The sequence below is a fragment of the Echiichthys vipera genome (assembly GCF_963691815.1).
Source record: "Echiichthys vipera genome assembly, chromosome: 12".
In the NCBI taxonomy this organism is placed as follows: Eukaryota; Metazoa; Chordata; class Actinopteri; order Perciformes; family Trachinidae; genus Echiichthys; species Echiichthys vipera.
Genome location: NC_139837.1, coordinates 3,327,395 through 3,398,934, shown reverse-complemented (window position 1 = coordinate 3,398,934; position 71,540 = coordinate 3,327,395). Strand labels below are relative to the sequence as shown.

General features: G+C 44.4%; 5 protein-coding genes across 13 annotated transcripts in view; 1 reads left to right on the top strand and 4 right to left on the bottom strand.

Annotated features, from left to right (window-relative positions):
- Positions 1-11,020: 11,020 nt before the first annotated feature.
- LOC310954844 (delayed-rectifier potassium channel regulatory subunit KCNS3-like) lies at positions 11,021-12,322 on the bottom strand (the record flags this gene model as incomplete). The annotated part of the gene is made up of 1 exon (XM_083924531.1): positions 11,021-12,322. The coding sequence occupies one exon, from the start codon at positions 12,320-12,322 to the stop codon at positions 11,021-11,023; it is 1,302 nt and encodes a 433-aa protein (XP_083780657.1).
- A 5,179-nt stretch (positions 12,323-17,501) lies between these two features.
- wdr35 (WD repeat domain 35) lies at positions 17,502-39,367 on the bottom strand. Its single transcript, XM_083923920.1, has 28 exons — positions 39,263-39,367; positions 39,056-39,173; positions 37,274-37,345; positions 37,062-37,154; positions 36,848-36,976; positions 36,532-36,665; positions 35,108-35,273; positions 34,867-35,012; positions 33,936-34,061; positions 33,153-33,338; positions 31,787-31,822; positions 31,622-31,682; positions 30,085-30,229; positions 29,638-29,707; positions 29,148-29,201; positions 28,946-29,055; positions 28,619-28,838; positions 27,216-27,296; positions 26,776-26,912; positions 23,988-24,191; positions 23,683-23,829; positions 22,595-22,727; positions 22,376-22,486; positions 20,835-20,999; positions 20,511-20,651; positions 19,563-19,719; positions 18,873-19,113; positions 17,502-17,773 (listed from the first exon to the last, which is right to left on the bottom strand). Exons 1-28 carry the CDS (start codon positions 39,284-39,286, stop codon positions 17,623-17,625), a joined length of 3,558 nt encoding a protein of 1,185 aa, XP_083780046.1. The 5' UTR covers positions 39,287-39,367; the 3' UTR covers positions 17,502-17,622.
- Positions 39,368-40,427: 1,060 nt separating this feature from the next.
- LOC310954505 (uncharacterized protein) lies at positions 40,428-60,502 on the bottom strand. Of its 9 annotated transcripts, none has more exons than XM_083923982.1 (20): positions 60,130-60,502; positions 56,785-57,489; positions 54,624-54,743; positions 52,096-52,215; positions 51,737-51,877; positions 51,408-51,527; positions 50,893-51,012; positions 50,669-50,788; positions 50,134-50,253; positions 49,889-50,029; positions 49,560-49,679; positions 49,319-49,438; positions 47,873-47,992; positions 47,587-47,703; positions 47,050-47,169; positions 45,793-45,921; positions 45,334-45,459; positions 44,995-45,114; positions 42,535-42,634; positions 40,428-41,596 (listed from the first exon to the last, which is right to left on the bottom strand). In XM_083923982.1, exons 1-20 carry the CDS (start codon positions 60,458-60,460, stop codon positions 41,542-41,544), a joined length of 3,165 nt encoding a protein of 1,054 aa, XP_083780108.1. In that variant the 5' UTR covers positions 60,461-60,502; the 3' UTR covers positions 40,428-41,541. The 9 variants fall into 9 exon arrangements, with proteins under 9 accessions (XP_083780108.1, XP_083780109.1, XP_083780110.1 ...); XM_083923983.1 differs by having other exon boundaries at positions 49,910-50,029; XM_083923984.1 differs by having other exon boundaries at positions 51,758-51,877.
- An 863-nt stretch (positions 60,503-61,365) lies between these two features.
- On the top strand, positions 61,366-67,648 carry LOC310954843 (G-protein coupled receptor family C group 6 member A-like; the record flags this gene model as incomplete). The annotated part of the gene is made up of 7 exons (XM_083924530.1): positions 61,366-61,369; positions 61,588-61,702; positions 61,797-62,109; positions 62,326-63,138; positions 64,903-65,118; positions 65,198-65,315; positions 66,723-67,648. 7 exons carry the CDS (start codon positions 61,366-61,368, stop codon positions 67,646-67,648), a joined length of 2,505 nt encoding a protein of 834 aa, XP_083780656.1.
- Positions 67,649-70,449: 2,801 nt separating this feature from the next.
- The window catches only part of odc1 (ornithine decarboxylase 1), a 5,129-nt gene continuing 4,038 nt past the window's right edge, over positions 70,450-71,540 (bottom strand). The window contains exon 11 of the mRNA XM_083924665.1: positions 70,450-71,540. This exon is cut by the window's right edge and continues 238 nt beyond it. The gene's annotated coding sequence lies outside the window, so the exon portion shown is untranslated.

The window sequence follows — 71,540 nt, the reverse complement described above, 5'->3', positions numbered from 1 at the left end:
GAAAAAGTCACAAAAACGTGGAAAAACTACTTAAAACAGATGAAAACACCACAAAAACGTAAAAAACAGATGAAAACATCACAAAAACGTGGAAAAACGATTAAAAACAGATGAAAACATCACAAAAACGTAAAAAAACGACTAAAACAGATGAAAACATCACAAAAACATGAAAAAACGACTTAAAATGGATGAAAACACCACAAAAACATGAAAGAACGACTTAAAACGGATGAAAACATCACAAAAACGTGAAAAAATGACTTAAAATGGATGAAAACATCACAAAAACATGAAAAAACGACTTAAAACGGATGAAAACACCACAAAAACATGAAAAAACGACTTAAAACGGATGAAAACATCACAAAAACGTGGAAAAACGATTAAAACGGATGAAAACACCACAAAAACATGAAAAAATTACTTAAAACGGATGAAAACACCACAAAAACATGAAAAAATGACTTAAAACGGATGAAAACACCACAAAAACATGAAAAAACGACTTAAAACAGATGAAAACACCACAAAAACGTAGAAAAACGACTTAAAACAGATGAAAACACCACAAAAACATGAAAAAACGACTTAAAACAGACGCAAAACACCACAAAAAGTTTAAAAAACGACTAAAAACAGATGAAAAACACAAAAACGTGGAAAAACGACTTAAAACGGATGAAAACACCACAAAAACGTAGAAAAACGACTTAAAACAGATGAAAACACCACAAAAACGTAGAAAAACGACTTAAAACGGATGAAAACACCACAAAAACTTGAAAAAATGACTTAAAACAGATGAAAACACCACAAAAACATGAAAAAACGACTTAAAATGGATGAAAACATCACAAAAACATGAAAAAACGACTAAAACAGATGAAAACATCACAAAAACATGAAAAAACGACTTAAAATGGATGAAAACATCACAAAAACATGAAAAAACGACTTAAAATGGATGAAAACATCACAAAAACATGAACCCTAACCCTAATCTCAACCATAACCCTAACCCTAATCTCAACCATAACCCTAACCCTAATCTCAACCATAACCCTAACCCTAATCTCAACCCTAACCCTAACCCTAACCCTAATCTCAACCCTAACCCTAACCCCAACCCTAACCCTAACCCTAACCCTAATCTCAACCCTAACCCTAACCCCAACCCTAACCCTAACCCTAACCCTAACCCTAATCTCAACCCTAACCCTAACCCTAATCTCAACCCTAACCCTAACCCTAATCTCAACTCTAACCCTAACCCTTACCCTAACCCCAACCCTAACCCTAATCTCAACCCTAACCCTAACCCTAATCTCAACCCTAACCCTAACCCCAACCTTAACCCTAACCCTACTCTCAACCCTAACCCTAACCCTAATCTCAACCCTAACCCTAACCCTAACCCCAACCCTAACCCTAACCCTAACCCCAACCGTAATCTCAACCCTAACCCTAACCTTAATCTCAACCCTAACCCCAACCCTAACCCTAACCCCAACCCTAACCCTAACCCTAATCTCAACCCTAACCCCAACCCTAACCCTAACCCCAACCCTAACCCTAACCCTAACCCTAATCTAGACCCTAACCCTAACCCCAACCCTAACCCTAACCCTAACCCTAATCTCAACCCCAACCCTAACCCTAACCCTAACCCTAACCCTAATCTCAACCCTAACCCTAACCCTAATCTCAACCCTAACCCTAACCCCAACCCTAACCCTAACCCTAACCCTAATCTCAACCCTAACCCCAACCCTAACCCTAACCCCAACCCTAACCCTAACCCTAACCCTAATCTAGACCCTAACCCTAACCCCAACCCTAACCCTAACCCTAATCTCAACCCCAACCCTAACCCTAACCCTAACCCTAACCCTAATCTCAACCCTAACCCTAACCCCAACCCTAACCCTAACCCTAACCCTAACCCCAACCCTAACCCTAACCCCAACCCTAACCCTAACCCTAATCTCAACCCCAACCCTAACCCTAATCTCAACCCTAACCCTAACCCTAACCCCAACCCTAACCCTAACCCTAATCTCAACCCTAACCCTAACCCTAATCTCAACCCTAACCCTAACCCTAACCCTAACCCTAACCACGACCCTAACCCTAACCCTAATCTCAACCCTAACCCTAACCCTAATCTCAACCCTAACCCTAACCCTAACCCTAATCTCAACCCTAACCCTAACCCTAACCCTAATCTCAACCCTAACCCTAACCCTAACCCCAACCCTAACCCTAACCCTAACCCCAACCCTAACCCTAACCCTAATCTCAACCCCTACCCTAACCCTAACCCTAACCCTAATCTCAACCCTAACCCTAACCCTAATCTCAACCCTAACCCTAACCCTAACCCTAACCCTAATCTCAACCCCAACCCTAACCCTAACCCTAATCTCAACCCTAACCCTAACCCTAACCCCAACCCTAACCCTAACCCTAACCCCAACCCTAACCCTAACCCTAATCTCAACCCCTACCCTAACCCTAACCCCAACCCAAACCCTAACCCTAACCCCAACCCCAACCCTAACCCTAACCCTAATCTCAACCCTAACCCTAACCCTAACCCTAATCTCAACCCTAACCCTAACCCTAACCCCAACACTAACCCTAACCCTAACCCCAACCCTAACCCTAACCCCAACCCAAACCCTAACCCTAACCCTAATCTCAACCCTAACCCTAACCCTAATCTCAACCCCAACACTAACCCTAATCTCAACCCCAACCCTAACCCTAACCCCAACCCTAACCCTAACCCTAAACCCCAACCCTAACCCTAACCCTAACCCCAACCCTAACCCTAACCCTAATCTCAACCCTAACCCTAACCCTAATCTCAACCCTAACCCTAACCCTAACCCTAACCCTAACCCCAACCCTAACCCTAATCTCAACCCTAACCCTAACCCCAACCCTAACCCTAATCTCAACCCTAACCCTAACCCTAACCCCAACCCTAACCCTAACCCCAAACCCTAACCCTAATCTCAACCCTAACCCTAACCCTAATCTCAACCATAACCCTAACCCTTACCCCAACCCTAACCCTAATCTCAACTCTAACCCTAACCCTAATCTCAACCCTAACCCTAACCCTAATCTCAACCCTAACCCTAACCCTAACCCCAACCCTAACCCCAACCCTAATCTCAACCCTAACCCTAACCCTAATCTCAACCCTAACCCTAACCCCAACCCTAACCCCAACCCTAACCCTAACCCCAACCCTAATCTCAACCATAACCCTAACCCTAACCCTAATCTCAACCCTAACCCTAACCCTAATCCTAAACCCTAACCCTAACCCTAACCCTAATCCTAAACCCTAACCCTAACCCTAATCTCAAACCTTAACCCTATTTTAAATAGGCCATAACTTTTGATAGGAACGTCGTAGAGACTCCATTTTCGTACCGATGGAAAGCGCGTGGCCATAATTAGGGGGGTAGGCGAAGTCTCAACAAATGAGCACCTAAGGAAAAAAAAATAGGCACACAATTGTTTTATATCAAAGGGTTCCCGATGTCCGATCGCAACGAAACCAGCACGAGTGCACTCGGCACCCACCAAATAGGGGGGGGTAGCCAAAGTTTCAAGTCTCTAAAATAACCCTAACCCCTAACCCCTAATCCTAAACCCTAACCCTAACCCTAATCCTAAACCCTAACCCTAATCCTAACCCCAACCTCAATAGTTACAATAGTTCCAGTTGCCAGTGTATTCAGTGTGTTGAATACACTGGCAACTGGGTCTTTGTTTAGTGTTTAAATTATTTTAATTCTTATTTTTTCCACCATTCATATTGCCACACACACACACACACACACACACACACACACACACACACACACACACACACACACACACACACACACACACACACACACACACACACACACACACACACACACACACACACACACACACACACACACACACACACACACACACACACACACACACACACACACACACACACACACACACACACACACACACACACACCAAGGGGGCTGCCAATGGCTCAGTGTGTTTAAAGTCATGAGCGTTTACTGCCCTCAAGTGGTCACACAAGCAAACTACAACCCTGGGTCAGGTGGGCATGGTATTGGTGGTGGTTCTTAATGTCAGCTGCAGTACCAGGAGTCACTGTGGGTTGAATGAGTCTGCTGCTGAGGTGCTCAGTTAGAATCTCAGGTGGTGGGAGGAGTTGTCCGGGATCACCGGTTGTTTTGCCAGCATCCTGTCCTCTGCCACTTCCTCCAGTGGAGCAGCTTAGTCCTGATGACCGGCCTCTGTAATGAGCTTTATCAGTCTGTTGGCGTCCTTTACTTTGATGCTTGCGTCCCAGCACGCCACGGCGTAGAAGACTGTGCTTGCCGCAGCAGGCTGGTAGTACCTGTGGAGCGTCTCGTTGCACACATTGAAGGACCTGAGCCTCCCCAGGAAGTAAAGCCGACCCAGGCCCTTCTCGTAGACGTCCGGTTGAATGCCCGTGTACATTTAAGACTTCACAATCTGCACATCAGTTCGTTGGGGCCTTCTGCTTCCTGAGATCGACCACAGTCTCGTTTGTCTTTGCCACGTTCAGCTGCAGGTGGTGTTCCCCACAGCAGCTGATGAAGCGCTCCACCTGGCCCCAGACCTTTGTGGCACCTTTACATGTACGGTATTAATACATTAAGTAGTATGGCATAATGAGAAATAACACAGCATTGAAAATGGGCTATGAAACATTGACTGCATGACTTTGGCTCTTCACATTTTATATTATACTGTTTTGCATGGATAAGACAACACCATTTTATTCTACTATAAATCCAACTCACGCGCGTCATGCACCATTATAAATGTGGAATAACAAGCTGCCTCTTGTATCGAGCATAACCAGTCTCACTCCTTATTCCCAAACCTGACCAACTGATCAATGATTCTTCTAGACACAACCCTCCTAACAATCTATTTTAGCATTACAATATGCAGATGCAGCAAAAGGCTCCCGTAGTCTTCTTCTACCGGCCGTATACTACTACTTATTGTAAAGCTTGTGATATTAAAAGGTGGCAATGTGCACAACATAACTGCCCTTAAACGACTAAAATTAGAATAACTCTCTATAGCAGAATGGGATTTTCTGCCATCTATTGGTCTATATAATCACATTAAATTAGTAGTTGTAAAATTTCCACTTAAAACATTCAAAATAAGTCTTTTTAAGGTAGAAAGAAGTGCAGTTACACATTACGGCCACTAGAGGACAGCATAAAGCCGTCAAACTCTATCAAGTGCTTATGGCTCTCACCATTACCATTCATTGTGATACGACATATCATTATATTACTGTTATTGTTACTGTCATATTACTGTTCGACACACTGTACAGTTTAGTAATGTGAGATCGACCACAGTCTCGTGTGCTTTGCCACGTTCAGCTGCAGGTGGTGTTCCCCACAGCAGCTCATTAAGCGCTCCACCTGGCCCTAGTCCTTTGGGTGTGTTTTTATGCTATTATAGGTTTCTCATCTGGTAAGGATGAACCCTGGGCGCCTCCCTAGGGAGATGTTCCAGCTGGAAGGAGGCCTCGGGGAAGACCCAGGACCAGGTGGAGAGATTAGATCTCCACACTGGCCTGGGAACGCCTCAGGATCCCCCAGTTAGAGCTGGTTAATGTGGCCCGGGAAAGGGAAGTTTGGGGTCCCCTGCTGGAGCTGCTGCCCCCGAGACCCGACCCCGGATAAGAGGCTGAAGATGTATAGAATAAATACCATCGCATAACGTTTCCTCAGGGTGAAACAAAGACACAAATAAACAAATGTGTTGCTGTGTGAAAAATGAACTTCTCCTTCAGTTTTGCTCGTTTCAGCTCGTTTACTCTTGCTCCTCGTGCCGTAAATGTCTTTTTTTAGGTATCTGCACGGTGACTGTGTTGATTCAAGAGGGAATTTAACAGAGATCATGTAACACGGTCTGTGTTTCATCTTTAAAGAAAGTCTAACTTTTAGACTCTGTGTCATCTGTGTTTCAGCTTTACTGGGGTTTCTTTATCTTGTCATTCAGGCAGCACAAAAAAAGAAAAACAATCTACATGCCGTACAGAAAATCTGATCTCACACTGGGTGCAGCTGTACTCAGTCGCTTACCTCCTGCAGAAGTGTCAGAGTAATACAGCACGGTTGTATTTGAGGCCCGGCGTCCTTCAGACATCCAGAGATGAAATCCTAGTATGGGCACTTTCCTTGAAATGAAACACGGAGCGTGTGGGACCTGAGTCGGGTGGTTTGCACAGATACACTGAGTGATTTCATTACATGGATCTGCAGAGACAGATGTGATAACTGAGAACATCCATAGACTGAACTGGGCCCTTGTTCAGCGTGTCTTATCTATATAGTTTCCATTCGCTGCATAAAGGACATATTATATTATACACACACATCAGCTGTTGTGTCTCTGTCCTCTCCCTGTCCTGTCAGTGTGTGCTTGGACACATCGATGTATACCCCGGAGATCTGATTTCTGCCAGGAGTGAATGTAAGAAGAACATTTGTGATCTGTTCTTCTTCTTTGGTGCTTTTGTTTTTCAGGTGATGTGTCAGCAGGAGTGCAGGTTTCCCCCCCTACACTACAAAAGTGGCATTTCAAGACCACACGCTTCATTCAAACACACTGTGAGTGACTGTGTGTGTCCTGAGTAAGCAGAGTAGCGTGAACCCCGTGAGGGTAATTAAAAAGAAATTGATTTGCGTCTTGGGAAGCCACTGTGAAACTAAAGTGTAACAGCAAAGGCAAATAATCATTAGACATGGACAGACTGAGACATGCGGCTCAAATCCTACTGGAGAGCAGGGAAAGTGCTGTGCAGCTGTTTCTTGGGTCTGGACTGAGAAACTGCAGTGTTCAAGATGAGGCCGCAAAAACTGTTCTTACACTGAGGGAAACTCCTGTTAAACCCCTAACCCTCAAACCCTAATCTCAACCCTAACCCCAACCCTAACCCCAACCCTAACCCTAATCTCAACCCCAACCCCAACCCTAACCCTAACCCTAATCTCAACCCTAACCCTAACCCTAACCTCAACCCCAACCCCAATAGTTACAATAGTTCTAGCTCAGTGTGTTGAATACACTGGCAACTGGGTCTTTGTTAAGTGTTTAAATTATTTTAATTCTTATTTTTCCACCATTCATATTGCCACACACATACACACACACACACACACACACACACACACACACACACACACACACACACACACACACACACACACACACACACACACACACACACACACACACACACACACACACACACACACACACACACACACACACACACACACAGCAAGGGGACTGCCACTGTTCTTACAATGAGGGAAATTCCTGTTAAATGACATTAAACGACTGGCAGCGGCATTTGCATGTGGTTTAAACAGCCGTTAATTAGTGTAAAGCATGTATGCACGTAAGCTTACGTAACACCGAGGGCTGAGGGGAAGTGAAGAAGGGCACGCTGGACCACGGTTGAAACGCAGCACAGGCAATGTCACACGCTTGTGATGTCATCGTCGACATTGATCAACATTGTCAGTATAGAGTGTAATAGGCCCTGTTAAATTGAAAACACAAAATGAGCACAGACAAGTCATTTGAGGCATCGTGTCTCAAGTCGAGTCGAGTCACGAATCTTTAACCTCCAAGTCCAAGTATTTTATTTTCTGTCAAGTCATCAAAACAGTGACTGGAGCTGCGTCACGACTGAGTCACCAAGTCTCAGGTCAACATCTCTGGCATCAGGTTTAAGCTCTCAGAGCACCCGTACAGCCCAGGCGCTGTGTGTTCCTGTGCAGCTACCACCGCGCTGTCCTTCACTACTGAGATGACCACAGATATCGCTGATGCTGACGTTGACATATAAAGATCGAGGCAACGGACTAAATCAGCGTGCAGTAGCTTACTGTGTGACTTTGAGCATAAAGGACGGACACAGGAGGAAGGACCCCAGCGCATAAAGGGTGACCACATCCCCGAGTGCTGACTTAGATATTCAATGAAGGGCCGAAGACACGTGCTACTTAGCAGTTCTCTGACAGCTGACGCCTCAAAAAACCACTAATGTCACAGTCATCAGCCGCCGGCGAGAGCAAATCGGACTGGAGATCACCGCCTCACCACGGAAACGGTCGATTCTGTGATTTGCATTCAAATGAGCTGGACGGAGATGGAAGTTTCCGTCAGTATTGGCGCTCTTTTGGAGGGCGACCCGGACGTTTGGTCTGTTTTTATCGATCGCCACATTCTTGTAAAAGATAACAAACAAAACACACATAGGCTGCGTGAGCACTACTAATGAGGGTGAGTGGAAAGAAGCATTGCACAGCACCATTGGATGTTTGTTTGCATGTATATTTGACACAATGTGAAATATAAACTGTTAATGATGCATGGAAATAATCCTGCAGACACTTAAATGTGTTGTCTGGTCTGTGCTTCTCCATTTAAAGACTAATGGGCTTCGTGGGACGCTTCGTGAATTCAGCACCTTTTAAGGTCTTTTATTGACTGCTGTTAAACCGGGCACATCGATGAAGAGCTCATTACACTGATGACCGAGCGAGCGACGAGAAGCCTCACGCCTCCCGCCGGATCGTGCAATTAAAAGCCTTTTGACACACAATACAACAGAGACATGGGAACAAGGCGCACGGGTCAATAGCAGATGAGAACCGCAACAGCATCGCAGGAACGGACATGAACAGCTACAGAATGCTGCGTCATGTCTTTTCACTCTACGCAAGATTTGCTCCAAATGCGAGAATAAGCGTGCATCTTACTGTCAATTGTTTATATTGCACTTGGCTTTAAAACATGGTATTGCACTTGGGTTAACTGTGAATGAAGTCAGGGTAAAAGGAGCAGTTTCACATTTTGGTAATAATTTGCCTTGTGCCTAAATGAGATGGGAAGATTGATGCCACTCCTGTATCCGTACGATGCGATGCAGCTGAAGCCAGACGCCTTTATTTCATTGTTTGATCCTGTGTGGGTCCGGTGTCCTCCTGAGTATGTAATGTATTGTGTGTTTTGTCTCTTCTATTTGTATTTTTTCTATTTTTTTTAGCAGGGACTACGGATGCTAATTAGCATCTTTGCTATAATCCGGCACTTTTACAGTGTTGTTGTTATCGTTGTTCATTAATGTCCCTAACAAATAAAGGATTGATTGATTGATTGATTGATTTTAGCAGGGATGGGAACTGACAACTGGTTGCTATCGATGTCGCTATGGATTCTGACTATGGGTCCAAATCTTTATCAATTCCCTTATTGATTCCTGATCAGTCAAGTCACAGAGTTTGAACACAGTGTAGAAGAAGTGAGAGAATGTTTTTACAGCATGTTCATTTAGGTTTTTTCAGTCAAGTTGACAAATTTTTTATTACAAGGTCCCACTGTGTCTTCTTCTAACGCATGGGTGTCAAACTGATCCAGTAAAGGGTCGCTGTGGCTGCAGGTTTTCATTCCAACCAATCAAAAACACACCTGGTCCAACAAATCAACTGTGTGAAGACAGTTCAGGTGATGGAGTAAGTCGAGTCAGGTGTGTTCTTGCTTGGTTGGAATGAAAACCTGCAGCCACAGCGACTCTTTACTGGATCACTTTGACACCCATGTTCTAAGGAGTGGACGTCATTGTTTTGCACGTGCTCCTGTCACCTACTGGAACCCGTTCTTGATTCTCATCCCTACCGGCTAGCTTAGCTTAGCATAGCCTAGCATGAAGACTGGAAACGAGGCAAAACAGCCTGCCAGGATCTGACATAACACATTAGTATAGTCTGGCTATACCGGCCTATCATCTTGGTATTGGGGGAAACCGTCACTCCAGTTTTTTTGTATTTCTTTAAACCAGAGGTGCCCAATCCCTGCTCCTGGAGGGCCACTGTCCTGCGTGTTTTAGGTTCCTCCCTGCTCAAACACACTTGAGCCTAAAGATTTCCAAACCTGTGACGAGCATCAGCTGCTTGATAACGAGCACATTGTTAGACTCAGGTGTGCTGGAGCAGAGGGAAATCTAAAACATGCAGGACATCGGCCCTCCAGGAGCAGGGTTGGGCAGCCCTCCTTTAAACCTATCCCGATCATCTTGGACGGCGAAAAACCCCGGATGATGCCCTTGCAAAATAGATAGTGGAGATTGTGGAAGGGGCCTGATGTGCCAGATGTCAGGCTCGATCCCAGCACTGTACTGTACATCCGGTAAACTAGATTAGTCCACAGGTAACTAAATCAACCTACCAGAACGTCTACTGCATGGGTGTCAAAGTGATCCAGTAAAGAGTCGCTGTGGCTGCAGGTTTTCATTCCAACCAATCAAAAACACACCTGGTCCAACAAATCAACTGTGTGAAGACAGTTCAGGTGGTTGAGTAAGTCGAGTCAGGTGTGTTTTTGCTTGGTTGGAATGAAAACCTGCAGCCACACGGCCCTTCACTGGATCACTTTGACACCCATGGTCTACTGTATATATTACTAAATACATGCTATATCTGTTTATCTGTTGCTTTGCTGTTTCTGTTTGCTGTGCATCATTTCTTGGCCAGGACCAGTCACTTCCTCAAGCTTAGCAGACTTTGCTAGTAGCTGCATTTTGTTAGATTTGGGCAGAGACAGGTGCCCATTTGTTGTCTTTATTAAGCTTAAACTAAGGCTGCTGGTGCATGCTACATTGAGTGGTATAGATCTTTACATGTAACTCTCGCAACCTTCCCAAAAAGTCGAATTACTCCCCTTAACTATGAACAAACTGTATTCTTTGCGGCACAAGACCAAGAAAGACTTGACCTTTGAATGCTAAGCCCCATTTTCTTTTAGCCAAGTTGATCACGACCCCCTTTCCCCTGCTCATGTGTCATCGTCACAGCTTCTTTAACAGTTTTGACATCATGGTACTCTTCAGAGCACTCCTCTTCTTGCTGGGGAGGGTTCATGTCTTGCCTCGTCTGAGGTCTATATGTCTTTGCTTCTGATAGAACTTGGCGAATTTATTGAAGATGTTGGTAATGGGCAGAGCCACGATCAGCAGCCCGCAGAGGATGCACAGAGTTCCTATGAGCTTTCCAGCAAACGTGATGGGAAAGGTGTCCCCGTAGCCCACTGTCGTCATGCTAATGGTGGCCCACCACCAGCTAATAGGGATCGTCTGCAGCTCTGACTCTTTAGATTCTTTCTCTACGAAGCAAATGAGAGCAGAGAACACGGAAATGCCCACGGACAAGAAAAGCACCAGCTGTCCTATTTCACTTGAGCTGTGTCGCAGTGTCGCGCCGAGAGAGCGAAGGCCAGCTGAGTGGCGAGCCAGCTTTAGGATGCGAAACACCCGCATCAACCTCAAGATCTGTACCACCTTGCCGAAGTTCCCCAGGTCTGTGTTCTCAACTTCGTTCATGAGATCACAGGCTAGAGTGACGTAGAAGGGCAAAACTGACAGGAAGTCGATGATATTGAGAGGGCTGCTCAGGAACTTCTTGGCTGACGGTGCGACAGCCAGACGGAGAATGAACTCCGCGGAGAAGAACAGAACGCAGAAGCTCTCAAAGAAGCTCAGCACTGGGTTCTCAATCTCCTTCTCATTGAGATCCACTTGATAGAAGTCCGGCATGCTGTGGACGCACATGGCAACGATAGAGACCAGGACCACACTCAGGGATGCTACAGCCATCACTTTGGCTGAAGTGGAGTAACCCGGATTCTCAAGTCGAATCCAGATGTTCTTGCGAGCGTTTGCACACCAGGAGCCTTCAAACGCGTCTACGTCGTCCTCCGAAGTTGACAGCTCCTCAGTAGACGAGTCCAAGCTGTGGAGCTGCAGTTCATCGCTCCTCTGATCCCAGCACTTATCTTCAGCAAGACCCTTCAGTTCATGGAATTTGTTGCTGCAGCAGAAGGCTAGGTGATGCCCCTTGATGCCCCAATACTCAATCTCTTGACAAAACGAGACGACACACAGCCCGTCCACCAGGTGGATTTTGCCCGTGAGGTAAAAGTTGAGAACGTAACAGAAAAAACGTGGATTGCGGTCAAAATAGTACTCCATTTCAGACGGGGTGAAGTCATCGCAGAGCTCCAGGACTGCTTCTTCGGAGCTGCAGCACAGAAGGCGACCCAGGCGCGTCTGTGGGAATTGTTTTAGAACGTTGTGCTCCAGTCGTTGTTTGAAACCACCGACGTTGACATTAATAAAGCAATCATCGGGGCTGTGAGGCGGGAGGGTGTGTCCATACATCATGATGACGGCGTAGGCCGATTAGCTGTCCTTGGTGAAAACCTCAGAGGCTTTGTTGCCTGCGCACAAAGAAACACAGAAATTAGAACACCTTACACTTTCTTCTATGTCATTTGACCACACTGAAGCGCGTTACATCAGAGCTGTCAGGCATCGGGTTGCATCTTGGTTTCTGGTAACCTGACGCCGCCAGATGGATTGATCCGCATGTGCTCAGCATATTCAATTCAATTCAATTTTATTTATAGTGCCAAATCATAACAGAAGTGATCTCAGGACACTTTACAGAGTAGGTAAAGACCACACTCTATGACTTATTTATGATTTACACAGACCCAACAATTCCCCCGTAGAGTACGGTGGCGTTGAAAACCTTCACTATAACAGACAGGAACGTCAGACAGACCCAGCTCTGTGGAGGACGGACATCTGTCTGCACCGGAGAGAGGAAGAGAAGGAGAGAGAGAGAGAGAAAAGACGGACGGATGGACAGAGAGAGACAAAGACAGAAACAAAGACAGAGAGGCAAACGCACTTCCAGAGATGCAAGCAACCAAAAAGTAACAGTTACTATAATCCACTCTCACGTTTGGAGATCTTTTGGGAAGGGGCGAAAATGCTGGTTGCTGATTGGATAAACCATCTGTCTATCACCAACATGACGGGCCAGCTTAAAGTTTAAAGCAGTTTAGGGAGCTGCAGATTTAGGTAGTTAATGTCGTTGACCTGGATCTGGACGTTTTGTGAGTACTTCTATGATATGGTGTTAGATTACTGGGGCAATAATGATTCATATTCATAAATGCACACTTAGACTAACCTTCTTTTACTCTCTGATCCAGCGTGCATGAAGGCTTTTGTAAATGCAAAATTCCAAATCTCTCATCATTTATGTGATAAAATGCAAACATGCAATGTAGAATTGCAGTCATATTATACTTAGGGCACACTCCCACTGTGCCTCCGTCCCGTGCCCCGGGCTTTAGGGTCCTTGTCACCCCCTCCAGGCCCGTTTGTACTCACACTACCTGGGCCTCGGCGAATGCTTCTTGCTGCCTATACGTCATCACGCCGTAACACGTCACACGCATTGATGACGTCATGGCGATGCGTGGCTTTGTTTCCAGATCTTTCCGTAGACCTCTGAGTTTTTGTGCGTCTTGTCGACTGTTTTTGAATCTTTTCATCGACCAAATCTGCAGTAAACACTCCACCTCCGCATCACACCAACGTGAACCTTTCAACGCCATTGTTTGAAATGTCCGCGCATGGTCCCTCCTTCTTTTTTCTATGTCCCAACATGCGCACAGGAAATGACCTCAGAACCGCCGTAGGCCTCGTGCTCGTACACGTGCAAACCTGCTTTAGAAAAGCCCACCTCTCCCAAACGGGCCATAGACGGCAAGCGTGCACTCACACTGGTCAAACGAACTAGACTTTAGCTGTGAAAGGTCCTGGGGCACAGTACTGAAGGACATTGTGAGTGCGTCCATAGTCATATAATCAATGGAGCCACTTGTTCAAACAATCTGGTATCCTCCAGCAGTTTAGAGTTAACCTCATGCTAACAGCATAGCCTTATGATGTAAGCACGAACATTTGTGTGAGATGTTTTCTAACTCAAGAGTCTTGACTGACACTTGACCAGTTTTGTCTAAAGGTTGCCTCAAACAGGGGCTGGCTCCACTTCCCCACAGGCGCAAACCACCCCACTCTCCCCTACTCACTGCATTTTCCACTTTTTGAAGTTGTAAAAATGCAAAAGAAATAAAAACTTTAGCCTTAACGCAAGAGAACTGACTCATCCAATTGAATATAATCGCTGCAAATGGCACAGAGCATACAGTAAACTGATGCTGATCATAATACATTTGCACCATTCATGTTTTCACAACAGACAAAACAAAGTATGGAAAAGCCTTTAAGAATATGAAACACTTGGACTTTGTCAGCAGTGCCTCCTGCCTTCAGCCTGGAGCTCCAGTCTGACTTGGATTGTGTTACGCACGAAATCCAGCGTTTCAAATTGCAGTGACACGACAAAACAAGGTCAGATCCGACACGTTTCTGCAGCAAAACGAGTTGTCGACGTTTCAGACTCCGAAAAAAGAATGGGTGATGAGAAAAGAGTAAAGAGTAAAAGACCAAAGTGGACATGGAGCAGACTTTGTGCGCCAAACACAAGGACGCAGGAAAGGATTCAACGAGTAAAACAGAAAACTGCGCACAGAATATTAGTAAGACAAGTGATGTCAGCATCTCTGCAAATGAATCATCATCATCTGTGGATCATTAGCACAGCAGCGCGCTCTTACCGTAATCACACCTGCCCGTGAGCCGCTCCGGAGGCGCAGATGTCCCGCGGCTGCAGCGGCTCAGTCCGGAGTGAACAGTGCGCATCGCAGCGGTGTGGGCTCCAGCGCAGCTCCCAGGACAGCTGATCACACGACTGGCACCTCATTCCTCACTAACAGACTGGGTTTTTTTGTTTTGTTTGTTTTTACAACTTTAAACTTTAATGTGAAATGTGTCACCAGTGTCCACGGTGCGCCGGCGCGTTTAAGGGGCCAAACGCGACACTCAATACTTTATGATCCTTTTGTTTAAGTGCTCACATTGTTTCTTAAAGGGCCGCGCGCTCTTTCTCATTGGCTGTGGCTGTTTTGGTGTTTGTTTTTGTTGTTTCCTGCTCCAATGTGGTTCACTGTGCGCACTTTGGGTCTCAAATCATAGGAAACTTTTTGGAAAATGAACACACATCACACCAATTATTATACTTTTGATCCTGTATACATCTAATTCATCTTGTAATACATTTAGAATAGAATAGAATAGAATAGAGTTACTTTGATGATCCCAGACTGGGAAACGATTATGTTACAGCAGCAGTGGGTCAGTAACATACATAAAATCCAATATGTACATAGTGTATATATAGGCTACAGTGCACAGTGTGCTATAAACAATAACAATAATAATCTATACAACAAAACAGTAGAGAGAGCAGAGTTCTCTGTCAGGCAGAGGTGGGGGAGTTATTATATATATATATATATTAATATTATTATTATTATATACAGTGATGGAGAGATTTCCTGTATCTGTTGCTACGACAGTGAAGCTGCAGCAGCCTCTGGGGAAGCTGCTCCGCTGTCTGACCAGTGTGAGGTGGAAAGGATGGAGAGGATGATCCATGATGGAGGACAGTGTTTTCAGTGTCCTCCTCTCCACCACGGCCTCCAGAGTGTCCTGTTTGCAGCCAATCACAGAGCCAGCCTTCCCGATCACTTTGGTATATATAGAACTAATAACTATAACTATATATATACAGTTCTATAGTTATTTATACTGTGTTTTTCTACTTTATGTTGTCTGTATAATATTCGTTGTCGGTTTAGCTGGAGTTTGTGATTTAACGCATTGAATCAGCATTCTGGTTGGACATGATTAAATAGTGGTGATGAGCCCATAACAGCCCGGCACAGTGCACCAGTGGATCATTCACACTCACTGTCATGCAGAGGAATAAATACAAGTGTGCAAAAGAGTTCAGGAAGATTTAGTGTCACACTATCTGGCACAGTGACGGTTATAACCATTCCAACCCGGTGTGATGCCATGATATTAGGAATCCTGCAGAGGGTAAACTCAACTCCATATGAATTATTAGTCAATGTAAGTAATAATAACTCACGAGCATACTGCGATGGGAGCTCACCGGCCTCTTCTCCCAGGACCCTTCCCTACTTCCAGCGCCCTTGCTCGGGACACACCCATCTTGACCTCAATGACACACCTGTACGGTTTCCTGACTGTATCTTGCACAGATGTGATTCTGTCCTGCAAAATACTGCCCCTGTGGAGGTTTCAGCTACAGTAGGTGTCTGTAGGACCACGATTCACCATGACGATGACACACACACACACGAAAACACTCACAAGGTGAAAACAGATTGGACCAAGGATGTTTTGAGGACAAATGGTGAAGTGACTCGTGCTCATAAAGTGAATTTCTAGTCTCCAGAAACAAGGCAGAGTGGATCCACGCTCTCAGGTTGTTTACTGACGTTACCGTCTGGATGTCGCAGCAGAAACTGAGACTCACAAGGCCAAGAAAATGACACACACACACACACACACACACGCTCACACACTCACACGGAGAAAACAATAGCAGCCTTGCTGACACGTCTGGTAAAGATGTTCAACAGAACACTGAGTCAGAGGAGACAAAAATAACCGATACAATGACTGCGTTCGATGCTGTAGCTCGCTCACTGATGCCATTTACTGACAGCAGATGGCAGGAGAAGGTTGTGTCAGAGGCAGCTCGACACACATCACTGACATGCAACAAAACAGCAACGGCACATGAGTACAGACTACAGAGGTGGAGCCACGAGGATATAGTTTTATGGTTTTACTCCAAATTCATGAATAGGATTCTCAGCCAATCAATTAATGTTAATGAGACGGTGAAAATCTCTCCTACCAACCATTAAAACCCTGATGAAAACAGTGTTTTCCTTTGCCATCATCTATTATTATTATTATTATTATTCTCCGGTTTCCTCCCACAGTCCAAAGACGTGCAGGTGTTGGGTTCATTGATGACTCTAAATCACCCGTAGGTGTGAATGGTTGTCTGTCTCTGTTCGTCTCTATGTGTCCTGTGATAGACTGGCGTCCTGTCCAGGGTGGACCCCGCCTCACGCCCGATGTCAGCTGGGATCGGCTCCAGCCCCCCCGCGACCCCGACAGGGACAAGAGGATGAAGATGAATGAAAGGTTACACACACACACAGGACCTATATACATGTAGTTAATGGAGAGATGTAAGAGCGAGGGTCACCAAGTCCATGCTCCAAACAAGGCGCACACAAGCGGTTGAAGATGAACGAATGAATATCCATTTGCTGGTGTGTGTGCGTGTGTGTGTGTGTGTGTGTGTGTGTGTGTGTGTGTGTGTGTGTGTGTGTGTGTGTGTGTGTTGTTCTCAGGTGTGGATAACTAATTGGTGATAATGGTTTGAGAGTCTTGTCTTTTTTGCGTAATAGTATTTTCCACATCACGAACATTGATCAAGAAATCAACATGACATTGTCAGTTTATTCACCGTTTACTTTCATATAAAAATAGTTAACAAAGCCGTGCTTTAAGTCTTTAAGCACTACATTGAAACCAAGTGCAGCTGTTTCCACAAGTGACTCCTTGGGTGCTTGTGCCCAAAAACACGTACAAATATATATGAAATGCAAAAGACTGAAGCACGTTACGATGCTTTGTGATGTGAAAATGTAGCTTCATGTTACCGGACTGTGGCACATCGGGCAGAAGCTATACTTGCTGATCTCCTGCGAGAGAGCGCAGTGTTTACACGCGCTGCACATCCAGAACTGGTACTCCTGGATCGGCAGACCCGTCACGATGCACGTGGGCAACTTCCCTTCTGCCCTGAAAGTGGAAAAACAGAAGTCAGGGAATCTTGTGATGTTTTAAGGCTGTAAAGAAACTGTTTTTTACAGAGCGGCCTGTTTTTTGTCTCAAATTTACATTTTAGTGATTAACGCATATGCCCCATGTCCCTGTCTCTGTAGCTCCATCTTAACTGTTTATTACCTCACACAGGCCAGGGACAGTATAACGCTCTCACTGACTCTACTGGGGAAAAACTCAAATAAAGGCTGCTGTCTACTGCAACCTACGGCCAATCCCTCAAATGTACCGTATTTTCCGCACTATAAGTTGCACCTAAAAACCGTCAAATGTCTCAAAAGCCGACAGTGCGCCTTATAATGCGGTGCTCCTTATATATGGACCAATATTGAGCCACAACAGGTCTCCAACTACGGTGGGCAGCCGCCGACTCTATTTTCCCCTGTAGAAGAAGTAACGCGCGGTGCATGTTGAGATATACGACTGCGTGAAGCGTGCCGTTTCATTTCCATGTGTGTGTTTGTGTAAAGAGCCCAAAATGGCTCCTGTTAAGAGACACGCTTACGACGCAGAGTTTACACTCAAGGCCATTAGTCACGCAGTAGAACACGGGAATAGAGCAGCAGCCAGAGAGTTTAACATGAACCAATCAATGGTGCCGAAGTGGAGGAAGCAACAAGACGACCTCCCCAGACTGTTGACGTTCCCTTTAGCGCAGCTTCATCTAATGGATGCAGAACGTAACCCCAGCCTCGACTGTAGCATCTATTCTATGCTCCTTATAATGCGGTGCGCCTTATATATGAAAAAAGTTTCAAAATAAGCCATTCATTGAAGGTGCGCCTTATAATGTGGTGCGCCTTATAGTGCTGAAAATACAGTAGATTCAGACTCATCCTGTCCTTTATATGTCCCTATTTCTCATGGTAATCTGAGCTTAAGTAACTGCACTGATGTAACATAAGAAGAAGGAAGGAGGGCAAAATCCCCCCCCCAAAAAATGTACAAGTATGTACAATTATTTTGAAATAATATGGCGGTGTTATTTTGTAGCCTTGGCGTTTAGGAAACTAGTCTCCCGTCAGTGTTTGGAGACTGAGCTTAGTGGTGCCCTCACCCGTCTAATGATCCGTACGACTCCATCGCGTGGTTGTCCTTTGGGGTGTGCTTGGTGAAGATCTCCAGGGCCAGGTCCTCGTAAGACTGCCGCTGTTCAGGGTCCAGACTCTCGAGGGACTCCAGCTTGATGAAGGCCTGCGAGCATGTGCCGAAGGCCCTGTTGGCTGCGGAGCAAACGGCGAGAAGAGAGTAGATCTCCACCGCTGGGATGATGTCCTCATACTCACGCAGGTGGAGGGCTTTAAAAATGGAGAAACGGTGAAGAGTTACACTTCTTTTCTGTCTGCTTGTGTCTGTTATAGGGAACTAAAGTGACTTACAGTCATACAGCAGAAGTCCCAAGACTGTTCGAGTAAATAAAGAGCGATTTGTGACTAAATCAATAGTTTGTCCAGGTTCTTTCTCTACTTTTATAGCTACTGTAGTGAGGGTAAAGCCCTAATGGCTGAGTACCGACCCACTTATTATAAAAATCGCACAGTAAGACGTTATGGTAAGGGCACATGAATATTTATGAATGACTTAATGCATGAAGTGTTATATGAACTATCAGCTCTGGGAGATAATGAGCATTCACTCAAGCATGAGCTAATAAAAGAACAATAGGCCTGATAATGTGGTGCGCCTTATAGTGCGGATAATAAGGCACTACATCGTACGGTGCAGTGTCCTGTGTGACCTATGATACCTGTACACATGGCGTTCTCCATGGAGCCTTCATACAGCTGCCTCTGAGCAAGCAGGAAGAAGTGATACGCCCCCGCTCCACGCCAAGCACTGTCCACGATCCGATTATCTGACGAGGTGGCATCTTCCTCGAGCAGCCCGGCCAGAGCAGACGTTGCCTGATTACAGTATTATAATAATTAAAAGCTTTTATTAAAGAGGAAATTTACTCCTAAGTACAGTACAGACCAAAAGTTTGGACACACCTTCTCATTCAATGAGTTTTCTTTCATTTCATGACTATTGACGTTGTAGATTCACACTGAAGGCATCAAAACTATGAATGAACACATGTGGAAATATGTACTTAACAAAAAAGTGTAAAACAACTGAAAACACGCCTGATATTCTAGTTTCTTCACAGTAGCCACCTTTCACTCTGATTACTGCTTTGCACACACTCTGCGTTCTCTTCATGAGCTTCAAGAGGTCGTCACCAGAAATGGTTTTCACTCCACAGCTGTGCCCTGTCAGCTTCAATAAGTGGGATTTCCTGCCTTATAAATGGGGCTGGGACCCTCAGTTGTGTTGTGCAGACGTCAGGTGGATACACAGCTGATGGTCCCACTGAACAGACTGTTAGAATTTGTATTATGCCAAGAAAAAAGCAGTTAAGTAAAGACAAACGAGCGGCCATCATTACTTTAAGGGCGCACTCACACTGTCCTTCCGCACCGGGCCAAAACAGGTTTTACGGGTAGAGCCTAGCACGTTTGACCAGTGTGAGTGAAACCGCTCCCTACCTAGCTGCTGCCAGCTGGCCGTCCACGGCCCGATTGAGAGAGGTGGGCTTTTGTAGAGCACGTTTGCACGTGCACGAGCATGAGCACGACATCTACGGCGGTAGAATGAGAAGGTGCGTCCAAACTTTTGCTCCGTACTGTATGTGTATAAGATATAGATATACTACCTCAGACTTCTTCCCTTTGGCTTTGCTCTGTTGGGACGTCTTCACCTGCTCGTGGTAATTTTCAACAAGGAATGCGGCCAGCACGTAGAGCTTCTTCACCCGCAGCGGCCGGGACCTTTTCTTCGCCTCCTCATCTGCTATCTGAAACATCAGCAACACGCCCACCAACGACTTAATCAAGCACTCAATTAGCGACATATCAGGATATAAATAGACCTTCTTATTTGAACAAATTGCCAAGCAGCTTTTTGCCATAACATTAAAAAAAGGGAAATTCCAAAGGTGCGATTCACCTTTAATCAAATCATGAAAACAGGAGCCCACCTTGAACATCAGCTTGGCTGCATCGAGGAAATGGTGGGCTTTCCGATACAGCTCCACCGCCTCTAAGGTTTTATTCTTCTCGAGGAGATGCGAAGCATATTTGGAAAGGAGAGGTTTGATCTCCTTCATGTTGTGGGTCCGGGCCAGCTCCACTGCTTTGTTCCACTGCAAGAAAACGGCGACATCCTTTAAAAAACTAAATTACAACAGCGTTACTTCTGCCTGTAACGTTCAAATGTATCTGAAATAGTAATCATATGAATCAGTGCTATAAATACTACATGTAGGTGAATTGCTTCTATCTCTCAAACCGTCCTGAAAAAAGATCTACAGCTGCGTATCTCACGTATTAGCATAACATCAGAACCCACCCCCAACAGGAAAGTTAAGAAAACAGTGTTGTGGGAATTTTGGATATTTGTAATTCATAATCATAGTTTTGTCAGACGCAGTCCAGTGTCTCACATTCTTAATGGATAATGCATATAACTCACTCATGATGGTATAATGGCATATGTGTGCATCTGCACTCTGTGATCTTGTGATGAGAGAGGTTCAGAGGGGGATCGTTATGTCCGAGGCATGTTTTTGTTTGGTCTAAAGACGTCACCCAACCAAGGCTTAGCGCGTCCTGTCTCTTCCTCTAAAAGAGGATTTGGCTCGGGGTCATTCCTGCCATACTCTAACTTTGTGAGGATGCAGGGGTGAACGTATTTTTGTCTGCAGAAGAAAATGCTTTGTCAAAATAAACCACGGAGAAAAAGCTGGTCCTTTCTTTTGATCCTTGTTGAAGAAATCATCACAGGACACATAGAGACAAACAGAGACAGACAACCATTCACACCTACGGCTGATTTAGAGTCATCAATGAACCGAACACCTGCACGTCTTTGGACTGTGGGAGGAAACCGGAGAACCCGGAGAAAACCCACGCAGACACGGGGACAACATGCAAACTCCACACAGAAAGGCCCCAGCTGGGATTTGGACCAGGAACCCTCTTGCTGTGTGGCGACACTCAAAAATGACTCATGTCCGCTGCCATTGTGATGATCAGTGAAGTTTTCCTTTGTCGCTTGAGCCTTAATTAAGACTTCTGCTTTAAGATCAACACAAGGTCAACTACAGCACTGCTGTAATGTCCTTTAAACTACAGAACTGCTGTAATAGACAGCTGTGGCTAAACAATGTTTTAATGTTTTATAAACTATAAGTACAAGAGCTGCGGTTTAAATTATTTATATAAAGAAAGTTATTCTTTTTCCCAAACCTGAGCAAAGCACAGTTCAACAACCGTCTTGAGCCAAATGGTAAAGTTGACATTGGGAGGACAAAGTTTGAAAGCAGCATTCACACTCAACCTCTAAATATCGCTCAGGAAGAGGGAGTGGGAGGACAGCAGGTGCCACAGTGACTGCGGCGGTGCAAAGCTGTCACAGTGTGTGTGTGTGTGATACTGTGATTGCTGAGGGAATGTCGTGTGTGTTCAGAGTGTCGCTCAGAAACTCTGGCGCCGCAGGTTTTCTGTGCGTGTCTCTCACCTGGTTCAGATGGACGCAGGTGTCCACAGCAGCTTTGGGCTGGTTGCATTTAAGGTACGCCTTCACAGCTTGTTCGCACATGCCCACGGTGGCAAACATCTGTCCGATATCCTGAAACCCAGAGATGGAGACAATAGAGAGTCAAGAGAGGGTTGCTTTTCTGGATTCAAAGTCACTGAATATGAGTTATTCTTAGTCAAATCTGAACATTTGGCTCACGGGTAGAAGTTTATGATTCTCCGGCAGCACCGTGGTCAGCTTTTCAAGGCCGTAATAGTCCTCTAACATGTAGTAGCACTCTGCCAACCTCTCCTGGTTACGACCCTGAAGGTAGTACTGCACTGCATTGACCCTTTAAACAAAGAGGATTTATATTAAAAACATATACTGAGTGTCCTTTGATCTTAAAGTACAACTTCTTTGCCGTAATACCTCTCCCGTCTGGTGCTATTCCAGTATAAGGAAACCCACAGTGTTTATGACAAAAGCAACAGTTCAAAACAATATAATGATCAAATGAATCACATGAAAAAACAACCCCATCTACAAAAGGCTAAAATGACTAAAAACTATATTTTAGATGCTTGGATTATTCTAAATGCACTGCTTTGTACTGATAACGGTCTTGTGATTGAAAATGTGTGTCTATATTTGGATGATATGTATATTTACTGTAGCTCCATGCCACGCCAATAATGCACACCGAACAAAGAACCAAAAACCCTAGACCGTTGTTAATGCTTAAGTACACAATACAGGATGTTTTCCCCTAAAACAGATGCTGTATATTATTTATAGTCTATTACAAATAAACTTCAAACAAGTGTTCATGTCCTGATTGGATCTGGACAGTCTCTCTCTCTCCTTTTTAGTCGTTGTTCTTGTTTCCCTCTGTCGGTGTCTTTCTGTATGTGCTCTCTTTCTGTTTGCTGGTTTTGAGTTGGTTTCCCTGGCAGGTGATCCTTGATAGCATTGATCACCTGCCACTCTGTATATTAACCCGGTCCTGAGCCTCATGCGGTGCCGGATCATACCCTCTACATACCCCGATGTCTCCCTGTGTAGCTGTCCTCCTGTGTCCATTCATCGTGTCAGTTTGTATCACTTTTCCTTTGTGTTTAAAGCACCTTTTTGTAAATACGTTTTATTATCGTTGTTAATACCGTCTCCTGAGTTCCGTGTCTGCATTTGGGTCCCCTCCCCCGTGTGTTCTCCGTCACCCCACGTGACAGTACACATTGTTTGTATAATCAAACACTAACACACTAAACAACCAGAGAAAGAGAGGATGAACTACATTTCATTACCACTTCTGTCTGTCAGCAAAGTAGTCTCCGATTGCATTGTACGCCTGTTCCAGCAGGGTGTCATCGCAGTCCCCAGAGCCGGTTTTGAGCAGCTGGAGCACCCTGAACCAGTCTCCCAGCTTGATCCTCAGGCTGATGGCAAGGTCCCTTTATGAAGTAAAACATCAACAGGCCTGAACATCATGCCTAAAGACCTGCATGATGTTACGCTGACTGAAAAATGATAAACTGAACAAAAGCAAACAACAAAAGTGCCGTTTTGATGCCACAATCAAATATGCCTGAACAAATCTGGCGTAATGTACCTGCGATCCATATCCAGGTACATCCGCTCAGCCTCCTCAAACCTGCTGAAGTAAGCGGCCACCTCCGCCTGTTTCATGGGCTCACTCTTCAGGTTGCCCACGCGTTTGACAAACTCAATGCCCTGGTAGTCTTTGCAACGGACGAAGGCCTGTTCAGCCGTCTTCAGATCCAGCTTCTGGAGGGCTGCTTCGGCCAGGAGACGCCTGGCACGTTCATGATGGAGAAGGGGAGAGTTAGCTACTATTAACAGGGGCTGTATGTCGTGATGTGTATGCATAAATCCTTAAACACTCTCTAATATGATTCATTTAGCTGTTAATTGATTCTGTAAAATCTATGTCTGATAGGGTTTTAACCAAATGTCCGTAATCCATCCTACTGCTCCAAACTGAATGGTTCTACTCTGTGAGATTCGTACAAAGAGTAACCAAAGGGCGCACAGTGGACTGACTCACAATTTTGAAGATGTTGCCAGATTTTGAGGGATGCTGCAAGAACTGACGCACTAGCCAGAGAACACACATAAGCCACCGCGATCACACTGCAGCTTCAAAAGATTTACTATAAATCTCCAATACTCTGCTTCACCTCCCACTCCTGCAAAGAGTACTACAACTATGGGATCTGGTAGCCCTGTGCTAAGAAAGCGTTCACACTGGCACAAGGGCGGCTGTGGGTCAGTGGAAGAGTGTGTCGTCCTGCATTCGAGAGATCGGCCGTTAGATCCCCAGCTTCCCCGGTCCACATGTCGAAGCGTCCTTGGGCAAGACACTGAACCCTGAATTGCTCCCTATGCTGCACATGGGTGTGTAAATGTGGTGTGAATGGTCAGATTAGATGGTCTGTAGATGTCCACTGTCTTAAGTGTGAATGTCTGTGTGAACGTGTGAATGTGACAAGTAGTTTGAAAGTGCCTTGAGTGGTCAGAAGACTAGAAAGGCGCTTTATAAGTACAAGTCCATTTACCAAGTCTATTACATCCCGAGTTTGCAGGGTTACCCCCTGAAAATGGACTTAACCCAGGGCTAAAAGGTGCCAGTGTGAAACAGGGCCAACAGAGTTTATGTTGTTGCCTGCTGTTACTGCAGAGTAGTCACATCTAGAGCAGTGGTTCTCAAACTTTTCTCAGTAATGTACCCCGTTTGGAATATTTTTTTCAGCCAAGTACCCTCTGACAACGCAAAAACAGTATTGTTAGGGGGGAGGGAAAGCCTTTATAAAGCCTTTAAAATACAAAAACACTTGCTACTGCTATGTTTCAACCATAAATCGTGATTGCATTTGTTTACGGCAGTTAAAACAGGAAGGCTTAATATGAAATGGGGAATTAGGATCCATGCATGAGTCTCATGTGCCCCCTGCAGTACTCCAAAGTACCCCCAGGGGTACACGTACCCCCATTTGAGAAAGACTGTTCTAGAGTGTTAGCGTTAGTCGCGTGTTACAGGTGACACTTCACCCAGGGCAGTAGAATTGCAGTGTAAATTAACCCTGGGCTTAGGTCAACCCTGGGCTTAGGTTAACCCTGGGCTTAGGTTAACCCTGGGCTTAGGTTAACCCTGGGCTTAGGTCAACCCTGGGCTTAGGTCAACCCTGGGCTTAGGTCAACCCTGGGCTTAAGTTAACCCCAGGCTTAAGTTAACCCCGGGCTTAAGTTAACCCTGGGCTTAGGTTAACCCTGGGCTTAGGTTAACTCTGGGCTTAGGGTAACCCTGGGCATAGGTTAACCCTGGGCTTAGGTCAACCCTGGGCTTAGGTTAACTCTGGGCTTAGGTTAACCCTGGGCATAGGTTAACCCTGGGCTTAGGTTAACCCTGGGCTTAGGTCAACCCTGGGCTTAGGTCAACCCTGGGCTTAGGTTAACTCTGGGCTTAAGTTAACCCTGGGCTTAGGTTAACCCTGGGCTTAGGTCAACCCTGGGCTTAGGTCAACCCTGGGCTTAGGTCAACCCTGGGCTTAGGTTAACTCTGGGCTTAGGTTAACCCTGGGCTTAGGTCAACCCTGGGCTTAGGTTAACCCTGGGCTTAAGTTAACCCTGGGCTTAGGTCAACCCTGGGCTTAGGTCAACCCTGGGCTTAGGTCAACCCTGGGCTTAGGTTAACTCTGGGCTTAAGTTAACCCTGGGCTTAGGTTAACCCCGGGCTTAGGTTAACCCTGGGCTTAGGTCAACCCTGGGCTTAGGTTAACTCTGGGCTTAAGTTAACCCTGGGCTTAGGTTAACCCTGAGCTTAGGTCAACCCTGGGCTTAGGTTAACTCTGGGCTTAGGTTAACCCTGGGCTTAGGTTAACCCTGGGCTAAGAGAGTGCAGTGTGAAAAGCCTATATGTCCGCTCTATACCGTGATTAAATTGTATGTTAGCTTTTCTTTTAATCATTTGTTTCTATTATTGTATGAACTGCTATTAAAAAAAACACACCATGTGCTTTTGGCAGCAGTTTTGTGGTGCTGTGTGTTTACACTGTTCCACCGCACCACCCAGACAACAACATGTTGTTTTATATGTTGAGCTGTCGTCGTCATGTGTCGCTGTAACTGGCCCAGTGATGAGAGCAGTGATGTGATTGGCTCAGAGTGAGTTTATGAATCAACCTCAGCCTGTAGTCTATATTCCACTTCACCCAACTCTTTTGCGTAGCATCCAAAAGAGCATGTGTGCTTGGAGGCGCCCACAGTCTGTACAGCCTAGGTCTACACTGTATCGCTCCACGTACATGATTCACATAGGGCCCTTTAACATAGAGCCAGTTTCTGCTGAATCAGAAGTAAAGATCAGAATTTGCATTTACCAGAGTCTGGGGTGAGGATTGTCTTCGATGAACTGTGACGCATCTTCAATCCCCACTTTTTCAATCAATGCACGGCTGTCTCTCAGGGAGCGGATTTCAAAGTTGATGAGGTTGTCTTTGTTAGGCCTCTCCGGATCCTGTGAAGCAAGATCCGATGAGTGTGCGGTTGATCGTGAAATACAGACGGCACCTTGCAGCACTTTCAAGGACAACGTACAACAAAGGCGTTACGAGAAAAGCCTCTAGTTGTGCCTGTGATCCTATAAAGGGACGACTTCTCATCATGTTGCAGTCAGCTAACGTGTAACATCAAGACGAGTCAACAGTAAGTTTAAGCTGTTGTAAATCCATCTGCTTTGGGATATTTAAGGTGCACAACACAGCTTTAGCAGTGGTTATGTTTAAGGTTTAAACACGATTGTGTGCCACTTTTTTCTTACCTTCATGATTTCATCGAGCAGCACAGATTTGATTTCCAGGTCTTCAAAGTTGCAGATGTACCCAGATGTTTGGATGGGTTCCTGTTTTTGAAAAAGAAAAAACAACAATACATGATGTGAAGAGTTGCTAAATGTGTATTTAGTAAGAATAAGACAATGCAGCAGACCACTGGGGAAGAAACATGACTGAGAAAGTGAATAACAGGACAAGGTCACAGTGTACTTGGGACACAGGCCTGATAATCCCTATATTAGAACTGTATTTGGGCATGATGACGTCTGGACACAAAGTAGACCCTACTGATGGTAAATGTGTGTATTGGAAAGACCCGATGGGGCGTGTAAACGTTGTCAGCACATGAACCTCAGTATAAGAGGGGAAGTTCTGTTAAGATCATGACCGAATGAAGGAGATCGCGGGTACAAGCCGCTGAAATGTGTTTCCTCAGGAGGGGGTCTGGAGTCTCCCTTAGAGAGAGGGGGAGAAGTTCAGCATCCGTGAGGAACTCGGAGTAGAGCCGCTGCTCCTTTGCGTTGAAAGGAGCCAGTTGAGGTGGTTCAGGATCATCTGGTAAGGATGAACCCTGGGCGCCTCCCTAGGGAGGTGTTCCAGGCACGTCCAGCTGGGAGGAGGCCTCGGGGAAGACCCAGGGATCCCCCAGTTAGAGCTGGTTAATGTGGCCCGGGAAAGGGAAGTTTGGGGTCCCCTGCTAAAGCTGCTGCCCCCGCGACCCGACCCCGGATAAGAGGCTGAAGATGAGATGAGATGAGTTCTGCTAAGAGACACTTGGGACTCTGTAATGAGAGTGTGTTGACCTTGATTCAATAAATCCCCCTCGATGGCTGTGAGACTTCTCCTGACTCCTCTCACTGACTCCTTCTTGTTCATTCATTCATTCATTAATCTTCAACCGCTTATCCCGGGGTCGGGGTCGCGGGGGGTGCTGGAGCCGATCCCAGCTGACATTGGGCGTGAGGCGGGGTCCACCCTGGACAGGACGCCAGTCTATCGCAGGACACATAGAGACGAACAGAGACAGACAACCATTCACACCTACGGGTGATTTAGAGTCATCAATGAACCGAACACCTGCACGTCTTTGGACTGTGGGAGGAAACCGGAGAACCCGGAGAAAACCCACGCAGACACGGGGACAACATGCAAACTCCACACAGAAGGGCCCCAGCCGGGATGCGAACCTGGAACCTTCTTGCTGTGCGGCGACAGTGCTAACCACCAGACCACCGTGTAGCCTACTCCTTCTTGTAGACCTTTCTATTTTTATAAGACATTGTTCTACTATACAACATAGAAATAGCATTCACATCTGCAAAGATTAGATTAGCATCGCCGTGATAACACAGCAACACACCACCACCACCACCACACCCTGAGCCCTCACCTCTGGGTCTAGGTTCCTGAACACATACATCCTGGTCTTTTCCATCATGGCGAACAGATCAGGGTTGTCATTCGCCCACTTCATGTCCCAAACATCCTTGCGCTCGAATTTGGAAGGATCTCCTGCAGACGCCTGGTTTCCCGTGCCGTCGTCTGCGGTGGAACGCACGTCCAGATCCAACAAAGTCAGCACGCCTGCGATGTCGATTATGGCCAGGCGACTAAAGAAAAACAACATTTACATTTAAAATTCAGCAGCTTTCAGTTGTGATGGATTGTGTTTGCTAGTTCACAAGAGGTATCTGTGCTACAGTGCTACAGTGTGTACCTGGAGTTGCAGTTCAGGGACAGATAGTAGGCTCGGTTGGTCAGAGTGTATTTCTGGATGAGAACAACATTTGGGAGGCTGTATTTATGGATGGTGCCAGACTCACGGCCCTGTAAGCACAAACACTCATGGTTACCATTTCATTTTACTGTTTGATTTTACTGATGATTCAAAAATGTGTAAAACAGAAATGAACACGTACCACAACCAGGGTCTTATCTGTCGCTGTGATACAACAAATGGGATCTCGAGTCGCCTGAAACAGAAAAGAAACCATGACAGTTCATACAATTTATTTGTCTCATTGAAATGATTCCTTTGTGGGTTAAATATGTTTATTAAACTACTATTTGTAGCAGCTAATAAATGTTTATAAGTCAAGTCAAGTCGTATTTATTTATATAGCACGTTTCATACGACGAGCGTGAACTCAATGTGCTTCAAGAAATGAAAACAAAGATGCATTGTAAGACATAAAACAGCATATAGGATAAAAATAATAGATTTAGAGATCAGAATAAGATCAATTTCATACAGAAATCGTTCACAGTTCAAAGGTAAGGCGTGAGACGGATCCAGAAAACTGAACCCTGTGTAAAAGGCTTGTAAAATATAATGTACTAGTTTCTCAGTGTACTGGTTAAAACCGCCTCTTTGTAAAGTTTGTTGTGATGTTGTGCTGTGTCTCTTACTGTGAAGGCTTTTGCGAAATCTGGACTGCTGTCGTTGGCTCCGGACGGATTGCTGTCAATGTGATAGACCCTAGAAAGACAGGAAGTGAGAACAAATGAGAGAGAGCCAGACAGCCAAACAGTTGTCCTTTCCACTGACGCCAACTGTTGTCCAGGTGCTAGGAGAGCCCTGGCAGGACATCAGGTCACGCCCGGCCTGTCTAGAACCTCAGTGGCATTGAATTCAGATGAATGAATCCTTTTCATAGCGCTGTCAGTACCAACACCCTACGCACAAACAGGGAGCCACTAAACCCAGAGTTTCCTCCACTGACTCACAGGATCTAGCCTTGCCGTTATCTTGCCTCCCTGTAACTTTTCATGATCTGCTTCATGACTACCTCTCTTTGGTCTCTACCTTGCTCTTAGGTCAGCTGCATTGTGCCGTAAGCGTCTGACACAACTTACCTCTCTCTTCCCTCCTTCTTAGTTCTGGTCACTTGGTTGATCTCAAGGGCAGTTAATTTCTTTGCAACTCTGTACTGCCACAGGTAGAACGCCTCTTTGGACGCAGCGATCACATGGGTCCGTGTCATGGTGACAAACAGTGGATCTGACGAATAAACATAACAGTGACATCATTTAATCATCTTTTAATTACGAAGGTGAGGGTCAATTTAAAAAAAAGGTGTCATTTAGGCAAGGCAACTTTGTTTGTGTAGCATTTTTTATACACAAGGCAGACTCAAAGTGCTTCACAGCACATTCATTCATTCATTCATCTTCAACCGCTTGTCCTTGTCGGGGTCGCGGGGGGGGGGGGGGGGGGGCTAGAGCTGATCCCAGCTGGCATCGGGCGTGGACAGTACGCCAGTTTACGCAGGAGACAAACAGAGACAGACAACCATTCACACTTTTTAGAGTCATCAATTAACACGTCTTTGGACTGTGGGAGGAAACCGGAGAACCCGGAGAAAACCCACGCAGGCACGGGGACAACATGCAAACTCCACACAGAAGGGCCCCATGTGGGATTCGAACCAGGAACCCTCTCGCTCTGAGGCGACAGTGCTACAGATTACAGACTCTTCTGTATTGAGACATAACCTTTCAAGACGGAATCATGATACATCTATGAATGGTAAATGGTAAAATGGTAAATGGACTTACTTATAACGCGCTTTTCTAGTCTACTGACCACTCAGTGTTTGTCACATTCACCCGTTCACACTGATGGCAGTGGGAATCTACATACCATCTAATTTAATCATTCACACCCCATTTACACACCCATGCACAGCACAAGGAGCAATTTGGGGTTCAGTGTCGAAGTGCCCAAGGACACAAGTGCCAAAGGACACTTTCGACATGTGGCTCGAACCACCGATCTCTCAAATGGACGACAACCAATCCTTCCACTGAGCCACAAGCCCCTGGAATCTGAATAACTGCATATTATCCATGTGGATAAACACGAGAAGACATTGCAGTGTGTTCTCAATCGCATACATTTGGACTAGTCTGGCAAAAAAGCCACGGTGAGGCCGACCCATCAGACCCGCTGAGCCTTTCAAATCTGCAGACTTTGAACTGTCTTGGCCCGAGCTTCTCCGCAAACACTCGCCCATGTCGAGCAGAGACAGAATGCTAAATATTTGTGAGATACGAAGGTGCCCGGTGCTAACTGTCTGTTTGCTATAGGATGCCCAGGAGGCCCATGAAAGATGTAACTGTGGGCGGCAGGTGGCAGCACGCCAGCCACCATTCCTCTACACACAGGGTGTAACCTCTCACACTGGCTTGAAGAAATACACCGACCTTATTGTGAATCAGAACTTTGATCAGCCCACTGTCTGTGAGCCCACTGTATGCACACTCGCAGGGCACGTGGCCTGTTTAGTGGATTGTATGAAGTAAGAAACTTCACATTTTTATAATGTGTCGACTAAATGCATGACAGTTGCTCCACAAGATAAATATTTGTCCCTTTCATGTATGAACTCACCTATGTCGATGTATTTTGAGTCCAACGGAGTCCCAATGGAGTTGCACAGAATCAGGACATACTGAAAAACACAAAGCAGTGAAACGTTATGCAACAGGTCACTTTACCAGTCTTTATCAAAACAAGTCGTCCTCGTTTTAAGTGTGGTGTGAATGTGTACATTACCCTTGCGTGTGTCCCGGACTCTAACTCAGAATCCTCCTGATGGATGAGAAAAACAGGTGATCCTTACTACGTCAGCTCACTCTGGATCTACTGTATCTGCCACCTATCTACTGGACTCCACTGTACGTAAAAATGTGTAACACTGGACGCCGGAGAAAGTCTTTTCTTCCGGTGGCCATCAAACTGTATAATTCATGTCCCCCGGTCAGGTAAGGAACAGTGGAGACACTGCGTCCTGAGCAAATGTCACTTTGTCACTTTATATCACTTTATTCAGTTGTACTGTAACTTACTTCAGTAAGAAATGCTGCTACACTTTACTGTCACTTTATATCACCACTACATCACTTTATTTAGTGGTACTGTAACTTACTGCTGCTACACTTTACTGTGCCTTACTGTAACTCAGTTCAGTCAGAAATGCTGCTACATTTTAACACTGTTTCACTTATCGCTCCTTCTCACTTATTTAGTCTGTACTTATTTTATTTAATATGCTGCTAAACTGCACGCTGCGTATTGTTGTATATTGTATAAACCTGCGTTTAACCACAATGTCTGTTGCACACACATTTAGTTATTGTTTGATGTTAGCTTTATTTTTAATTGATTTATGTTTTTATGCTTATTGTCACTCTGATCCTTTCATCTTTGTATTGAAACTGTTGCAAAATAATTTCCCTCGGGATAAATAAAGCTTCCTGAATCTTGAATCTTGAATACAGGGTTCCTTCACCTTTTCCAGAGTCAAATTCAAAAGGAAAATACAACATTTTGTTTTAAAGTGTGTCACCTTTTTGTAAATAGACTTGACATCCTATAAAACCTGAATTTCCAGCAGTTTCAAGCACTTATTCAAAATCCAAGGTTAATCGTGTGAAATTTAGATCTTTGGTTGTGATTATTATGATTCTTTTTTTTTTTTTTCCTTGCCTAATTGGCTAAATACTCAAACTGGAGTAAGAGCTACATCCAAAAGGCCACAAGCTTGTGCGGTTGAAACAGAAAAATATGCCAGCTACGCTAAAAACACCACATTTAGATTCAAGTTTTTTATAAGAATTTGCAGGATAAGCTTTTTTTCATTACAATACTTAAGGCAGCATTCATTAAAATAGCATTTGCACAGAAAACAGCAACATTTTAATGCAAGTTGTGCCTGAAAAGGAGCGGGAAGAAGAGAAACTCTTATGTGTACCCACCCCTTTTTCTCATCAAGTGTCTTAAACAGAAGGTGTGATGTCACTTCCTGAATTTATGCAAGTAAAGCTTAGCTGAGTCATGCAGCATGTAACTAGGAGTCCTGTTTGTTTGGGTTTTGCTTTGGCGTTAGGAGACATATATATAATGTGGATGTGTTTTGTACCTGAGGATGGGTGTCATCTGCTTTGCTGGCCAGGATGCAGAAGTCCCCTGAGGTAGTGATGGACATCAAGCTCTTGACGTATTTGACAAACTTCTCGTTGTTTTTGGTGTCCCAGAATACTACACAGTACTCTTGGCGCTCTGGCTTCGTGTAGGCGTACACTACTGTGCTGCAGCAGTAGCCCCACTGTAAAGAGACATAAAAGAAAACGCATCTTCTGAACTCTGGGAAGAAATACGATCACACAGAAGACATGTTCAAACAACCCTTTCATCAGAAGTTAGTAACTCAGAGGTGTAGTGCAGCAGCTCTTTCCCCAAGCAGAACGTTTCACTGTAGGTTCATAGAAAAATATTTTTCTCACCATACCAGATCATGCCAGACGAAGTATTTAATTATTAGCTTTTCTCTGTGTAGGATTGTCTTCAAAAACTGTTTCTTTCTTAGTTAAAAACAAGCCGTGAGTGTTGCCTTTTACCTTGGCAGGAGCGGCGGATACTCTAACTGCAATGAAGAAAACAAAAAAGCTAATGTCGGGCTAAAAGCTCAATGGCCATTGTTCTAAATGTCCGCGCATGGTCCCTCCTTCTTTTTTTCTATGTCCGAAGGCCATAGGCCTCGTGCTTGTGCTCGTACATGTGCAAACGTGCTTTACCAAGGCCCACCTCTCCCAAACGGACCGTGGCCAGCAAGCAACACTTTACACTTTAGCCGTGAAACTGCTTGGAAACGGTACGGATGCACAGTGAGAGTTAAAAACAAGCCGTGAATGTTGCCATTTACCTTGTAGTCTGGTCGTATGTTGGCAAAGTAGATGTAGGAGTCCACAGCCAGGCCGATACGCAGCCCTCCCCCCTCCCAGCCAACTCCCGTCATCTGCTTCCCCGGCACTTTAAGAGTTCTCAGGTGCTGTTTTAATCAGAAAAAATGAAGACATGTCAAGTTTCTCGTGTCTCATGGCATCTTTATTTCCTCACTAGGGTTAGTAAAGGGTATGGGTGTGAAAGGGATGATTTTTAACCAATATCAATGACTCAAGGACTCCAACTAGGCTGCTGATCTAAAATACATCCAGTCTGTTGCTGTATTGCCCATGGAGAGGGAATCTTTGATACTACTCTTTGCTACTTATGATTTGATTTTATTATTTTATTCATTTATTTTTTTATTATTCTTATGACTTATGACGTTCCTGTCTGTCATGGGGAAGGTTTTCAACGCCACCGTACTCTACGGGGGAATTGTTGGGTCTCTGTAAATCATAAATAAGTCATAGAGTGTGGTCTTTACCTACTCTGTAAAGTGTCCTGAGATAACTTTGGTTATGATTTGGCACTATGAATAAAATTGAATTGAATTTTGATTTGATTTGATTCAGATTCAGAGGGCTACGATGCTACGATGCAATGATAAAACGATTATTGATGCGTCCGAATGCATCAAGGTCTTTGATTTCTATCCAGGATTTTTCACTGACTACTTTTAAAACAGCGTCTGTGTAACGATTTTAAACATTTAGTTGAAAAAAATGAAAAATTTCCAATCAAGGAACGAATCTAAACCAATGAGAGAATCACAATGCATCCAAGAATCTAGCTTCCCTCACCCCTCCCGTATATAAAACTGGCAGTAACGCTGCATGCTAGCGCACTGTGAACGCCTAATCTTCACGTGTAAAATGCCGTAAATAAGGGAACAAAATCTTCACCCTCACCTCTCCAAACGGCGTGTAGAACTGCACAACATTGAACTCTTTCTCCAGGTTTGAGGCTCTGACCGAACCTGCTATCGCCAGGACGCTGCCACAGTGATTCCACTGGATACTGACCACGTTCATCAGCGTGTCCATACACACTGGGTCTGAAGAAAAGGGCAGAAGCGTAGCTCATCGCCATTAATACACATTTGACTGAACCTGGAGAACATACTGCAGCATTTGAGGGCTTGTCCCTTACTTTCATCATTCTCGTAGCGCATGACCTGGCATCGTCCGTTGTCAAAACAGATAGCAAGACAAGGACAGTCGGGTTCAACGTAACCCCCAGTGCCTGCATACCAGTGGATACCTGCGATACTGACAGCTCCAGTCGCATTGGCCAGACAGCTGATGGTCATCTTCATCTGAAACACAACATCAAATTGTTATTATTTTGTATTCATTTCATGTGTATACATGATGAAAAGTGTGCTTTACTGTCTACCACAGTGTCTTTGTTGATATCACCAAGAGTCGCCAAAGTCAGCTTAAGTCCTACACTACAAAATTGATCAATAACAAGATAAAATCCAACCATTTAGAGCTTTAAAGTGAAATTCTGGCGTAAAATCATCCCGGGGTCTTTTTTGGCAAATACACTCGAGACAATTTCTTTTCATGCACCTATTAACAGAGAAATCCTGGACAGTCACTAACAGCTGAAAGCGACTAACATTTATTAGCTCTGGGGAGTCCGGTGAAGGCATTTAAACGGCTTTTTTAACCACTAATACTGCTCAAAATAACACCAAAGCTCTGCAGCAGCATGAGAAGAGTCCCTACACATTAACCAACGCCCCAACAACGTAGTTAGTGAACACAGAGTTTTAAAAAAGAGTGTTTTGAAGCCTGTGAATGTTCTCATGTGTCCAGGTCGTCGTTCTCCACAAAGCAATTCCAGTCAAAAGCAACTGGACTTGGTTATTTGTTGATTAAGATGTTTCATCCAAGAGACTTCATCAGTTCATGTACGCATCTGACCAGACTGAGACTGGACCAGGACCAGGACCAGGACCAGTAAGGTGATTTTTACTGAAACTGCTTTGGGGAGTGTTTTAAAGACTTACCTACTGGCCCCTGTACCAGCTCCCCTCATAGCAAAAGTCCATTACAGTGGATTACCAAAGTCAATCCCAAAGGAAGGAGCCCATTGGTGCTTTGTTTTGTGTGTAGGGACTCTTCTCATGCTGCTGCAGAGGTTTGCTGTTATTTTCAGCAGCATTAGTGGTTAAAAAAGACCTTTGAATGCCTTCACCGTGCTGCCCCAAGCTAATCAGTGTTAGCCGCATTCGGTGGTTAGTTACTCTCCAGAATTTCTCAGTCAATAGTTGTTTGAATTGTCTCGATGGCTTATTTGATGAGTGTATTTGCTGAAAAAGAACCTGGGGTGATTTTACGCCGGACTTTCCCTTTAAGGAGCCAAACGATTTTGCCCACAAAAGCCCTCTGACAGATCGATTCTTCCTTAACCTGACGTTAGCTAAACGCCCGCACCTATGAACACACCAACCGTGTTATATACCAACTGTGCTCTCTCTGAAAACTCATTTTTACTCATAAAATTTGCCTCCTATGAGTGAGGAAGCCACGTCCTTTTCCTTCCCATATCATTTTTTCACTTACTATGAAGTTTCCTTGATTGTCATAGATTTGCACTTCCCCGTTGGCCATGCCGAAGAGGAGGATCTTGCTGTCAGGCGACCATGCCACATGAGCAAGCTGATTTCCCTTCAGCTCCTTTCCCCAAATACGGTTTCCTAGGGAAAAAAGGGCATTTATCCGATTGTGCATGTTTGTACTCTTTCCCTCAGTAAGTGAACAAAGCAACTCTTGTCGGGGGGGTCTTAGTGACTTTATGCTAAATCTGGTTTAAAAAAAACATTGCGATTGATCACCATTTATTGGATTTTTAGCAGTAACACTGTAAATCTGTTTTTACCATCTACAGATCCAACAATGACCGCTCCGTCTTCGTACACGATGCAGATCTTCTGACCGTCGGCGTTCCAGCTCATGCTCCGCACCACCGACTTGTTCCGGTTGTTGATCATCTCCTCGTACCACGCACCTTCAGAACGGGCAAAGAAAACCAACTATGAAAGTCTAATTTATTACAAGACCACTTGCATTTCTAATTTGATGTCAGTGATCACCTTTGTAGAGCATCCATACAATGATGAGTCCATTCTGGTCACTGGTCGTCAGCTTTTCATACTGTTCATTCCATGTGACCACTTGCACTGCACCTGCAAGAGTAGTTATTATGAAGTTAGTTATTATTATCACCACCGAACTCTGGATTTAATTGTGAGGACGCTGCACATTACTAACATAGTTTAATGATAACATGTTGAATACAACTTACCACTGTGTCCCTCTAGAGTCTGGTTCATTGATAGATTACTTGGTGCAGCGAGACCTTTAAGTTTGGTATCGTCTGTTGAGAAAGCCGTAACAGAGATCAGGTTCAGAACCTCAACAACATCAGAACAATTCTCAGTGAGGGGACTTTTAAGGAGTTCAAGGACCTCTGGATCATGTTCGTGAGGGGACGATGGAGCGTGAGTTTGGCCGGAGAATTGGAGCAGCGGGGGCGGTGCTGCAGTCGCTCTACCGCACCGTTGTGACGTAAAGAGAGCTGAGCCTGAAGGCAAAGCTCTGGATCTACCGGTCAGTCTTGGTTCCTACCCTCACCTGTGGTCATGAAAGCTGGGTCAGGACCCAAAGAACGAGATCGGGGGTACAAGCGGCCGAAAGGGGTTTTCTCAGGAGGGGGTCTGGAGTCTCCCTTAGAGAGAGGGGGAGAAGTTCAGCATCCGTGAGGAACTCGCAGTAGAGCCGCTGCTCCTTTGCGTTGAAAGGAGCCAGTTGAGGTGGTTCAGGATCATCTGGTAAGGATGAACCCTGGGCGCCTCCCTAGGGAGGTGTTCCAGGCACGTCCAGCTGGGAGGAGGCCTCGGGGAAGACCCAGGACCAGGTGGAGAGATTAGATCTCCACACTGGCCTGGGAACGCCTCAGGATCCCCCAGTTAGAGCTGGTTAATGTGGCCCGGGAAAGGGAAGTTTGGGGTCCCCTGCTGGAGCTGCTGCCCCCGAGACCTGGCCCCCGGATAAGCGGATGAAGATGAGATGAGCTTGTTTACAGCTTTAAAACTGTGGTTTGTAGGTGAATACCAGGTGGTACCATTTCTACTTACAGTGACTGGACACGGAGGCACCAGAGCAGAGTCTGAAAGCTTATGAGAGTTTCAGATTTCTTACAGTGTAAGAGCTGTCGTTTCAAAAATGCCTAAATCTCCATCACATGGGTATGACATAATGGTTTTAACAGATAACCGTTAACACAAAGTTGAAAGTATGGAACCACTTTTATTCTATCCTGGCCAGCCACAGCAATTATTACATAAATATTCAGAGGGGTGAGAACCAGAGGTACGTAAGTTTGGACCAACTTTAAAAGAGCTTTACTTGCACATACTTATGTCATCAAGTCTTACCTAGAAAATAGAATCTGTTGCCATGCGTGATAGTACTCCAATGGATTTGCGTGGAATATGTTTTATCTCAGTTAGATGCTGTAAACCACTTCACGTCAAGCAACTTTGAGTCAGGGCTACACGGTGGTGTAGTGGTTAGCACTGTCGCCTCACATCCCGGCCCTTCTGTGTGGAGTTTGCATGTTCTCCCCGTGTCTGCGTGGGTTTTCTCCGGGTTCTCCGGTTTCCTCCCACAGTCCAAAGACGTGCAGGTGTTCGGTTCATTGATGACTCTAAATCACCCGTAGGTGTGAATGGTTGTCTGTCTCTGTTCGTCTCTATGTGTCCTGTGATAGACTGGCGTCCTGTCCAGGGTGGACCCCGCCTCACGCCCGATGTCAGCTGGGATCGGCTACAGCACCCCCCGCGACCCCGACCCCGGGATAAGCGGTTGAAGATGAATGAATGAATGAACTTTGAGTCGTGCAATGTGCGTTTACTATTTTGTAGATTTAATTTATGACATTTTAATTCCCATGCAAAAATCTGTCCACTTGTTGCTTTATCATCTTAAGCCGTCAGGCCGGGGGAGGATCTGGAGGTTGCATGGAAGTCATGACCATATGTGTAACCAGGGGTGTGCAGGCTGCTGCTCCATCCTCTGAACTCACCTGTCTGAGTTTCAAGCTTGAGTACTCTGAGGAGACCATCGTCGCCTCCACAGGCAATGAAGCCCTGATCTTTGTTCCAGGAGACACATTTTAGGTGGATATTGTTGGGGATAGCAATCTATAAACACAGGAAAGGTAACCCACTGTTAACCAACGCCCTGTGTCTTAGCTGAAGCACTCATAGGTGTTTAGGCGTTAAACACTCACCTTCTTGCTGAGGTAGATAAACATGGCGCTGCTGGTAACGTAACGGACCTCTACCAATACCAAATTAATCACTTACGGAGGTATACTTGTAAACAAGTAACCAACTTAACGTCTATCAACACTTCAGCCAGCTCAAGTGAACTTTTCAGCCTGACATTAGCTCATTAAACCACATTACGCGGCCCTCCGGAGTGTAACGTTAGCCGTTAGCTTTGCTAGCTAACGTTACCTTCCTGACACGACACAATTAACAGAATAAATGGTTAACGTTGAGTGCAACCTTTAAAATTAAAGGTCCACCACGTTAATAGTTGCTAACGTGAGCGAGTCTACCGGAAAAAAGCTCAAACGCGACGTTTCATCGCTCGTGTTTGAGGACTCCAGCGCTCAGAGGCTGTGGCTTCCCTCGGTCTCCCGTGGTAACCAACCGGAAGAGGAAGTGGGGCACTCTGGGAGTTGTAGTTTTAAATAAGTGTAGTTCCTGTTTGTGCAGCAACTTTTCAGTCCCCATGAATAACTTCCTCATATTTTCTTTAAAATGTGTCAAATATTTAGAACAAACGTCTTAAATTATAGATGAAGGTTTTCTTTATGACATAAACACAAAATAATGCTCATTTAATAATAATAATAATTTAATTATGCTACTTTTTTAAACTTTGGTGACCATTGTGCTCTGTTTTACCATGTCCCCAGTGCAAAGTAATGAACTTCTACAAGAATTATAAGTCATAACATCATAACATACTCATATTTATCTTTAATCATTTCATAGAGTGTATGAAACGCTCTCTGATTATACATTTATATCAGGAAGAACAACATATTTTTATTATTATTTTACCATTTTAATTCTATAATAATAATAATAACAATTACTTTATCCCGTAAGGGGAAATTCAATTTAATATTATACAGATTACACACACACACAGGCCCGAAATACACACATGTCAAATCTCCTGCCATTAATTAGGTAAGGAGAAAAAGCTTATCAAAATCACATCAATAGTCTAATTGTATTTAATCCAATGTTGCATTTACTTGTTTGAAGGCTGACACTCTCACGAAAGCTCCATTTGATCTGAGAGTCCACATTTTATTGATTTTAAAAGGGGCTTACTTGGTAACTAAGCGTAAAGACACACAATGCAGATGTACAGGATCCATTCTTCAGAATATTTATTTACCTGTGCAACTACACACCCAATAGAAAATATACAGACAAGTAGTTTTCCATTACAAAAGCACCATAATACGTAATCTTAAGACCCCTGCACCAAAAATACTTTTTTCCAATGTGTTTCATGAGTTCCATGGATATGACAAAGTAGAAAATACAGTGCATGTGTGTGTATGAATAAAACACTGTGCAGTGAAATACTGGTTAAAAAAAAACATTGAAAAAAGGACTTAACACTCACAATTTCAGAATTTATTGTCTAATGTTCGGAGTGTTACCAGAGACTTTGGGTCAAGACCTGCCAAATGTGCACAGTACTGGAGCGGTCATATGACCCTTGAACGCCCTAAACTGTTTTCCCTCTTGCCCTAAAACAATTGCACCTGTCTGCTACAAACAAAACAATGATTACCGATTAATTTTGCACGATATAGGTGTTGCAATATTTCCAGTATCCAATAAAAAGTATGTAGGAATTCACGGTGATGTAACAATCCCCAGGGCCAATTGGATCAGGCTTATTCTGGTGTTTTCGCAGCATAATAATGTTGCAATCAAAGGGGTAACAACAATGCTCCTGTTGTGTAAGAGATTAGCTGCTGTGTTGTGGTTACGGATGGAGGCTTTGTGTTCTACCAAGAATAATGACCAAGAACTGGATACACAACGAGGATGTGGTACGACACTGTCACCCCCAAAAACATCCATTATAAAAGAAAACTTTTAATGTGTTTAAAATGTTTTCTTTTTAGAAGGTTGACTTCTATAACTCCCCTAATTTTCTGCCAGGAGGAAATGTATCCTGTCTCACAAATATACAGATATATGTAAACGTTTACACCAGATTTATCCGACTTTACTGTAAAAAGTAATCACAGACTGTGCTGTGCATGCAAAACGCAGGTTTATAATATGAAACATCAATGCTACCAGTACACCGCACGGGAAATCAATACTACGCAGACCACGACCGAAGCCTTAGACGCTTTTACTGAAGCATTAGGAGTTTGGAGGATTGCAGATTACTTCCTCTGGTCACAAGAATTGGTTACGTTGTTGGTCCTGAACGTGTCTTCTGACATCTTCATCGCTGTCCTTAATATTGCTGTTGGCCCTCGATCAGGTCCACTTTGTCTGAAAGTTCATCAAGTGAACGGATGAGTCAAGGGAATAGAATTAAAAGGTGTAGTTGTAATGATTACCACTTCATTATCACATTTCTAAAAAGGCACCACTACAAATCAACAGACATTAAAAGGACGAATAGGTGAAGACGCAACGATTGAAGCCAGCAAGTACAAATGTCTAACATTCTTAAAGGCACAACGACCATATTTTTCTCACATATCAATCACAATTGTAAACAGTGTGCGAAGGAGAGGTATCGCAGGTCCTTCCTTCCTGCTGCTGTCAGACTTTACAATCAGCACTGCTCCCAATAGACTACTGACCTCATCCTGTACTATGGGCACTTCGGTTTGTGCACTATTTGGTCACATATACTCATATTAATTTATTATTACAAAACAAATGAAACAAGAACAACTGCACTATATCCTGTGAATATGTATATATGTCTATTTCTATTTCTTCCTTCATTCATCTTCAACCGCTTATCCCGGGGTCGGGGTCTATCGCAGGACACATAGAGACGAACAGAGACAGACAACCATTCACACCTACGGGTGATTTAGAGTCATCAATGAACCGAACACCTGCACGTCTTTGGACTGTGGGAGGAAACCGGAGTACCCGGAGAAAACCCACGCAGACACGGGGAGAACATGCAAACTCCACACAGAAGGGCCCCAGCCGGGATTCAAATCTGTAACCTTCTCGCTGTGAGGCGTCAGTGCTAACCACTACACCACCGTGCAGCCCTTTATGTCTATTTCTTCCCTTTTTAAAATGTAACTTTATTGCTTATTTTTGCTGTTTTTTACCTTATTTTGTCATATTCTGTTGCTGCTGTGACAAAAGAATTTCCCCGTCTGAGGGACATTAAAGGTTTTCTGATTCTGATTCTGAAAATCTCGTATCAAATGAAAAACAGTGCGTCCTTTTAAGACTTGCGGGCAAAAGGATATGTTTTCTGCTCAGCTCCTGAATGGTTGACTGCACTTTTTTCTGGAACAAAATCTGAGCTTCACACATGCAGGCATCTTGAGTTAGTTCACTTCTCATTTCCTCTGAAAGAAGGACAAAAACATGGAAAAGGTTAAAGAAGGTGAGTTGTTTTTCCACTGTTTAGTGTAGTTTCTGTAATACTCCATTTGGCTGCTCAGGGCATCAAAGCTCATCTTACGTTCCTCCCCCAAACACTCGATGTTGATGTTCGACATGAGAACATTTTGGACAAAATCAGATAAAAGTCAGGCGTTGTTGTTAATGGCAACAAAGCATAATAGATATTGATTGAACAATAAAGCAGAGATCAGATACAATCATATTTTTCTTTTGTGAGTGAGATTAGGAAATCCATCGCTTCAGCTGGTGAATCACAACCTGGGAGATCTCGGTTACTGAGGTCAGGCGTGGATAGAGTCAAAGGGGACACAGGTTAATAATCGTTGAAGCAATAAACTCACATATACACACAAGACCAAATCACTGAAAGAGATACAATCATGACAGACGACAGGCAAATCAATTAAAACCATGTGTTTTGGGCCGAAGTTCTTGTGGGCTCCCATCACAAGCCTCTCATTCCTTAAACCAGCAGCACAGAAAAGCTCCTATAAACAGTGCCGTTAATGACCGGATCAGTAAGAGTGTTGCTTGTCCTTGGACAGTAGCTTCGGTTGCAGTCAACTGCAGACTTCTCCACAGCTAAAGAATGCAAAAAGACATATATGAAAGGCATAATAACTTTGATAATTATTAAAACCCAAATGTATGCTAACTCTAAAGCCCCCTATCAGCGCCATAGGCTTGACCAAGTTCCAACCTGCAGCAGTCCACTGACAACTACATGTATGTAGACAGTTAGTAAGAGCTTCTATATGACTCTATGTAACAGTACAGCCTGCGTACAGAACAGTGGTTCTAAATCTTTTTCGAACCCCTAAATTGATACATGTACGGTCACACGGCCATTGGATAAGATTTCACATCAGGGACGTCCATCTATATATATTTTTCTTGTTGGTTGCCAGTTGTCTACCTGAAAGTGATTGTTGTTTGAGCAACGTCACAGTGATAAGATGGTCTATAGTTGTCAACTACAGTTAAGGAGATATCTTTGGAGACAGGTGAAACCTATGGTGAGAATAGTCACTCTTATGACTCTTGCTCACATGGGGCTCACTTCTTAAATAGTGACATAAACTATTCCCCATTTTTCTAGAGGCCCCCCTGGATCTCCCTCAAGGACCATGGAGGTCCAAGAACCACTGGTATAGACCACATGGAATATGTAGAAGAACGACTTTTCACCATTTCAGTTACGCTAAACCAATTTGTTTTTCAGTTCTATCACAAAGTACTAAAGCAGTGCGGTTGCAATCAAGGGTTAAATCTAGACCCAACTAAAAACCCTGCAGGTGATATTGAAAAGGGCATTTGTGTCACCATGACAAAGAAACAGACAACATATGCCCCTTTAGGGACAAAGGTTCAACACATGCACAATTTGGGACAACCTCTTCTAGTTAATGGCAAACCCTAACCTGGTCCGGTATTGCTTCACACTTTAGAGACCTAGCTGGGTTTGTTTAGATAGATAAAGTCCATTCTTTGCTGCTACAGTATTGGCTGCCTTCAATAGAAGGAGAGCTTTGCAGTTTCTCTACTCGTGGGTTGTCATGTTATACTAAAACTGGTACAGCCAATGGTGAAGCCAGTATATCCCCCTATGCAGATTAATCTCTTCATCATGAAAGAAGTAAGAAGTACCATCAGTGCTATAGCCTCCTGCACTCCATTTTCCATGTTGCAAGGTGGATGCTATCGCAGAAGTAGCAGAAAGTGCACCGCCATGAGACCAGGGTAAGAGATGTACCACAGGGTCCTTGTTTACTGCCAGGCCAGCTTCCACAAAATACTAATTTCAGTACGACTCTGCATGGGAAAATGGTCAAGCCTATAGACAATTAAGGGGGCAAAGCCTAGGTGACATATGACATGATGTAAAGGAGATATTGGACGGTGGATTTATGGTAAGCCTAGACAGATAACATTTGAAAAACACTCTCACCTTAAATTGTCGTGTATAGATAGGATGGTTTGAGATTGGCTTCATGGTGCAACCATTCTGTGATAAAGCCTCTTCGAGATTCATAAGGAAAGCGTATTCAAGGAGCCCCTGGTCAGCTGTTGATACTTGGTTGCTCATGGTTTCACTGAGGATTTCAAACCATCTCCACGTACACCTTTCAGTGCGTTTGTGCCAGTCCGGAACATTTCACAAGACGTACAAGACAGCTCACAAGGCAATAACACAATACAGTTCTGTGACAAATTCCTAAAGCTTGAACTGATTCGAAACATCGGAAAGCTTGAAGGGTTTCAGTACATAGACAGTCTTATACATGTTGAAAAATATCCTTACGTGAGCATGTTTTCTGGTCTGCATTCAACACATATCCGACTCGACACTTGCAGTCGTAAGAGTCCCCGTTGTTGATACACAGATGCTGGCAGTCATGTCCCTGAGCACATGCATTTGAACCTGGAAAGAAACACTCCTGCATCAAACCGACTTGATCTGAGTAATTCAAGGTCAAGAAGCTCTTGGTAATCATTAGACTCCCTTCCCCAAACATGACTGTACAACAATACAAGTGCCTCAACAGCTCTTGTTGCAGAAGTCTTTGGAGCTAATATGGAATAACACAAGCCACCTTGAAGTGCTGCACCAATCTTTAGTTGAAAGGAAGAAGTTTCTCACGTGAGCATGTTTTCTGATCCATGTTCAAAACGTATCCCACTCGACACTTGCAGATGTAGGAGTTCCCATTGTTGACACAAATGTGCTGGCAGTCATGTCCCTGGGCACATGCGTCCAAACCTGAACCTGAAAAGGAAAGCTCACACCTCAGCAACCTAGTCTAATGACATCAAGAACAATCACTTAGCTGTTTGCAGAGCCTTTAGTCACGGTTCCCTTTAAAAGAAGGAGATGATTCAGTGATGTGACCAATACATCTCAACATGCCCAGTCTCTATCTCCTGCTTATGCACGGTGGATCGATGTGGTGTGTCTACAACACAGTTGGACCTTGTTGGACCTTTTGGTGGTCTGGTAAACCATGCTTTGAAGCTCCAAAATGTCGTGCTTTATGAAATATCTGAGATGCTGGATCACACCACAGACAAACATGCACCTTAAAACAAATCAGGTTCTTACTTGAGCATGTTTTCCGGTCTGCATTCAATACATATCCCACATGACACTTGCAGATATACGAGTCATCGCTGTTATTGCCGTTGACACAAATCTGCTGGCAATCATGTTCCTGGGCACATGCATCCGATCCTGAAAAGAGACACTTCCACATCTGACTGGGCCTGACACCATCAGTCAAGAAGCTCTTGACTTGAGAACCCCCTCGATTGGACACATTTCCTTTTAACAGTTCATGAAATCTATGATCACTCCATCCCTCTCAGTTCATCAGTCCGAGCTTGTTCACTATGAGCTAAATGTCCTGACTTACTAAAGATATGAAGAGCATCGGACAGTGTACACAATGGAAAGGTCCAGATTCTTTCCTGACTAGGCCTAACGCCAGCAAGTGAAATTTCTGCATAAAATCCTCCCAGGGTCTTTTTCGGCAGCCATAGAGACACATTTTTTGGTGTGACAACTATTAACGGAGAAATCCGGTACAGTCGCTAACAGCCGAATGCAGCTAACACTGATTAGCATGGAGCAGCACGATAAAGGCGTTAAAGCGGCTTTTTTAACCACTAATACTGCTCAAAATAACAATGAATCTCTGCAGCAGCATGAGAAGAGTCCCTACACACACAACAAAGCGCCAATGGGCTCCTTCCTTTTGGATTGACTTTGGTAATTGACATGAATGGACTTTACTATGAGAGGAGCTGGTACAGGGGCCAGTAGGTAAGTCTTTCAAAACACTCTTGTTGTTGATGCTTCAATTAATGTGTAAGGACTCTTCTCATGCTACTGCAGAGGTTTGGTGTTATCATGAGCTGTATTAGTGGTGCTGCCTCGAGCTAATCAGTGTTTGCTGCATTACATTACATTATTACTGTCAGCGACTATCCGGGATTTCTCCGTTAATAGTTGTTACACGAAAATAATTGTCTGTATGGCTTATTTGATGAGTGTTTTTGCAGACGACGACGAAGACCCTGGGATGATTTTACGCCAGCATTTCACTTTAAGAGCCACTCGATTGGACAAATTTCCTTTCAACAGTTAACATCACCCATGTCATGTACAGTACTTCATTCCTCTCAGTTCATCCGTTTGAGCTTGTTCCCAATAAGCTAGTAAATGCCATTACTTATAAAAGACGATATGGAGTGCACCTGACTGTGTACAAAATGGAAAACATAGTGATACTGTAGGGAAATCTAATACACTATACCTAAGAAATGACATAAAATCTCTTAGGAAGGACCGGGTTCTTACGTGAGCATGTTTTCTGGTCTGCATTCAACACATATCCCATTCGGCACTTGCAGACAAACGAGTCATCAGTGCTGACACAAATATGTTGGCAGTCATGTCCCTGGGCACATGTGTCTGAACCTGAAAGTGAAAAGAGACCCTTCCACATCTGATGGGCTCAATTTGCATCAATCAAAATAAGAAATAAGACCTACGATGGGTTCAAATAATGACTCTGAGATCCTCATCAACTCTAAAAGTAATGTCCTAACGTGAGCATGTTCTTTCAGATGTATGAGTCATCACTGTTTATACAAATGTGCTTCAATCACATCAATGGGCACGCATTCATTAGTAACTTAACATCACAGTGCCTCACCAGCTCTTGCTTTATCAACTTCGGTCAGTGTTTTTGGGAAACACCATTGTCGCAAGATATTAATATCCTCTATTTAATTGCTTTTGTAGCATTTCATCAAGTACATCTAATATTGGAATTTAGTGGGGCACCAACATAAACGTCAAAAGACAGTGTACAGATTAAACTTAGGTTCTTACGTGAGCATGTTTCCTGGTCTGCATTCAACACATATCCCTCACGACACATACAAGAGTAAGAATTGCCATTTTCCACACACATGTGTTGGCAGTTATGCTGGGAACATGCATCTGAACCTGAAAAGAGACACTTCCACAGCTAACATCCAGAGCAAACTTCCTTGGTTATGCTTATGATTGGCTGAAACTGATTTCAATAAACTATAAAGGCATTTAATCAAGTTTATCAAATCGTAGGCAGTGCACTTGGACATGCATATCAAGTCAAAAAGATCCGGGTTCTTACGTGAGCATGTTTTCTGGTCTGCATTCAACACATATCCCATTTGACACTTGCATATGTAAGAGTCATCACTGCTGATGCAAACATGGTGGCAGTCGTGTCCCTGGGCACATTTATCTGAACCTGAAAAGAGACACTCACACTTGTAAGTGATTTAACTGAATTATAGCCATCAAGAAGCACTTAGCCTGTCCTGGAGCTTTTAAAATGGCACCAATAAATGTACACTTGGGTCATGACTATGTGGTCCACAGGTGTAGGTGCATCAGTTCCAGTCTCCCCAATTCCTGCTCATTCAAAATAAATTCAAAATTAACTTTCTTATCATTTAGAGCGGTTTCCCCCCACAGTCAAAAGACGTGCATGTGTTAGGTTTATTGATGACTCTGAAATCACCCGTAGGTGTGAATGGTTGTCTGTCTCTGTTCGTCTCTATGTGTCCTGCGATAGACTGGCGTCCTGTCCAGGGTGTACCCCGCCTCACGCCCGATGTCAGCTGGGATTGGCTCCAGCCCCCCCCCCCCCCCCCCCCGCGACCCCGACCCCGGGATAAGCGGTTGAAGATGAATGAATGAATGAATGATCATTTAGAGCAACTTCCAAGTGCTGATGTATGTGCGTCCGCAGCACAGTGCTTTCACCAACTCTTGCTGTCCAAATTAAACTTGAGGCATACAGTAATGCTTCAAGCATTTTTAACGACTAAATAACAGACAGGAAACCGGTGGATTGCTTACTCCAAGTAGGGAATGAGTCCTGACCCCAAGTGAAGGAGTTCAAGTCGGGATCAGGTTCACGAGTGAGGGGACGATGGAGCGTGAGTTTGGCCGGAGAATCGGAGCAGCGGGGGCGGTGTTGCAGTCGCTCTACCGCACCGTTGTGATGAAAAGAGAGCTGAGCTGGAAGGCAAAGCTCTGGATCTACCAGTCAATCTATGTTCCTACCCTCACCTATGGTTATGAAAGCTGGGTCAGGACCCAAAGAACAAGGTCACGGGTACAAGCGGTCGAAATGGGTTTTCTCAGGTGGGGGGCTGGAGTCTCCCTTAGAGATAGGGTGAGAACTCGGAGTAGAGCCGCTGCTCCTTTGCGTTGAAAGGAGTCAGTTGAGGTGGTTCGGGCACCTAGTAAGGATGAACCCTGGGCGCCTCCCTAGGGAGGTGTTTCCGGCACATCCAGCTGGGAGGAGGCCTCGGGGAAGACCCAGGACCAGGTGGAGAGATTAGATCTCAACACTGGCCTGGGAACGCCTCAGGATCCCCCAGTTAGAGCTGGTTAATGTGGCCCGGGAAAGGGAAGTTTGGGGTCCCCTGCTAAAGCTGCTGCCCCTGCGACCCGACCCCGGATAAGCGGATAAAGATGAGATGAGAAAAATAACAGACTTCGAGGGGGAACCAAAACCCTGCACACTGACATGAATATAAAATACAGTATATAGGTAGAACCTGACGTGAGCATGTTTTCTGGTCTGCATTCAACACATATCCTTCGGGACATTTGCAAAGGTAAGAATCCCCATTTTTGACACAAATATGCTGGCAGTCATGTCCCTGGTCACATGTGTCCAAACCTGAAAACAAACACTTCCACAGCTAACACTTGAACTGAAAGCATTGATCTAAAAACATGATGGGGCACAAAATATCTTTTTCTGCACTGAGACATACGTATCGTAAGGACCGGGTTCTTACGTGAGCATGTTTTCTGGTCTGCATTCAACACATATCCCATTCCGCACTTGCAGACAAACGAGTCATCAGTGCTGACACAGGTGTGTTGGCAGTCATGTCCCTGGGCACATGTAGTTGACCCTGAAAACAGATGCTCCCACATGTAACACACTCAATCCAATCACATCAGCCAAGCACATCACAGCCGAGACTTAAATGAGCCATCAATTCTTTTACAATGTAGAAGTCATGACTATTGGCTCAAACTCTCTGGCCTCAAGTTTCATTTATAAACATACAGTAACTAGATTTCTGGAAAGTCTGTGCCAATGAACAAACATAAAGTCTACCTGAAAAGTTCAGGTTCTTACGTGAGCATGTTTTCTGGTCGGCATTCAACACATATCCCATTCGACACTTGCAGACAAACGAGTCATCATCGCTGACACAGATGTGTTGGCAGTCATGTCCCTGGGCACATGTATCTGAACCTGAAAATAAAGACTTCCACATCTGATGGGCTCACTTTACAAAGTCAGCAATATAACCTACGATGGGTCAAAGTAATGGACTCTTGAGACATTCGGGTTCTTACGTGAGCATGTTTTCTTGTCTGGATTCAAAATATATCCCCCTCGACACTTGCATGTGTACGAGTCATCATTGTTTTCACAAATGTGCTGGCAATCATGTCCCTGGGCACATGGATCAGAGCCTGGAAAGAGACATGTCCAGGTGACTTACTTAGCTGACATATCATGACATCAGTCAAGGAGAGCTTGGACTGTTGGAGCCATAGCCATTGTTCCTTATACTATGCGGTTACTCTCTTCTCTTTCTGTATTCCTGAGTCTCAGAGTTATTCAGGTTGAGCTCAACAGTTGACTGTTAAATCGCTAAACACAAACTCTGATATTAGTCTCAAGAGGCATGAAAAAAGTCTGTCTGTAGTGTACAAAATACCTCAACAACCTCACAATGATAGCATGTTTCTATTCAGGAAACCCCACGAGCACTAAAGTAACGATTGTTGTAAACCAGACACTGCTCTAAAGCAGCATATCAAATCTCATGAGCCATGTTTTCTTTCTATGTAAACACAAAAACACTCAAAGGACAAAGGTTCTTACGTGAGCATGTTTTCTGGTCTGCATTCAACACATATCCCATTCGACACTTGCAGACAAACGAGTCATCAGTGCTGACACAGGTGTGTTGACAGTCGTGTCCCTGGTCACATTTATCTGAACCTGAAAATAAACACTTCCACATCTGATGGGCTCCCTTTACGAAGTCAGAAATATAACCTACCATGGGTCAAAGTAATGGACTCTTGAAACATTCGGGTTCTTACGTGAGCATGTTTTCTTGTCTGAATTCAAAATATATCCCCCTCGACACTTGCATGTGTACGAGTCATCATTGTTTTCACAAATGTGCTGGCAATCATGTCCCTGGGCACATGGATCAGAGCCTGGAAAGAGACATGTCCAGGTGACTTACTTAGCTGACATATCATGACATCAGGCAAGGAGAGCTTGGACTGTTGGAGCCATAGCCATTGTTCCTTATACTATGCTGTTACTCGCTTCTCTTTCTGTATTCCTCAGTCTCAGAGTTATTCAGATTGAGCTCAACAGTTGACTGTTAAATCGCTAAACACAAACTCTGATATTAGTCTCAAGAGGCATGAAAAAAGTCTGTCTGTAGTGTCCCAATGATAGCATGTTTCTATTCAGGAAACCCCACAAGCACTAAAGTAACGATTGTTGTAAACCAGACACTGCTCTAAAGCAGCATATCAAATCCCATCAGCCATGTTTTCTTTCTATGTAGACACAAAAACACTCAAAGGACAAAGGTTCTTACGTGAGCATGTTTTCTGGTCTGCATTCAACACATATCCCATTCGGCACTTGCAGACAAACGAGTCATCGGTGCTGACACAGATATGTTGGCAGTCATGTCCCTGGGCACATGTAGTTGACCCTGAAAACAGATGCTCCATCATGTAACACACTCAATCCAATCACATCAGCCAAGCACATCACAGCCGAGACTTAAATGAGCCATCAATTCTTTTACACTGGAGAAGTCATGACTATTGGCTCAAACTCTCTGGCCTCAAGTGCCATTAATAAACATACAGTAACCAGATTTCTGGAAAGCCTGTGCCAAGAAACAAACATAAAGTCTACCTGAAAAGTTCAGGTTCTTACGTGAGCATGTTTTCTGGTCTGCATTCAACACATATCCCATTCGACATTTACAGAGGTACGAATCCTCAGTGTTGACACAAATATGCTGGCAGTCATGTCCTGGGACACATGAATCCAAACCTGAAAAGAAAGAACTTTGACATCTCCAACGAGCCTTTGATTGGCAATAATCTTTTTTACAGTTCATAAAAGCTTAAGCATCTACTGTTCACTCAAGCCAAGTGCCTTTCTGGGTCTTGCTATGTACAGTAAACAGAGGATACATCAGAACTTTAAGCAAAACACAGGAACTGGCCAAAGACGGACAACATATCTACGTAAAACAGTCTGGTTCTTACGTGAGCATGTTTTCTGGTCTGCATTCAGCACATATCCCCCTTTACATTTGCAGACGTACGAGTCATCAGTGCCGACACAGATGTGTTGGCAGTCATGTCCTTGGACGCATGTATCTGAACCTGAAAAGAGACACTTCTTACCACATCTTACCAACTAAGTCTACATACGGCAAAACATCCTGAGTCAGCTCTAAATACATGAGCACATCACACTTTAAACTGGCTTAGAGCGCACTCACACTGTCGTTCTGTACTGGGCCAAAACCGTTTTTTCAGCTAAAGCCTAGAACCTTTAAGCAGTGTGAGTGCACCCGTTCCGCCTACAGCCCGCTTGAAAGAGGTGGGCTTTAGCGGAGCCGTTTGCACATGTACGAGCACAAGCGTGTGCACGTGTACGAGCACGAGCACGAGCCCTACGGCGGTAGAGGTATGTGCGCCTGTGAGGACATAGAAAATAGAAGGACGGACCATGCGCGGACATTTAACAGCAACAACAATGGCGATGAAAGGTTCACGTTGGTGTGATGCGGAGGTGGAGTGTTTACTGCAGATTTGGTCGATGAAAAGATTCAAAAACAGTCAACAAGACGCACAAAAACTCAGAGGTCTACGGAAAGATTTGGAAACAAAGCCACACATACGCGATCAATGTGTGTGATGTGTTACGGCGTGATGTCGTATGGACAGCAAGAAGCATTGGCCGAGGCCCTGGCAGTGTGAGTACAAACGGGGCTGGGGCGCGGGGGGAGAGGGAGGGGGGACAAGTACCCTAAAGCCCGGGTCGCGGTGCGAAAGGACAGTGTGAGTGCACCCTTAAACTAGGCTGGGCCTTCTCTAGTTTGCAGATCGGGGATGATCTTATGGGGGTTGTCCCTATTAGAGCGCACTCACACTGTCCTTCCGTACCGTGCCCCGGGCTTTTGGGTACTTGTCCCCCCTCCCTCTCCCCCCCCTGGCCAGCCCGTTTGTACTCACACTACCTGGGCCTCGCGCAAATGCTTCTTCTCGCCTACCTAGACTCTGTATGTCAGAACAGGCGGCATCGGGGAGGATTAGTTGTTGGCTTCACAGTCATGAGCTATAGACAATTGTGTACAGCTTAATTTGTATTTTTGTGGCACTAAAGAACAATATGACTGGAAGTTGCTGCTGGCTAATTCCAGGTTTGAAAAACACAAGCGTAGTGGGGATCGCTGACCTACTGAACCTTGATATCCAGTCAATCCTGCGACTTGGGGAGGATCTACTAGTCCTCTTTAAAGTGGTCATTTACCTTTAGAATTTGTGCCTCTCATCAGTCCAGGCCTTCATAATTGTCCTGCTCACTTAATTTGTGCTGAATAGCGTCTGTCCTAATTTATTTAGAGCACCCAAAACATTGGTAACAAGAGATGGTATGCAGTGCAGTGTGCAAAGCACCCAACTCACTGATGTCCAATAGGAGCTTCAAATCTTATCAACTTAGAGTCCCAAAGTTCTGTCAGAGGTCTCACATGTTTAAAAAGGTAGTGTCCCGCCGCGGTGAGGTCGGTCCCGTCTTTGGGTTTTTGTCTTGTGAACTTCCTGTTTTATTTGTTTTTTTCCTCCTGGTTGGAGCGACCTTGGTTAATTTCTTAATTTGATCACTTTGCTTTTTGTTATTCCTCCCGTATGGAGCGATTTAGTTTAGAGATTCATTTGTTAACTTTGCTTTTTCCTCCTGGACGGAGCGACTTTAATTTGTACTTTGTTTCATAACCATCGATATTTGTTTGTTCCTCTTGTGCGGAGTGATTTTTTTGTTTGTGGCCTTTTTGCTCTGTGTCACGTTCTTGTCGTCAAGAAAAAAAAAATTCAGTTTTGATCCGCGAACCTCCGCATGAGTCCTCATTCCTGCCTGGGCCTGACAGTTTTAGAGATTTCTCCTCGTAATAAGGATTTTCTTGTCAAATCCCCAAAAAAGGGCGTGAGAAAATATTGTTGTTATTGTTATTCTGCGATACATTATCAATACTTTGACTCCAAATATTGATATTTTTATTAAACAGAGAAATGTTGCCCATCTATTTTTATCATTTTACATTGGAATGATGGCACACATGGACATGGACATGGACACGTTGCAGTCAGTTAAAGAGGCACCAGTTTAAGACTAGAGGCGTTTTGTTATACATCATTTCATCTCTGACATCACAGAGAAGTGAACACATACAGAATTCTTGCTTTTTGCCTCTTAAGGGGTATTTTTTCTTCTTCACTGCAGATATCACAATGTAATGTATTGCGTATCGATTCGCTGTATCATCATACTTATTGTTATCATCAGCAACATATCGTTAAGTAAGTAATAATAGCATATCCTGGGTTACTCCTCGATCCCCACCCCTAATCCCAAATCTATGTCCAAGCGAGATTCAATGAAAATATCACTTTTGTTTGTATGTTTAACCTTTTTCGGTAGCAGTTTTAAGATCGTAAGAAAACACAAAGAGATTTTGAAACACTGAGACATGGGACGAAAACATTAAGACGAAGACAAAGGTTCTTACGTGAGCACGTTTTCTCATCCGCGTTCAAGACGTAGCCCTGGCGACACTTGCAGTAGTGCGAGTTGCCAATGCTGACACAAGTGTGCTGGCAATTGTGTCCCTGGGCGCACGCGTCCAAGCCTGAAAGGAAACACGATTGGATTTTTTCCTAGTAAAATCAATGATTTTGTTTCATATTTCTGTTAGTATGTTGTAAGTATATTATGATTAATTGTGCAGTTGTGTAGTTTTAGCCACATGCATGTTAGTTTGCTTGATCTCTGTGTTTCAACTATAATGATCTTGAAGTGCATTAGTTTGTATTAATTGTGAAGTAAGGTCGATACACAGTCATTTGTCACTTGCAAATGTTGCACTCTGGCTTTTGACTCCTATTCATTTCCAACAGAGCATTCCTTGGAGACCAGGGGTGGGCAATTCTGGTCCTGGAGGGCCACTGTCCTGCATGTTTCAGGTTTCTCTCTGCTCCAACACACCTGAGTCTAATGCTCTGCTCGTTATCAAGCAGCTGATGCTAGACTCAGGTGTGTTAGGGGTAGGGAGAAACCTAAAACATGCAGGACAGTGGCCCCTACAGGACCGGAATCACCCACCCCTGTTGTAGACGATGCAAACACTGTGCCATGATCCATGCATGTCTTTGGTAAAGATGTCATTTTTTGTGGATGGAAGGAAGTTGGTTACAGTTAAACACAGAGGTTGGCTGAACTCACTCCACAGGTTCAAGCTGTAAGTCAGGATGTTAGTCAAGATGAACACCTGGGAGAAGCTTGCATGAATAGCATGGGTAACCTCAGGAGGTACCTTGTTGATTTGGGTGGTACCAAAATTTGAACATTTGAAATCAATTTGACTTGGAAACGTTGAAAGTTACTTAGTAAGAGAGCCATTCTCTTAAGTTAACTTTTTGTAACCGTGCAATAACTGTTTGTATTCCCCCTCAATACCACAGCTGTAACTACATGCTTGGCAGCGGGTGGTTGAAGCTATGGTCCAAGTTCTGATATCACACAAATGCATCACAGCCACGAGCAGTTGGGCTGGCGTTCCTGCAGCCTACAGGGTATGGAGTACCACTGTAAATATTACATTTAGCCGAAACTATGTAAACGTTACACATCATTAGTTGTTTTTTCATATATGTAACCATTATGCACTCTATGAAATGACATGAACCAGTATTTTCTTTTCTTTCTGCGATCACGTTGTCACCGTCAGGTTGCCGGGTAACTGGCGGAGACACCAGGAAGTCACTTCACCCAGCCAAGAAATACTCTCACATGTAACCGCTGTGAAACCACGACTTGGTGTTTTGCTCATTTTTTCTATGCATTAAAACTATTTAATAACTGCAATAACAGGCAACCTGCTTGCATCTGTTTCCAGTATTTATGCTAAGCTGTAAATTAACCGGCTTCTGGATCCAGCTTCATATTGCAAAGACGGACATGGGAGTCATGAGAGTCCTATCGATTTTCTCTTCTAGCCCTCTGCGAGAAATCAAACAAGTGTATTTCCCCAAATGTCAAACTATCAATCTAAATAGGTCTCTTTTTATTTGAATTAGCATGTTTTATGATAACACAATGTTAAAAATGGTGGTTTTCTTATTAACTGAAGTCAAATTTACCGCAAGCTAATTTAGCTTTTGCTGTGCAGGATTGACCGTTAATGTTCTGTCACAGTTTGCAAAGGCCCAAGTTGCAGACCTGGGCAGCTTAGTACGCCTTCAGATAACTGAGCAGGGCACATAGCTTAAGCTGTAGCGCATAGAGCAGCGTGCACCATGTGACAAGTATCGGCAGCATCATATTAGGGTTCAACCATTTTAAAGTGTCCGCGGTTGTAGAATTCGCTCTGACTTGGCCGATCGACCAGTGATCAGAGGTTTGTCTTCTTCTTTAAGTTGGTTAGTATGACTTTTTTGGACATGTTTAATATTAATTACACTTATTATCACTATTGGCACGGCAACAGTTAGTGAACACCGTTTTTGTGGGAAATCCAAACACAACAAGTGACGGTAATCACCTTGCACCTTGGTTACCTTGCTCTTGTTCTTAAGACTAAAGAAGAAGACCAGTGACTTTAGGATGGAGGTTGCTTCTATGGTGCTGCCCATACGATCACAGGTGAAACTTATAGAACGGATGGGACATACCATTGTTTCCTTTATGGTCATTCTCATTTTTTGTTCCGTTATTGCCTTTTCTGGCGTCTAGGCCTAGTAGATAATCCTCACTTCCGCCATCTAATGGAATATCCGCACTCCCGTTATCATCATCCTTACCACACAAGGTTTCCCTAAATTTGGAAGTGAGCTTCTCAATGACACCATAGGTCTCCACATAGAAGACATGGTCGTCATGTGGCTGGCTGGCCATGAGGCGGAGAGACATCATATCAGCTCTGTCTACTCCCACTGCGTAGATCTCGATCCCAGATGCCCGAGCTGCTGCTGATACATCCTCGACCTTGTCCTGGGGCCTCCCGTCCGTCACAATGATGGCTACTTTGGCGATGTTCAGGGAGCTAGTTCTGGCCCCTGCCTCCGCGGTGAAAGCTTTCTCCATGGCAGTCTTGATGGCCATGCCCGTCATAGTGCCTGAAGCAAGGGGCTCAACACGGGCCAGTGCCTGCTTTAGAGCAGACTTTGCAAAATATGTTTTCAGTAGAAACTCAATCTGCACTGTGCTGGCATAATTGACCAGGCCGACCCGTGTGGCGTCTGAGCCAACCTCCAAGGTCTCCACCATCTCTTGCAGGAACTCCTTGGCCTTTTCAAACTCAGCAGGGCGCACACTGCGGGAGCTGTCTATGATGAAGACCAGGTCTATAGGACGATTTCGGCAGTTAGATCTCGTTGCTGTAAGTGAGAAAAGAGAAAAATTAGAGAACACTTTCAGATACCTCAGAGTTATTGGTGTTAATCTGGCACCTGGTGATAATTTATTAAATTGTTGGAAACACCCTATTTGTCTGGCAGCTCTCCTGGTTACTTTGCAAGATAGTGAGCCCCTCTAAGGTGACTGAAACCCTGAGACAGGAGGTTGTCCAGATGAAGGCCAAAGGGATGACCCTCTCAGCCATCAGAGACGTTGGGCGTTCTGTGATTTCAAAAATATTGGAATTTACAAGGAGTTTAAGATTAAGTCCCTCAAAAAGTCCGGTTGTCCACGTAAAACAAGTGCACAAGAAGAAAGGATTATGCAAAGTTTTCAATGGGGAATTGGTTCAACGCTGCAGCTGGAGTTGCTCGGCAGTTCAGTGGTCAGCAGGGCAAGGATCTGTCTCGACAGACAGTGTCTCGCCATTTAAGACTTTTTGGAATGAAAACCTGCTCTGCAGTGACCAAACCTCTGATCAGCAGAAAGAATAAAAAGGCTAGACTTGCCTTTGCTGAGGGGCGCGTTGTGTGAACAAAGGAGAACTGGTTCAGAGTGACTTCATTGACGAGAGTAACTTAAATTTATTTGGGTCTGATGGGCAACATTATGTTCGGCGTAGGACTGGGGAAAGACTGAACCCAAAGTGTGTAAAGAAGTCCGTTAAATTTGGAGGAGGAAGTGTCATGAAGTGTCACATGGCAGGGTGAATGCAAATGTTTATGTGAACCTCCTTCGGCAACATGCAACTGGTTTCCTGTGTGAAAGTTCTGTGTTTTTGGACGCACTCATTCACCCTGTCCTCCTTTAATTTGCAGAATTTGTTGCTTTTAAACTACCTGAGTTCCTCCTTTGGTCCCATCTTAGGTACTATGGCCACTAAAGGTGTCAACAGTAATCATCAATTTGGGGTGTAATAACTTTGTGGGTTATACATCAATTACAGTGCATTACTTGAACGAGGACAGCCTGAAATAATAGGCTCATACTCTAATTAAGATAGACTGGCGTCCTGTCCAGGGTGGACCCCGCCTCACGCCTGATGTCAGCTGGGATCGGCTCGAGCACCCCCGCGACCCCGACCCCGGGATAAGCGGTTGAAGATGAATGAATGATACTCTAATAAAGCTACAGTCACCAAAGTTTGGCCAGGGACTTAAGTTAGCTGTTGAATCCCCCATGTGTTCAGCCTAATGCATGAGAAACTAACTTCATTAGACAAACATCTTAGAGGCACACGTGATTCTTTGAAATCTCGCAGGAAATGTTGCATCAACATCTGTCTTTTTGGATGTGAAATGAGAATGTTAGTTATGGTTAAGTACCTGCGTCAGCTCTGATGGACGCAAGAGAGCCACTCGTGTCCTGAGCAGGCTGCCAGGGTGCAAATGGTGCAGCTTTGTGTTGCAGCTGTGAAAGTGGCTGGTGATGGGAGGACGGATAGCGATAAAACCTGGAATTAGTGCCAGCAGCTTTGCCAAGGGAGGGGGAAAATACAGAGGGGAAGGCATTAGAGCGGTAGTTAGTTTGGTTTAACTTGAGCAAAATGAGCTGCAGCATGATGGGCAAGCATAATGATTATTGGTTCAATCATTGTTTTAATGTGAATACCACAGAAGGGAAAGGAGATGTCAGGTATTTATGTTTAGTTCAGTGACACAAAATCTTGCAATAGAATTGATTTAAATATGCAAAATAGTCCTAACAGTGAAATTAGCCTCGTAGCCTGTTAATAACAGGTGTAAGATTTATCGTTTTGCGCCAAATTTGAAGAAATTAGTGAAACGGATGAAATACAAATGAGAGGGGAAGAAATCATTTAGGTATTTCATAAATAAAGCATGACTTGTGATGATTTAATGCATGAATGAATGCAGGATGTATCATTAAGACCCGTCGCTGAACCATTAACTAATAATCAAGTCACTATAACGCTACGTTAGTTCACTACTTCACACATTCATTGATATTTGTGATGTTTCTCTTTTTCTGTACATCCCTGTGAGGCACTTTGCGATACTTTTCTGTATGAAGGTTGATTTGATTTGATTTGATATGTGACCTAATGAGCTGGGTTCATCTCACAGGAAAGCACATTTCAGGACCAATGGAGTGGAGCGCAGAAAGATGCACTAGAACCAAAATCACCTAGCAGGTACCCACTGACAAATTAGACACGTTTAAGCCCCACTGCTTCCAACAACACGATCACTTTATCAACGAAAAAACAAGAAAAAGAAATGAAAACTACCATTGTTCAATCCACTGTTTTGAATGTGTCAAAAAAACAGTTGGGTCTGTTCTCGTAAAAATGTGTTTTTGTTTAGTTTTTTTAGATCAGAGAGGCAAACGCATGGTCCTGAAATCCACTTTAATCAGATGAATCCAGCTCATGTGGTCACATCCATAACTGTATGACTGTGTGAATTAACTGATTCTGGTTCTATTCAGTATGAACCAAGCACGTAAAGTCATAGTGACTTGGTTAATCTACAGGAATCATTAACCCTTATTATAAAGTATAAAGTGTAACCTGAGAGGGTTATTGCATGCATGCGCAGTAGATGGATGTTATTGACGACGCACATACAATAGGAACACAAATAAGAGCACCAACCAACCTCCATTGTCATCTGTCCGTCTGCTCTGCGCCAGGTAGTTGTTGGGACCATCTCGGGCATTCTGCTGCTGCTGCTGCTGGAAACCTCGGGCTAGGTAACCACCCAGCCGGACCTCTTGGAAAGTTTCAGCACTCTGTACTTCATCAGAGGCTTGTTCAATAGATCTGATATCTTCCACACGCTGAGAGACCCTCGGAGGGACTCGTGAGGATCCTCGTGGGATTAAAGGACTAACTGAGTGGATCTGCCGGTTGCGTGACCCCGCAGTTCCCAGAGTTCCCGATGCCAGGGTGCCAACGACACAGAGCAGTCCCCACGTTAATGAGGTCATGTTGCCTGCACACAGTTGTGTCCTGACAGCCTCTGGTCTGGATGCACTTTGGTCCACTTCCACAGCTTCCACTGCAGCTATTTATATGATCCCATCCACTGCCCACAAGGCGTGGGGAACAAGAGGCCCAATCCAGAGACATTTGGGGGAAGTGAAGGAAGGAGTGCACAAGGGAGGGTGGGCTCAGAGCAACACTTTGCCACTGCTCCATAGTTCTGCACTAGTCAGTATTTATATTATACTGTTGATGCAGGTACACCTACAGTTTTAAGATACGACACTTGTACCTTACTTGAATATTTCCCTTTTATGAGACTTGATATACGTACATACAGTGTATACAATATATATTTGGCAGCTGTTTAAGGATCAAAATTGTCCAATAATCTAAGTATTACTGTTACTTCTAACACTTAAAGCAGCTTTTGTTGCTAAACTGTGCTTTTACTTCAGTAGATCTGATAGTGTGCTGTTACTGTAGTCAAGTAAAAGATCGTATTTCTACCACAGGCCATAATATATAATGTGTTTTTCCTGAGATGGTCTGCATTTTTGCACAGTGTCTTATTTTATAAGATGATCAGAATAAATTATTAGTTTTATTTAAACTGAATGTTTAAGCTCCATAAAGCTCCAAACGTCCACCTTCAGCCCATCTTGCCTCATATTTTGTGATACGTTTTACAATTCTGACCTCTGCTGACGTAATAAGCAATAACCATGCTTAACCATACCATCCAAACTCAAGGTCCAACCGGGTGCTTTATAATAATAATAATAACCATTATAATCATGATAATATCTATTTATATAGCACTCAACCAAACAAAGTTACCAAGTGTTTCACATGAACAAAGAAAAAGGACAATACGCAAAATAAATCTAAAAGAGCACGAGTTTTAAAGATGCGTCAGTCACACTGAGTGTTGCATCAAGTTACAGATTCTATCTGACAATGCAAATGATCCGGTCGCACTTCCCACAAAGGACAGTTATATGAGAGCTGTTCTCTGGGAACCAGCTCATACTCTAGAGAAAGGAACACATGCATGCACGTGTTTACCCGTGTGGATCCACAATGTTCTCGTGGTTATTTTTGTGTGTCGGTGTATCTTGCTTTTGTTCAGGAGGGAGTCATCTTCTCCACGCATACTCTCCTGGGGACATCGTCATTGGAGGACTTTTCCCTATTCACTCACACTCCAACAGAAGCACGATGCCCGGACCACTCTCCTGTAGGGAGTAAGTATGCTCTCATTGAAGTTTGTCCATTTACATGAATATAATATAATGAATCAATTCAGATATTCCCTCCGTCCTCTGTCAATTTTTGCAGCTATTATTTGAAAGGTTTCCTTTGGGCTCAAGTTATGATATACGCCATCCAAGAAATAAACCAGGGCGCGCAGAGGGTTCTACCCAACTTCACCTTAGGATACGACATCTATGACACATGTGGAGATGTCAGCTTAGCCATCAGAGGGACGCTCCAGTTGCTGAAGAACCAGTCGCACCCTCAGAGTTGTTTGGTACCTGCAAACATTCAGTCGGCTTTACCCGAACCCCAAACAAAGGCGGTGATCGGTGAGAGTCATTCTGAAGTATCGATCGCTGTTGCACGAGTTCTTGCTCTGTCATCAGTCGCCCAGGTTTGTCTTCTCTGTACTCGATAGTGTCGCATTAACTACGGTCAAAATGCAAGATATTTTGAATGCTTTTGTATAGTCGGAGGCCAATGATGAGATTATGGCATATAATGCAACAATGGTAGGCTGTATATTGTATTGTATATTATATTCAAATGCATCACCGTGGCAAACAGCATGCAGAACAATCGCATTATGTTTTATTCCTGTTTCTTACAGATTAGCTACGGTTCAACTAGCGAGCTGCTCAGCAGGAAGTTAAAGTTCCCCACTTTTCTGCGAACAATACCTAGCGATGAATATCAGACAATGGCCATTGCTGAGTTGGTGAATGCGTTTAATTGGAAAACAGTGGCCATTATAGGAAGTGATGACGAGTATGGAAAGTACGGCAGTGACAACCTTGTGGGCCTCTTCGGTGAAATGAAGGATATTTGCATTGACTACATTAGCATCCTGCCCGGTTACTTTGCCCAGAACAATTCACAAACCCGTATGAGGACGGCTGAGCTGGTGAGCAATATAAATAAATCATCTGCTGAAGCCATCATCATGTTCACCAAGGGAAGCAATGTTGCTATCATCCTTGAAGCAGCTATTGAATACAACCTCAACAGAACTTGGATTGCAAGCGATTCATGGTCCACCTCTTCAAGTGTCTCGGCACTGCCAGGCATCGAGATGGCCGGGAAGGTTTTTGGATTCATCTCTAAGAGGAATGAAGTGCCTGGTTTTAAAGACTATGTGATCTCAATGTTCAACGGGACCACCAACCCAATCCTCGAACATTTCATTGCTCATAATCCACTTTGTTCTAATCAGACGGAGAACAGAGAAAGTAACTGCTCGCTAACAAACAGCCAACAAGGGTCCAAGAAATGTCTGGACCTGAGCTGCTTGGCCGATAACATCGACCAAGATCAATCATTCAATACCTACTTGGCTGTTCAAGTCATTGTTGAGGGTCTTAGGAACTTGCTGAGGTGTAACAACCACCAGTGTGAACGTAAGACCAAATTTACAGCCTTGGAGGTAGGCTACAGTAAAGTGATCTTGCTAACATATTTTGCATTACCAACATGCGGTATGTCTTTACAGCAACAGTTTGATTTTTTTTAAACATATAGCCTACTAATTTGCTTGTCTTGACAGTTTGATGGGAAGATTGATATCACACTATCCTTCTGCTAAATATATAAGGTAGCAGCTTGTTAGCTCATAGCCTAGCATAAAGCAGGCACGTACCTATGTTCCCCGGGTCCTATGTTCCCCGCTTTGTTTGTGGCCGGGGAGCAGTTAGCAGAAAGGGTCTTATGTTTCCCGGTCTGTTATTTTGTCCACAATCGGTGCTAAATTCCCTATTCCCTAGGGCCTTTGTAGACCCTAACACTACCCCCTAACCCTGACCCTAAACGTAACCCCTAACCCTAACAAGATGCTGAATTAAATCCACGAAGGCAGAGGCTCATGCGACCGGGGAACATTTGGGTGACCCCCATAAAGCCCTGAAAACAGAGAGAAACAGCTAACCTGGCTCTTCCCAAACAAAAGCAACAATAACTTCTAGAGCTTAGGCTGCTAGTTAACATGTTGTACCATTGTTGTTCAACCCAGTGCAAAGACTACGTGAAGTCTTGCCATCACCATGATGTTGCTAGGAAAAGGGGAAAGCAGCAGAAATTTAGGCTAAGGAAGTCACTGCTCACAGCCAAGAATAGTCCACAAACCTCACCGATAAAACCACAACTTACACTTAACAGACTGAACCAGCGAGATATAAAAAGTGAGCTTCAGAGGTGCTAATAGGCAGATTTTGTTACCGTCTGACAGTGTATGTCCGGAGCACACCTATGTTCCCTGGGTCCTAGGTACCCCGCTTTGTATGTGACCTGGGAACATCGGATCCTTTTGGTCTGATGTTCCCCGCTTTTCACAGAAAGGGTCGTATGTTCCCCGGTCTGGTCATTAATTAATTCATTCATCTTCAACCGATTGTCTCGGGGTCGCGGGCTGGCTGGAGCCGATCCCAGTAGACATCGGGCGTGAGGCGGGGTCCACCCTGGACAGGACGCCGCTCTATCTCAGGGCACATAGAAATCAGTGCCGAATTCCCCAACAAATAGGCTTATGTAGACCCTAATACTGCCCCCTAACTCTGACCCTAACCGTAACCCCTAACCCTAACAAAACGCTGAATTAAATCAGCCCGGGCATAGGCTTTTGCGACCGGGGAACATGGGACCCTTTTTCTAGAACATCGGACCAGAGGAACTTAGGGATGCCCTCTGTATGTCTAGATGTTTCCAGTCCTTATGCTAAGTTAACCGGCCCTATAGTTACTGGAACCTGGAGACTGGTGTTGATCATCTAAATCAGGGGTGTCAAAGTGATCCAGTAAAGAGTCGCTGTGGCTGCAGGTTTTCATTGCAACCAAGCAAGAACACACCTGACTCCACTTACTCAATCACCTGAACTGTCTTCACACAGTTGACTTGTTGGATCAGGTGTGTTTTTGATTGGTTGGATTGAAAACCTGCAGCCACACGACCCTTTACTGGATCACTCTGACACCCTTGATCTAAAACTCACATCAGGAATAAGCAGCTTTTGCTTTAAACACGCAAAAATGTATTTTTTGTTATAGGCAAAATATAACCTACTTTGAACATTTTTGGAAGTTTCCTTTATAAAATATTTCCTGTTTTATGATTTGTCATCTTGCAAGTAATAAAGTCAATAATAAGAACATCTCTTTTTATTTTACATAAATGTAGTTTTGTTTATTTTTCTCTGCAGCTTCTGATGGAAATCAAGAAAGTCAATTTCACTGTGAAGACCACGCGTATTTTCTTTGACCCCAGCGGAGACCCCAGTACTCTGGGATATGATATTGTATATTGGAACATGACTACAGGCAAACAGGGCACACACATAGAAACCATTGGAGAGTACTGGCCACATGGAGAAGTCAAAGTCCGGCATGATCTTGTTAGGAATATGCGCAACGTGATGGTAAGGCCATAATGTCGACGTATACTTATTTCCCCAAAATAGTCTATGGATATCACTGATTGTGTTTTGTCCTTCAAAGGTCACCGCCTACAACTGCTCTAAGACGTGTAAACCAGGGCAGGAGTTGAAAAAGCAAAGCAAGCTGTGCTGCAACGATTGTGTCCCATGTGCAGAGGGAGAGTTTTCCGCTGAAAATGGTACGTGTTGTGAAATGTCCACTACCTCAAACAACAGTAAAAGTCTTCTGAGAGGATCCCTCATGTAGATATACCTGAGGATATCATCACATTTACGTTATAATGGAGCGTTGGGAAGGACTGTTTTAAGAAAATCATACTAAGAGCTGTAAAAAGAGCTTGATATCGGTATATCCCTTAAAGCCAGGGGTGTCAAAGTGATCCAGTAAAGGGCCGCCTCGCTGTGGCTGCAGGTTTTCATTCCAACCAAGCAAGAACACACCTGACTCGACTTACTCAATCACCTGATCTGTCTTCACACAGTTGATTTGTTGGACCAGGTGTGTTTTTGATTGGTTGGAATGAAAACCTGCAGCCACACGGCCCTTTACTGGATCACTTTGACACCCATGCTTAAAGCAGGGGTGGGCAATTCCGGTCCTGGAGAGCCACTGTCCTGCATGTTTTAGGTTTCTCTCTGCTCTAACACACCTGAGTCTAATGATGTGCTCGTTATCAAGCAGCTGATGCTCGTCACGGTTCGATCATTGTTAGACTCAGGTGTGTTAGGGTAGGGAGGAACCTAAAACACGCAGGACAGTGGCTCTCCAGGACCCCTGCCTTAAAGGTTGAATATGGAGAACGTGCAGAACACTGCCATCTAGTGCAAGGCTGCCCAACCCTGCTCCTGGAGAGCCACTGTCCTGCATGTTTTAGGTTTCTCCCTACCCTAACACACTTGAGTCTAACGGTTGTGACGAGCTTCAGCTGCTTGATAACGAGCACATCATTAGACTCAGGTGTGTTAGAGCAGAGAGAAACCTAAAACATGCAGGACAGTGGCTCTCCAGGAGAGGGGTTGGGCAGCCCTGATCTAGTGTCTCAAGATCATAGTCGCAACAAAAACAACAACAAAAAAACATATTGTGGCAGTCGGGTTGCCAGGTTGGTCGCTGAGTGTGTCAAGTGATATTTCAATACATTTGCCTAAAGAGGAAGTTTGCATTTGATCACACCTACAGCATTGTGTTTTAACCAGACCTCTTATCACCTAATATTAGAGTTATTAACCACAATGTTCAATTCAATTCAATTCAATTTTATTTACAGTGCCAAATCATAACCAAAGTTACCTCAGGACACCTTAGAGAGTAGGTAAAGACCACACTCTATGACTTATTTATGATTTACACAGACCCAACAATTTCCCCGTAGAGTACGGTGGCAACGAAAAATGTTTTGCATTCATTTGCTTTCATTTGCAAACATTGCTTTCACACCGCTGTAACGGTGTCAAGATGGTTGTCTGGTTTTCAAGCATGCAAAACAATGGTTCCGTATATATCTCACGTAACCCTTTTTCATGATGGGTATTCAAAAATATTCTCACTTACGCGTACTTCCTTATTGCCTTTGCTCACTCCACAGGTACGGAGTGCAAACGCTGCGGTCTGTCACACTACTCATCTCCACCGAGGGATGAGTGTTTGAAGAAAACCTATGAATTCCTACGGTGGTCGGATCCCTTCAACATCTTTTTGAGTGCCTTGGAAGTCTTGGGTATAATTGTTACCCTTGTGTTTGCGGTTTTGTTTACCATCTATCGTAGCACTCCCGTTGTGAAGGCCGTCGGAGGCTACTTGTGCTTCTTGGAGCTTTTTTCCTTGCTGACCTGCTTCTGCCTTACGTTTAGCTTCACGGGAAAACCCACCTCGGCTTCCTGCATGGTAGGCCTGCCTGTCTTCGGCATGGCCTTCTCCCTCTGCATCTCCTGCATTCTGGCCAATCTGCTCCAAATCTTAGTGGGCTTCAAGTTTGACCTGAACGTTGGGTCCCGGTGGAAGAAGCTCAACCAGCCGGTGGTTGTGGTGACCATCGTCTCTGGGATCCAGGTGGTCCTGTGCGTGTCATGGCTGTGCTTTGGTCCCCCAAAGCCTGCTAAAGACCCATCGGATACGACCATCCTGCTGCTGTGTGACAAAGGCCTGGTCGGATTCTTTATCGCCATGCTGTGCTACAACGCTTTCTTGGCCCTTATTTGTTTCCTGTGTGCATTCAAAGGCAGACGGTTGCCAGATCTGTACAAAAATGTAAGTTTAACCACCATCAGCATGCTGCTGTATTTAATCGTTTGGATTTTCTTCATCCCAATTTATATCAATTCGAATGAGAAGCAAAAACACTCCATTGAAAGCGCGGGCATACTGATTTCTAGCTACAGCATCCTCTGCTGTCACTTGGCCCCAAAGTGTTTCATTATGGTGTTCAGGAAGGAGATGAACAATGAGAGCGCCATCACCGCGTACATCAGGAAGCACTATGAGCAGAAGGGCATGGCCGTCACGAAATCATAGTCACGTGCGTGTTCATAAATGAGTCGCTGGGTGAGAATTATCCACACAGAAAGACGTCTTCCCGCGGTGAAATCACAGCATCCGTGACGTTTTTTTACCCTCGCAGCAAATGAAATATGGCGCGCTAATTCCCGAGCTTTAGGTTTGATTGAAACTTTCAGCCTCTTTAGCCGTTTTCAGACTTTGTGCTAAGTTAAGCTAACTGGCTGCAGCCTTTCTTTCTAACAAACAAACATCAGAGTGGGATTGATCTTCTTTTCTAACCCTCTGTCTCATAGTGAATTGTTTAAACAGGTAGGTGTTTTCACCTGCTAGGCTCTAGGTCTGCCGCACCTCCACCGGTGCCCTTTACGCTAGCTGCAGGGTCATCAGCTGGGGACCACCATTCACTGATGTTTCGCCCCTTAACACAGAACATCTCCTGGTGGCGAGGCAGTGAACAGGGATGTCTCCATGTCACCCCCCGCAGCTAGCGTTCCTCAGGAGTTGCTCACTCCCGACACGTTGTCCCGCCTCCTCAGCCGAAGCCAGAAGCTTGCGTTTTGTGTAGCTCCTTACCCCTCAGCCCTAGATCTTTCAGTAGGCGAGTTGTTGAGTCCCCCACAAAGCCCCTGGTGCCCACCTCCACTGGGAAGAGTCGTGTCCTCCAACCGTACTCCCTGCATTCAGCGACTAGGTCGGCGTACTTCGCTCTCTTCCTCTCGTAGGCTCCATCCATCCCCTCCTCCCATGGCACCGTCAGCCCCACCAGCAGCACCGACCTCCCTGCCTTGGTCCACAGCACCATATCTGCGTGGTGCTGCAGATCGATCCTGAAAATGCAGCTGCCTGCCCAGGTCCACCTCCATTCTCCACTCAACACCCGGCGACAGAAGGGTGGGTGTTATCACACGTTGTATGTATGCTATGCTACCGGTGTCTCGTCGTATGCAAGACATCGTCAATCGTTTTTGCGACTTTATTGTAACTATTATTTTACCTTGACTTTCATTATACATTTGTATGTATTTGCCATAACTCCTACGTCATTGCTGTAACTACCACTGCTGCTAAATCGTGAGATGTTTGGAAAAGAAGTTAAGGTAATTTATGATCTTTACATGACCGAAAGAACCAGGTCGCGGGTACAAGCGGCCAAAATGTATTTCCTCAGGAGGGGGGCTGGAGTCTCCCTTAGAGAGAGGGGGAGAAGTTCAACCATCCGTGAGGAACTCGGAGTAGAGCCGCTGCTCCTTTGCGTTGAAAGGAGCCAGTTGAGGTGGTTCAGGATCATCTGGTAAGGATGAACCCTGGGCGCCTCCCTAGGGAGGTGTTCCAGGCACGTCCAGCTGGGAGGAGGCCTCGGGGAAGACCCAGGACCAGGTGGAGAGATTAGATCTCCACACTGGCCTGGGAACGCCTCAGGATCCCCCAGTTAGAGCTGGTTAATGTGGCCCGGGAAAGGGAAGTTTGGGGTCCCCTGCTAAAGCTGCTGCCCCCGCGACCCGACCCCAGATAAGAGGCTGAAGATGAGATGAGATGATCTTTACTGTCTTGCATTGTCAACTGTCGACACATTTCATACTGTATACAGAAGCAAAGATGAAAATCAGTGTGTGTATGTAAGGTAAACATGCGTCTTTGTTATTTGTGTATATTGTGTGTAATGTGTATATTTGAAAAGTGTAAAGTGTGCGATGCAAAGTGACCTTTTTGTGAAGTTTTTCATCGTTTTCTTTGTCGAATACGAGTCGTGGATATGAGAGCATTTAAAGCATTTAAAGCATTTGAAGGAGTGTTTTTGAGAGAGGTTTGCTCACAAAGAACTGTAAAGTGTGGATGAGTTAACTTTTATTTTCTTTGTGAATACCGCAGTACTCATTTGTACCACAAAGTTCTCCCTGTACTGATAATCCATCTGCACCTAAATGAAAGTACGCACAAAGACACAAACACCTCGATTGAACCAGGGGTTTGGAGATAAGTGTAGAGTGTGAACTGTTCCCTGTCACACAGAAACAGCAGCTACTGCACATGAAACACATACACTTGTAACATTAGAGTAGTAGTCTAAGCAGAATGCACCGTCTAAATGAACTGAAGTAAAACAGTAGAAATTAATGTAAATATTAAAACAGCGAAAGTGTCATGAGAAGCAGCTGTTAGTGTCACTGTTCTGGATGTAATGTGACTGATTACGGATGTTACTAAGAGTCCTAACTGTTGTAGATCTATGAAGTGCATATGTGTGTGTGTATGTTTCACAGTGTGGGTAACAAACTCACACACACATAGGTCTCAGTTATGTAGATGCAGCGACTGTTCTCTCTACGCTTTAGGTATGTTACATAATCCAGTTGTGGCGTTATGTAACAGCTATAAAGGTCAACATTGACTTGAGGGATTATTTACATTGCAGGCACAGGTCAGCATTTTTTAACCATGTCTGAGCATGCATGAGTGCTATTTGAGTAAAGTGGTTTACTGTAGGGTGGGGATTGGTCCCTGCGTGTGTCTGAAGCAGGTTTGAGTGGTAAGACAGAGAACAGTGAACAGAAGGGACGTGAATCTACGCGGCTGAGAATGTCACTGAGGCAACACCACAGGTTTGAACCAGTTCCTGCTGCAGACACTAGATGGCACTGGTGAGACATCCTGTGCGTAGTGTGGTATGGTTCATAATGCTATACATTTTTTATGTCCCATATGTACAAAGCACACACACAACATCCATGATTTGGCTCTGCACCTAATGTTTTATTTATTAAAAAAATACAAAACTTCAAAAAGTTTCCATAGGAAAGCGTTATGAATTTGCGATCCCGTCTCTTTCGTATCCATTTCAAATGTATAGTTTAACACTGCTTCTTATTCGTTTATCATGAACAGACTTCTTACCTTCTACAAGTTACAAAAAAATAAAATAAGGGGGAGAAGAGGAGAGGGCCAGTCTGCTTCTTGAGTCCCTGTGTTTTAAGTGTTCATCTAGAAGATTTGGGTTTGACGGCGCCCGTAGTGTCGAGTGACTGGGACCAGCTGTGTGTTTAGTGTGTGCACATATAATGCTGTGACATATTGTTTGACATGTTGCCGCCCTATCAGCACAGACACAGACTATGTGGGCTTCTGCGGTGCAGACTGTGACACGTGCGATTCTTTTACACTTCTGTAATACACACGTTCAAACTCTGCATCAGGAGAGAAGCCTTTACCCCTTTTTTTTAAGTGTTTCTTTGTTAGCATCTTGAGGATTAACACTCGAGCGGTTCTGTACAGAAACGGGGATCCCAGAAAAGATAAATATAAACATAGCAGCCATTTTGAGGAATTAAATCACCCCTTCAACCACCTCTTTACAAGTTACTAGTAGGGATGTGACTTCAGACGTTCACAGGGCTTTAAAGAGGGTAAGCAGTTGAATGATAAACTACCCTTCTTACAGTTTGCAGTTCAGGCAGCACTGATGATCGCTTAAGTGGAAGAAATCTGAGACTATTCTTTTTCTTATAGTATCAAATGAAGAGCGTGAGTGGCCCTGCACCTCTTGGACTTCTGCTACAGGTTCAAGTGTTGTAAGTCCTACGGTGACAGGACACTTTCAGTGAAGTAGTTCTGCGATTTGGTTTCTCTTCCTACATCGTTTCAGTTCAGCAAATGGTTTTATTCGTGAACTACAGTGCTCAAGTTCTTACAACCCACCCCAAATTAGAGGAGGAAGACTGCTGCAACCAGTTCAAGTACAGAGCTCCCCTGTAACTCTGTCTGGAACACAGTAAGAGTGTGATTCAGCCTCGTTTCGTTGAGGGTTGATCCCCGCTTCCTTACAGAACACAGAAATGTGCGCAAAGACATGTCCCTCTCATTCTCCGGTCAAGTAACTGGCCGTACAATGTCATTTACATTTGGGGAGAAG

What these genes read in the sequence shown, in the direction of transcription:
- wdr35 (XM_083923920.1), bottom strand. Translation starts at nt 39,286, where the DNA reads ATGTTTATCTACCTCAGCAAGAAG. An exon ending in CCTGCGTCCATCTGAACCAG is followed by an intron (nt 21,000 to 22,375) that starts GTGAGAGACACG and finishes GTTTTCTTGCAG; the next exon opens with TGGAACAAAGCAGTGGAGCT. An exon ending in CAGCCAAGCTGATGTTCAAG is followed by an intron (nt 20,652 to 20,834) that starts GTGGGCTCCTGT and finishes CTGATGTTTCAG; the next exon opens with ATAGCAGATGAGGAGGCGAA.
- LOC310954505 (XM_083923982.1), bottom strand. Translation starts at nt 60,460, where the DNA reads ATGACCTCATTAACGTGGGGACTGCTCTGTGTCGTTGGCACCCTGGCA. An exon ending in TGACCATAAAGGAAACAATG is followed by an intron (nt 54,744 to 56,784) that starts GTATGTCCCATC and finishes GTTTCCTTTCAG; the next exon opens with GCTTGGACGCGTGCGCCCAG. An exon ending in TAAGAACCTGAACTTTTCAG is followed by an intron (nt 51,528 to 51,736) that starts GTAGACTTTATG and finishes ATCTGTTTTCAG; the next exon opens with GGTCAACTACATGTGCCCAG.